General features: G+C 37.4%; 1 protein-coding gene across 1 annotated transcript; it reads right to left on the reverse strand.

Moving 5' to 3' along the window:
- Positions 1 to 8414: 8414 nt before the first annotated feature.
- On the reverse strand, positions 8415 to 60462 carry LOC106879783 (chromosome-associated kinesin KIF4). The gene is made up of 27 exons (XM_014929485.3): positions 58874 to 60462; positions 57145 to 57363; positions 51937 to 52121; positions 51609 to 51692; positions 46782 to 46948; positions 45435 to 45529; positions 44173 to 44292; positions 43039 to 43261; positions 42456 to 42504; positions 39702 to 39838; positions 38445 to 38511; positions 37522 to 37581; positions 36151 to 36315; positions 32194 to 32288; positions 27675 to 27819; positions 27089 to 27199; positions 26825 to 26908; positions 24897 to 25013; positions 23645 to 23779; positions 22045 to 22127; positions 20121 to 20170; positions 19893 to 19969; positions 17254 to 17424; positions 15979 to 16062; positions 14807 to 14923; positions 12444 to 12554; positions 8415 to 8618 (listed from the first exon to the last, which is right to left on the reverse strand). The coding sequence occupies exons 2-27, from the start codon at positions 57359 to 57361 to the stop codon at positions 8565 to 8567; spliced, it is 3003 nt and encodes a 1000-aa protein (XP_014784971.1). The 5' UTR covers positions 57362 to 57363; positions 58874 to 60462; the 3' UTR covers positions 8415 to 8564.
- Positions 60463 to 68907: the final 8445 nt, after the last annotated feature.

Genomic DNA, 68907 nt, shown 5'->3' on the forward strand with positions numbered 1-68907 from the left:
CACATACACATAGGTAGAGGCATGGCTGTGTGATTAGAAAACTTGGTTCCCCAAGCATGTGGTCTTGATTTCAGTCCTACTGTGCAGCACTTTGGGCAAGTGGCTTCTACAACTAGTTTGGGTTGACTAAAGATTTGGTAGATGGAAACTGAAAGAAACCCATCATATGTGAGTGTTTGTGTTGCAAAATACTTGTCCAGTTGTACAAGCAGTGTCATGCATATCTAATATTGCGCAAGGAAGTATCTGACCATGAGGAAATATTACCTTAATTGGAAACAGGTGAAGGTTGGCATTGGGGGAGTGTTACCCCCATTCAACTTATGCTAATATTGAAAAGTGGACATTAAAACAATAATGATGATTGAGCAGCATATAAGATGTCTTTCAGTATTGATTCCACCTCATACTTCAAGTTCAAATCCCACTGACATCAGCTGTCTCTTATCCTTTCAAGGATAAAACATCAGTCGAAGACAGTGGATTGGTAGAATTATTAGAGCTTCAAACAAGATGTCACGTTATATCAGTTTCAACTCTCTACATGTTGAGTGAAGGTGCATGGCTTAGTGGTTAGAGCACCATGTACACAATCATGAGGTAGTGAGTTCTATTCCTGGACTGGGCTCCGTGTTGTGTTCTTGAGCAAGACACTTTATTTCACGTTGCTCCAGTTCACTCAGCTGTAGAAATGAGTTGCAACATCACTGGTGCCAAGCTGTATCGATCCCTTTGCCTTTCACTTGGATTACACTGATGGTGGGGAGAAGTGAGGGTGGTATTTCATTAGGTGTATTGAGAACATTCATAATGAACTGGTCAATAAACGAGGCAAAGTTTTTGCAACAATAAACACACCTTCAGAGTTCACTTGAAAATTTTGTAATATTTATGGTCACTTAAAAAATCCCTACCTCCATTAGTTCCAACATTTAGTAGAACCTTTCTAGAGGTTACCTAATGCATCATTGTAGCACAGGGAAACAAAGCCTCATTCAATGACAAATACATGCATTTTTAAGAATATAAAACACTGCCAAATCAAATTGGAGCCTGGTGTAGCCATCTGGTCCACCAGTCCTCAGTCAAATCGTCCAACCCATGCTAGCATGGAAAGCGGACGTTAAACAACGATGATGATGATACAGCGGGTGATTTGAACCTTTTTAAATATAAAATAGCCTTTCATTAGGTTTACTATAAGGCATAAATGTATTGTGTCACAAATCTAAGTGGATATCTAAAATGTTAAAACTTCTAAGGTTTGTATCAACTGTAACTTCGGAAGCCATTGAACTTCATATTACAAATTGTCACCTCTGTATAAACTTGCATCTAAATAAGGAAATTCTATATACACGTTTATAAGCATCTGTTCTGGTGTACACACTCACAGGCACAAAGCAACCTCAATGTTTCTTTACTCAGTGCCTAAAGCAGTAGAGGCTTTGTTATAGACAAGTAAAAGTCCCTGATATCAAACTGGGTGAACTTAGTGATTAATACCCTTAAACCAGTCTATAACAGACATGCTGTTTTCCAATAAAGGGGATTCTATGATTCTACTAATCCAATGGAGAATGGAATCTAAAAAATATCATTCCTGTTTTTTCCAGTTTAACAAGTTTATATTTGGGGCTTCTAAATGGTTTTGTAATCCTTAAGAGTGATCAAAAGCATATGGGGAAGTAACATTTAAGTCGGTTGTGTTTCATTTTGCATCGATTCACCTTTGTACAAATCATTGATAAATATTCATAACAGGGTTAACCCTTTTGTTACCATATTTCTTTTGAGATGCTCTGTGTTTCTTTCAATTAATTTAAATATAACAAAGAATTTAGTAAAATAACTTAGTTATCATTAAGCTAGTGTTAGGAACATAAATTGTGACTAAGGTTTGGTGGAAGATTTTAATTCAGAACTTTTGAAAACAAGACATTTGTACTACAGAGCCAGAGGTGGTTTCAGGCAAGTTGGTATCTAAAGGGTTAAGAATTGAGTCTCTATTATATATTTTAACCCTTTCGTTACCATATTTCTGTTGAAATGCTCTGTTTCTTTCAATTACTTGTACTACAGAGCCAGGTTGGTATCGAAAGGGTTAAAGAGGAATGTGTTGTATAAATTCTTGTCAAGTGTACAGGTTTTTAGTTTTGTGAGAATGTAGAAAAAGTTTTTCAGAATTTTTCTCATAGTTAAGGTTTTCTTCTTGGAGTTTGTTGCTCACTTTGCTGAATTTTTATTTTCTTTACCAGATCAAAACGATCAATTTCAAAAGATACTAAATCTTTATTTGCTAGGATTCTTCTTAAATTTAAAATCACACTTGTGGTCAGTGTTGTCTTGCCGTGTTTTCATGCCAAAAATTAAGCCATCTCATTCTGTGAATGAAATGTTCCATTTTCCTCAATAAGATTTTTTTAAACTATTACATATTCATACATACACACGACAGGCTTCTTTCAGTTTGTCTACCAAATTCACTCACAAGGCTTTGGTCAACCCGAGGCAATAGTAGATATTTCAAGCGAGATCATTGCCAGTGCCACCGAACTGGCTCCTGTGCAGGTGGCACATAAAATACACCATTTCGAGCGTGGCCGTTGCCAGTACCTCCTGACAGGCCTTCGTGCCGGTGGCCTGTAAAAGCACCCACTACACTCTCGGAGTGGTTGGCGTTAGGAAGGGCGTCCAACTGTAGAAACTCTGCCAGATCAGATTGGAGCCTGGTGTAGCCATCTGATTTCACCAGTCTCCAGTCAAATCATCCAACCCATGCTAGCATGGAAAGCAGACGTTAAATGACGATGATGATGATGATGTTACTTAGTAGGAACGAACCCAAAGCCTTATAGTTGGTAAGTAAACCTCTTACCACACAGGTTTGTCTGAATATATAGAAGAAATAAGATATCCGTGGGCCAGTGGTCATAGTTGACTGAATCATATTTGTTGATCAGCTATTTTCATGTGGCCTAGCAGTAATTCACATGAATTACATGTACGCACAAGCTTTATTGAAAGTTATCAATTGACTGAGATTCAAGAATTTACTAACTCTACACAGTTTTGGCAATGTTATGCCAAAACTCTACTCATTGATAAAGTAAGTTCTGAAATGGTCCTGCAAATTAGGAACCGACTGCTCAACTCTTACAAGTGTGGCCATGAATGCTGATATTGGTTGTGGGGTAAAGAGATTTGCTTCATGGTGAGAAAATTTTGCTATCTTCTGTCATCTTCTTCAGATTGTTCAATACTTTACAAGTGGAATTTGGTGGGACTAAAACTGTATGGATATGCCTTCAAGTTTAATAGTAAACCATAATGACACTAACAGGATATAAAAAAGTACAACATAGAAACAGGTGTGTGTGTGTGTATATATATATATACACATACAGGGTGTCCACAAAGTCTGGGTACATGGAGTAAATAAAATCGTAACATAAACAATTAAATATAAGAAACAATTTCTTAAAGTACGTGTTAATCCCCATGTGGGTACATGGAGTAAATAAAATCATAGCATAAACAATTAAATATAAGAAATAATAATTACTTAAAGTATGTGTTAATCCCCATGTGGGCACATGGAGTAAATAAAATCATAGCATAAACAATTAAATATAAGAAATAATAATTTTTTAAAGTACGTGTTAATCCCCATGTACCCAGACTTTGTGGACACCGTGTATATATATATATATATAGGATTCAGTTGAATTAGGTACTTACATTGAGGCACCTCATTAGATCAGAATAATATAGACAACGTTATGTAATTATCAACCTTGGTATACATACCTGTACCTCTACTATTACTCATTTATTTATATATATATATATGTTGTATTTTAGGATGGCCATTTTTTTTGCCAAATAAACACATGCACTATATATTTTTTCTTCACTCACTATATATATATATATATATATATACACACACACACACTAATCTTTTGTTTTAGTAATTGGACTGTGGCCATGCTGGGGCACTGCCTAGAATGATCTTACTTCACTTATCTTTTCCCAAGCCTGACATTTACTCCACAGTCTCTTTTGCCGAATCACTAAGTCACAAGGATGTAAGCACACCAACATTGGTTGACAAGCAGTGGAAGTAGACAAACACACACGAATGTGTGTGTGTGTGCATGGAGGTATATATGTCTCTCAAACCCACTCTCGTGGTTTTGGTCAGCCTAAGGTTATAGCAGACACTTGCCCAAAGTGTCTCTCTGAACATACATTCATCATGGTTACCGTTAGAAATGTAGGAAGCCAGTGAGTGATTTGTCAGCAATCTGTAACCAACAATATTATTTACAAAATACTTGATTCTAAAATCTCCCTTCTACTGGTTTCAACCACTCAAACTACAGCAATGCAAGAGCACCATCAATAGTTTATATAAACATGAATATATGCATGTTTGTTTGCTTGATGAGGCTGGGGTCATCCCAGGTTAGTGGCCCCAGAGACATCACTATGTGTAGAACCAACCAACTCCACCAGTGCTCACCATCACTGGCAGTCCCTTGCCACCTCCAAGGTGACACTGTGCCTCTGTTGTGGAGCCTGCTACAAGGCCTCTCCCAGCCCACAGTTGATACCTTGAATGAGAGTAAAGCCTTGTTAAGATGAACCAGCGGGAGAAGGAAGACATGCATGTATGAAACATTGAGAAAAGAAAAAATAAAATTTTTTAAAATCAAACGACAAAGAAAAATTCCTTTTAATATATATACATATACAACATAGTAGATATCCAGTTGATAGAAAAATTTGAGTTATAAAATGTGTAATGGCAAGTTTGTGAATGATTGCATATATATTACACAGACATACGTACATAGACACACACATAAACACATACTTCGGGAGTCACTAAGCAACTTTCAATGAAGTTACATTGTTTTCAATAAGACAGAACTATATAAACCTATAGTAACAATTTTAATAGACTAGTATTCAATTGTCCATTTCCCAATGATTACAATGAAGGAAGGACAACTGAACAGAATCACTGCAGTAAGTAAAACTGTTAGATTTGCTACAGTCTTGAAAGGACAAGAGCTGTATCTTGAAGGAAATATTTTAACCCTTTAGCATTCTGATTACTCTGTCAAATGTAATGCTTATTTATTCATAATGTTTTCATTTAATCATGCATTACCTCATAGCTTTGAGGTTTCAATGATGTGATTGTTTAGTTTTAGAATGACATTGTAGGGTAGGTGAGAGAGGCCAGATATGGCTGGTTTAACCCTTTAACATTCAGGTTAGTCTGTCAAATGTAATGCTTACTTCCTTATATTTTCAATTAATCGTGCATTACCTCATAGCTTTGAGATTTTGATGATTTGATTATTTAGTCTGAAAAAATGACATTGTAGGGTAAGTACAAGAGGCTGGATATAGTAGCTTGAACATAAAACAGGTAAGATATTTGGACCAGATATGGCTGGTCTAAATGCTAAAGGGTTAAAGAAACAGTTTCATTTAGTTCTAATTTCTGCTATAAAATTACAAGAATCTACAAGTAATAAGAATATATATTTATCCTGTCACCATCTTTGTCTAAAAATACCTGTTGTGCTAAAACTCTGACATTTTTTCTATGCCAATCAGTTAATAAGAACATCCACTGTTTTATCCCAAATCCATCTAAAACGGTTAAGCAACAATGGACTAGCTTAGTAGGCCATAAGGAAACAGACTGGAAGCTGTTCAATTAACATCACATAGGAACCATGTATCTTTACCACACAGAAACCAGAAGAAACTGCTGTGATTTAGTAAATAAGCAAGCTTGCAGTCAGTAAACTGCACAGAAATTCTTATTTTGTGATGTCTTGCAGACATTGTAATGGCAGGTAACTTATTTGAAGAATTATAAGGAAGCATTCTTAACTTTTACAGATGTGAGTAAACAGTTGAGGTCTGTGGGGCAGAGAGTGGACTTTGAGAAAGCCACTAATAGGATTTGAGTGACCTGCACAGGTTATTTTATGGCAGATTTAAGCAACTAACTTGATGTAAGATGAAGTTGCTGTAGGGTTAACATGCAGTGAATTGCTTCTTGTATTTGAGCCAAAATTTCACTTAGACTGGCCTAAAAGAAACACTCTAGAGGTTGTTTGTTATCTTGCATTACGGAATGCATTGAACAAAGAACATTGGTCGATGACAGACTTAATATTTCCAAGTAACAAGAAAATAAATCAATATGGTTTAACTGGGGGCGTCAGCCGTCTTATCTAAGCTGACACAGATTAACAAATGTACATTCTTTCATTACTATTTCAATAAGATGAAGAACATGTTGACTAATGAGATCAGAATAACACTGAAACAAATCTAGAAGTAAGGAAACCAATTTCCATACTTGATGAAAAATTAAAATAATAGTAACACTATTTAGTTTTTTTTAAGCTTGCTACATAGATTTCTTTTAAATGATCCAAATGTTGAACGTTAACACTAACTTAACTGTTACAAAGATTAACATTAAAGCTAAACCCAGTGTTTTTACTTGATAAGCTACAAACACTTTGTGTCCTCCCTTTCAATTATTTTATTGACTATCAGTGCTTTTCAAAAAAATAAGAATGTTCTTACAAAACCTCACTCACTTTCACACATGTACACAAGAAACATATCACTTTTATCTTTTTGTTATATCATGTTTGAATAAGTAATGTACAGGTCTTCTTCGGCACAGCATCTCACAACTCGTGGTCCTTTGTCGACATGGTTCTGAAACCAGCTTTAACCACTCTTTCTCCAATTTCTTTTCATAACTTCTGTTACTCAGCACTTGTTTGCACACGAATCACACAGCACAGTCATATCTCTCTCTCTCTCTCTCACATTATAGTACTTCTTTTCTCCAACACCCACTTTTATTCCCTCAGCTCATTTGTGCTCTGTCATTCATACACACTAACATTAAACATCCAGTGAATCATCTGTAGGTCATTTCTTTCCAACCTTTACACAACCTCTACATTCAGTTACCATGTCTTGATATCAAGAGAGGTAGGAGCTCTCTAAACTGTGCCCAGCCTATTCTTATTCTAGTAACTACACTCTCAGAGTACCCACCCCCATACTGACTTGGTCACTTAGGTAACTCAAAGTATCAACTACTTCTAGTTTTACCCCCTTGCATTTCATGGAGTCTATTTTCTCTACATTTTTAGTGTTTATTGTCTGCCTTTCATTTTAAGGGAGACCCTTAGTTACCAACAAAGGTAATAGCTCCCTGAACTTTGACCAGCCTGTTCTTATTCTAGTAACTACACTTCCAGAACAACTTCTACCACTCCAATTTGGTCATCCAGGTAACAAAAACTACCTCCCAGTTCTAAGGACCCTGCCCCACCACCCAGACATTTGAGGAAATCTATTTTCTGTACATTCTCAGTGTTACTGTAACTGCACATCTGCCACACACAAAGACTACTTTCTCTGTTAATCTTCCTGTCATTCCATTGTGTATAGTGGTTTATTAATTAATTTATTTTTTCGCTAAGTGCTTTTCCTCTAGTTGCCATACTAGGAAGGCAGCATCAGTAATGCTTCTTCCTGGCACAAAGTCAAACTGCATCAAATTAAGGTTAACCTTCCCTGATGGTGAAATATATACATATATATATACTAGCAGGAGTGCCCGGCGTTGGTCGGGGCTTAATTGCTTTAAAGTACTCGATTCTACTCAATTATGATTATTGAGGCAAAGATTGATAGAATATTAATTCCAATTCTTTCATCCAAGAAATTTGGAATTGTGTAAATGTATGAATATTAAACATACACACACACACACAGAGAAAATCTGCCTTTTGTTAGATAAAATACAAAATGTAGAAGCTAACAAGGGGAGGTCCTGCGGTTACATGACTTACAAAAATTAAAATAAAAACTCCCTCAAATCGTAAATAAATAAAATGTGAGCGTAATGATCGATACATATTTATTCAAAGATGTGCCACTACTAAAGATGAGTTGGTATCATTACACAAACATGATGATCATTCAACCAGTTAGAAATCAAAACCAAGTCTTTCTCAAACCTCAACTTACTAAATTAAAAGATGATACATTCGATACTGGAGTCTTACGTAAGTGTGTGAAAATACAATCAAATAAAAATAGAAACAATACAACATTCAGACTCTTTGAGCTTGATTTATATCGATGATGAAATAATAGAAATGAGCAACTCAGAGATGAGGCAGTCAGAGGAATATAATTGAACACGCACACACACCATGCATTAACACACCCATACACACACACATATTGTGTACATATGCATACTTACATTATATTCATACACATACATAAATGCATATCATAGCATGTATACTCACACATATATATATACATATATATGTATATATACATATATATATTTATATATTTATATATATATATATACGTATACACACAGTAGGGTTACCAAATATGCCCTTAGACAAAGTTTGCTGCTGAAAGAACTAAAGTAGAACTATCAGATCTGAGTAAAAGGAATGGTACAGTCTCTTTACACTTCAGTTGTCCTCATTGTCCACATCGCTGGTGGATGAGTCGAATAAAGATGTCGGCTGAAAGAACAGAAAGAACAATATTGTCAATATTTAATTGAAAAATCATTTTAAGAGCACAACTGGCACAATTAATCATTCATAGGTGAGGGTGTAGAGGGAAAGGAAAAAAAAGAACCACTCTACATTTGCCATTTTTCTTTGTTTCCAAATTTCATGCAACACACTCACTCTCCACCACAGCATGGTTGCCAAATCCCAAAACATCTCCAACCCAATGCTGTCAATTCCATCACCTTCAAACAGTGTACACCAGAACTAACTCTTATTCAGACCTTTTTTTTTTTTTTTTTTTTAATATCTACAATCAAGCACAGGTGTGGCCATGCAGAGTCCAGTCCCACTGCATGGCACCTCAGATAATCGTCTTCTACAATAGCCTGGGTCAACCAAAGCCTTGTGAATGCATCTCGTAGATGGAAAATGAAAGCTTATCGCGCGCGCGTGTATGTGTGTGTCACTACCACTTGGCAATCAGTCTTGGTTTGTTTACATCCCCAGAACTTAGCAGTTCAGCATAAGATAGTGGTAGAACAATCACCAAACTTATAAATTCTGGAATCGGTCTGACTAAAATTCTTCATGGCAGTCTCCCAGCATGGCTCAAGTTCAATGACTGAAACAAGTAAAAGAGTAAGAATATTGGTGTTGATGGCCCAGCATGGTAGTAAATGCAGTGACTGGAACAAGTAAAAAATAAGATATCATTTGAGGGCATATTTTGTCTGCTACTTCTAGTATGTGTGAGCAGCCATGATAAGGTTCCCATATTACTTTCTGGTAAGTTTGTTTGTTGTATTTTGTTTTCTTTTTTGTTTAACCTTAGGTCAACCCTGGTCAAACAGACTTATTACTGGGCTGTGATTATTGCAAAAGTGGGTGGACAAATTGCTATGCGTTTGTTACTTTTTTGATACAAACTTTCTTGTGACCATCCTGTGTTTTATCATCAAACTTCCTGTTTTAACCTCTTAACATGTTATCCCGTGTATTTTCATTCAGAGATGTCTAGTAAATATATATTTGAACGAAAATATACGTTCACTGTACTCTTGAGGTATCTGTCATTCATTTCTAATCTGAAATACTTCGTTCGTGATGTTATTCCCATTTTCTGTCATCAACAATCAGTAACTTCATAATAAATCATAAGTGATCCAAAATAATGTGTGTACTCATTCTTCTTTATATATGGGTCTGGTGTAGCCATCTGGTTCTCCAGTCCCCAATCAAATCGTCCAACCCATGCTAGCATGGAAAGTGGACGTTAAATGATGATGATGATGATGATTCAAAATATGGAAATTTTTTTTTAAATGTGTAAGTTAAGAGGTCAGAAAATAAATTCTTTTAACATCTCATAATAAAATCATAAACAAGCAACTCTATAACACCGAGCACCTTTCCAGTTGTGATCACATCTCAACAGACCTTGATCTACTTTCTCTCCCTATTTCATTTATCAGTGATCCCCCTCACTGAAAGCAGGGCGCTGTTGCACTTAATATCACTGAAAAACCTCAACAATACCTGGCATAATTAATTAGGTTGCAGATAACATGGCGAGAGTCTCTATTAACAAGAAATTTTTTCCACACAAACACAAATCCTTGCATTTTTAAGAAATCCTTAACCTAGACACAAGGCCAGCAATTTCAAAGGAAGGTGATAGTTCGTTACATTAACCCTCCCCTCATTACACAACTGGTACTTTATTTCAACAACTCCAAAAGGACAAAAGGCAAAAATCAACCTTGGAAGAATTTGAACTCAGAATGTGTAGTTGGAAGACATGCAAAGCATTTTGCCTGGTACAGTAACAATTCTGCCAGTTCATCATCATCATTTAACGTCTGTTGTCCATGCTGGCATGGGTTGGACGGTTTGACTGGGCTGGTAAGCTGGAAGGCTGCACTAGACTCCAGTCTGATTCCGCATGGTTTTCTATGGTTGGATGCCCTTGCTAACGCTAACCACTTTGAGAGTTTAATGGGTGCTTTTACGTGCCACGACAGTTATTTTGCTCAGCTTGATATGTCTTCTTCTCAAGAACGACATAATGCCAAAGGTCTTGGTCATTGCCTCCATGAGGCCCAACACTCGTGTGGCACAAGGCCAGCAGTTTTTAAGGGTGGAGGGTAAATTCAAGACAGGATGCCCCTGGGAGCTCCTCTATGCTGATGACCTGGCCCTCATACCAAAATCCCAACCAGAACTAGAGAAGATATTTCAGGTTTGGAAGCAAGGTTTAGAATCGAAGGGCCTTATGGTCAATGTTGCAAAGACCAAAGTTCAAGTAAGTAGGAAGATGAACACATCACACACCCCTTCAGGTAGATGGCCCTGCTTGATCTGTAGAAAAGGTGCAGGTAGAAACACCATTAGATGTTCCCAGTGTAAGCTATGGATGCATCAAAGGAAGGTTAATCGGGAAGATTGGTTTTGCATGTGGCAGATGCACAGGGGCAAGAAACACCACAGATGCTCAGAAAACTGATTCCATCACATTCCAGGGGAAGAAACTACAAGTAGTTGATAGCTTCCATTACCTAGGTGACCAAGTCAGTAGTGGGAGTGGATGCTCAGAGAGGGTTAACACTAGAATAAGAATAGCCTGGGCAAAGTTCAGAAAGCTTCTACTCCTACTGGTAACAAAGGGCCTCTCACTCAGAGTGAAAGGTAGATTGTATGATGCATGTGTGTGAACTGCCATGCTACACGGCAGTGGAGCATGGGCTGTGACTGCTGAAGACATGCGTAGGTTCGAAAGAAATGAAGCTAGCATGATCTGCTGGATGTGTAATGTCAGTGTGCATACACGACAGAGTGTAAGCGCCCTGAGAGAAAAGTTGGACATAAGAAGCATCAGATGTGGTGTGCAAGAGAGACGACTGCACTGGGATGGTTATGTGTTGTATATGGATGAGGACAGCTGTGTGAAGAAGTGTTGCACTCTAACAGTGGAGGGAACTCGTGGTAGAGGTAGACCCAGGAAGACGTGGGATGAAGTGGTGAAGCATGACCTTTGAACGTTGGGCCTCACAGAGGCAATGATGAAAGACCAAGACCTGTGACTGAGAAGACCCGGCAAATAAAGTGAGTTCACAGCTGTAACCTACATCAGTGTCGCATAACCAGCCCACTCAAAAGTACCTTGGATCATAGGGCAACATGTTGTGCTTGAGGAGACCTATTGAGTCAAGTACATCAAAACCAAAATCTATGGAAATTGCAGCTGTGATCCCTGTGCCGGTGGCATGTAAAAAACACCATCAGAACGTGGCTGATGCCACTGCCGCATTGACTGGCCCCTGTGCCGGTGGCACATAAAAAACACCCACTACACTCTCAGAGTGGTTGGCATTAGGAAAGGCATCCAGGTGTAGAAACACTGCCAGATCAGACTGGAGCCTGGTGCAGCCTCCTGGCTTCTGAGATCCCAGTCGAACTGTCCAACCCATGCCAGCATGGAAAACAGATGTTAAACCATGATGATGATTGATCCAGTTTGCAATTAGTACTATTTTATCAACTCCCCCACCCCCACTTCAAAAAGGGTGAAAGGTTAAAGTCAACTTGGCAGAGTTTGAACAACTATCCTTATTTTGACACAAGGCCTGAAATTTGAGGAGTGGAGAGGTTGATTACATTGATCCCAGTGCCCCACCTTGAAAGGATGAAAGGTAAAGTTGACCTCAACAGAAATTGAACTCAGAATGTAGCGGCAGACGAAATATCGCTAAGCATGCTAACGATTCTGCCAGCTCTCTGCCTTACCCCAAACAACAACAACAACAACAACAACAATAATAATAATTAAAATACCTTATTTTCACAATTAGCACAAGAACATGAAGGCAAACAGAACGCAGTCTTTTTAAAACATGGGCAAACTTTGGATTTGCATTTACTGCGCATACACCTGCAACTTTTCAACTGAAAAAGAAAAACAAAAAAATTTTAATGAGAAAAATTCCTCACTTCAGAATTTGACAATTATTCCCAATATGCTTTTATTGCTCCACTCACATACACTTAATATCTTTTGACCATTCTCTCACTTACTCCTAATATCCTTTTACCCCTATTTTCTAATATTTGTGTTTCTCCACCCACTTTTCCCAATAGCTTCGCAACACCATGTCCATATACCCCCAATACCCTCTCACTTCTCAACCCACGTGCTTCTGATATCTTTTCATTTCTCCACCTACATATTCCTAATACCCTTTCATCTTCCTACCTTTATTATCCTTTGAATTCTCTGCCCTATTACTACTCCTTAATCTCTGCCCTTTTCGATATCAAACCATTTTTTTCAAGTCATATGTACACATTCTAACCAACTCTAATAACATTGCAAGTTTAACTTGCAAACAATTGCCTAAAAATATTTTAATTTCATAGAATATTGCAAACAACACAGTACAGACCTTTATTTAGCCCTTTTGTTATCATATTTCTGTTGAGATGTTCTGTGTTTCTTTCAATTACTTTAAATATAACAAAGAATTTAGTAAAATAACTTAGTTATCATGAAGCTAGTGTTAGGAACATAAATTGTGACTAAGGTTTGGTGGAAGATTTTAATTCAGAGCTTTTGAAAACAAGACATTTGTACTACAGAACCAGTTTCAGCCAGGGTGGTATCAAAAGGGTTAAGAATTGTTTCTCTATTATATAGTTTAACCATTTTGTTATCATATTTCTGTCGAGATGTTCTGTGTTTCTTTCAATTACTTTAAATATAACAAAGGATTTAGTAAAATAACTTAATTGTTATTAAACTAGTGTTAGGAACATAAATTGTGACTAAGGTTTGGTGGAAGATTTTAATTCAGAATTTATTAAAACATGACATTTGTACTCAGAGCGAGAGCCAGTTTTAGCTGGGTTGGTAACGAAAGGGCTAAATGAATATTATTTATCAAGAATAATCCTTTTGATATTACAAAACTCAGACCTCCAGAGAAAATTTAAAATTCCAACAAGAAAATGTCATGAAAGCTGGTACTGGGCCCTTTCCCATTATGATAATCTATTGTTGTTTCCCCACAACCCTTGCTGTACATCATCTCCAAGATTTCATGCTAAACATTTCACTACCAGGAAAGCAAATGTCTAGGATTTCCTCTTTATTCAGATATTAACTTATAGACATTCAAATTGTATCTGTCCAGAGCAGAGGTTCTCAAAGTGAGCAGTCCCACCTTCAAGTAGGTGCGGTGAGGTAACATAATAAACATACTGAATTCTACCCATAGTAGTAATTATATTATACATAATAAACCTAATAATGGTTATTAAAATAAAATGAGACCACATCAGGTACAGGGAAGTCATTAACTTGTAATGTATAAAGTAAATTTACAACTTGTGTCTTTATCAATTTTTTGAACATTTCACTGTTAAAAGCTTATACAATCCATTTTTAGAGTAAGATTTATAAATTATCATCTATGTTCAGTTAAGTAAGTTGCAATACCTCATACATCACTTAGATGAGAACTAGGCATAACAATTACTTTAAAAAAAGTGCTACAAAAAAAAAAAGTTAAGAATTAGTGGTCTTGAAGGGTCTGCGAGAGAAAATGGGCACCAACCGTTCTTTTCTGACTCAAGTAAATTAAAAAGAAAAGAAATACCATTTTCATTATTTTCTCCTTTATTCTTTATACTGTGAAATGAGAGGGGGGGGAGGAGGAATGCTTTTAGGTTGCTTCATAATTTAAACAAAAATGAGCCAAGAGAAATAATCGAAGCCAGTGGCATGTATATATATGTACAGTGTAGACAAATATGGGTATATCAAATACCATACAGTATAAATTCTTGATTTATTAAAATTCTCTGCTTCTATAGGATGTGCCACAATTACCAAATAGTAATTAAGACCAGCACCATGTGAGAAGGGGAGATAATCTCAACTGCCAAAAATTCTCCATTTACTAGTATTGAACCCTAAGCATCCATCATTTGTGAAAACTCTGACTCAAGCCATAATTATATAAATTATTACAAATGGAAATAAGCATCACATAAAACTGTGTAAATTACAGAAAAAAAAACAGAAAAGAAATAAGAACAAAAAATCACAAGTGTAAAGAATTCCTGATAGAATGTGAGTAATACCCAGAGTTCATTACAGCCAAATATGAAGTGTAAATTTCGAAAAATTCTAAACTCACAGGTTTTGCTTGTTTTTTGGACACTTTCATATAAGGTGTGTCAAATTCCATGGAGCTATCAGGGTGATAGTCTGGGTCATTATCTAAAACATCTGGAGTGTCAGGAACAAAAAAGGTCTACAAAGAAATGGATATACAAAAATAAATAATAAATATGAAAATGTAAACTTTTATTATCATTATTTGATATATATTTTCCAAATTTAGCTTTTGATCACAAATTCTTAATTTAATTATCCATCCATAGATAGGTTCAGGTGTAGCTGTGTGTTGCTCCCCAACCAATTTTGGGCAAATGTCTTATAGCCCTAGGCCAACCAAAGCCTTGTGAGTTTATCTCCTAGAGAGAAACATGAAGAAATATCAGTGTGTGCAAGTGCTTGTCTTAACATTACATGATTGTTAAAACATTCATTTCCAGTATTGTGCAAAAATATGTCTGAGCTTGGTGAAATATTACCTTGCTTAGAAAAGACAAAGGTTTGTGACAGGAAGGGCATCCAGTCATAAAAAAAGCTACCGCCATAATTTCAGTCCAATTCATGCATCCAAGGGAAAGTGGATGATGACATCTAAATGCCAAAATTTTGTCATCAAAACATCATTTAAATTCTTTAAGCCCCAAAAGACTAAATGACATAATAAAGTGGCATTAGTCACAGACACCAGTCTCCCTGGTACATAAAAAGAATAATTTTATTTCTAGTACAAAAACATTACAAGGAATTTTTCTTTTTTAATTTATCACACAATTCAAATTCTAATTAATATCAGCTAAGTTGAAAAGTAAGAAATATTTAAACTGGCCATATCCGGCCAAAATATTCTACCTGTTCTAAGTTAAAACTGACCAGACTCAACCTCTCACATATACCTACAGGGTGTCCACAAAATCTGGGTACATGAGGATTAACACATACTTTAAGAAATCATTATTTCTTATATTTAATTGTTTATGTTAAGATTTTATTTACTCCATGTACCCAGACTTTGTGGACACCCTGAACAATGTCTTTCTAAAAATATACAAACACCATTGAAATCTTGGAGCTATGAAATAATGCATGATTAATTCCAAAACAATGTGAAGAAAGAAGCAATAAATTGGACAAAGAAATTTGAAAGCTAAATGGTTAGAAGAGAAACAGAAAAAAAGAAAAATAACTACTAACATTACGTGCTCCGTGTATACCGTTTGGCATTGGGCTGTCTTCTTCCTCTGACCCATTCTTCAGTTGTTTTAGTAAAAACGATATCTGTAATTTAAACAAATTCAAACTTACCATTTGTTAGAAACTGCTACAGACAACATCTACATCTGTCCCCTCTATACCTCAAATCTTTCAACTAGCACAAAGCCATACCATCTTAAATGCCACTCTCCCTTAACCCAGTTGAAGAGTCCTTGTCTTGCAGGGTACTAGGTACCCCTGTCAGAGATAGTACCACATAAAAAGCAACCTATACACTCTGTAAAGAGTTAGGAAGGACATCCAGTCATTGAAACCATACCAAAACAGACTATGGAACCTAGTGTTGCCCTTGGTCATGCCAGCTCCTGTCAAACCATCCAACCCATGGAAAATGGATTATTAACTAATGATAATGATCAAACACAGGTATGGCCGTGTGGTTACGAAGCTCATTTTCCAACCACACAGTTTCAGGTTCAGTACCACTGCACAACACCTCAGTCAAGTGCCTTCTGCTACAGCTCCAGACTGACCAATGCTTTGGGAAACAGAAATTGCAAAGAAGCCTATCATGTGTGTGCATGCATGCTCACCCTCACTGCTTGACATAATCAGTGTTTGTTTCCCCATATTGTAATACACACCAGCTTCTAAGTGGGTAGATTGACCTGTTAAAAATAACAGCCACATGTTCCAAAAGAAAGGACTCATTGAGTTATGTAGTCCTGCATACATACATACATAATACATATATATAACATGGCTGTGTGGTTAAGAAGTACACTTCTCAAACACGTGATTTTAGGTTCAGTCCCATTGGGTGGCACCACGGGCAAGCATCTTCTGGACCATCCAAAGCGTTGTAAGTGGGCTAGATAGACAGAAGCTGAAATGTGTGTAAGAATATATGTCTGTACAAATGTGTGTATGTTCGTATCTCCTTGACTTGATATTGTTAATCATAAATGCTTATTGTTGTGCCACATAGCAGCATGTTTCATTTCCAATATTCTGCGAGAACATGATTGGCCATGGAGAGATATAATACCTTATATGAAAACAGGTGAGAGTTGGCAACACCAAAGAGCATCTGGCTGTAGAAAATCTGCCTAACTAAACTTCGTCCAACTCACAAGAATGAAAAAGTGAACAATAAAACAACGACAACGATATAATAACAATGAGTTGAAGTTTGGGCTTGTGCACACATATAAGTACTTACATGTGTTTTTGGATTAATAACTTAATAGTTACCTTGCTTTCATATTTCTGCTGCAAGTCTACAAGGCTTGACTCATGCTGATTTTGCAATGATTTCATTTTCATTTCATTTGAGTCTTTCTCTTTGATAAGTTCCAAATAATTATCTTTGAGGTCTTTCACAGTAGACTTGTCGTTATTATGTTCAACCCGTTCTTTGATACTCTGTATGAAAGAGATTTAATTAATGCGACTGCATGAGAATATGAACAATTACAATAAATCCACCTCGAGTGACATTGCAATAAAAAAAAAAAAATTTTTTTTTAAAAGAACCAACAGTCGAGTGAACTGTGTTAAAATCTGTCTTAAAGGAACTGAAAACTTGGAGTTAGATCGATGTAAAATCATGGCCATTCTAGCTATATGTAAATATTTACCTCAATAAGAATCATGTTTTGCAGAGGAAACTACTAAATTGTAAATATATATATATATATATATATATATATATATATATATATATATATATAGAGAGAGAGAGAGAGAGAGAGAGAGAGAGAGAGAGAGAGAGAAAGAGAGAGAGAGAGAGCGAGAGAGATAAATAAATGAAGTTAAATGCAGGTGTTATTCAAATCTTTGAAGATTTGAATAACACCTGCATTTAATTTCATTTATTTATTTATTTATCCATGTTATACAAGAACATTCCATGAAACCTTGGAATTTCTACATTTATAAGTAGGCTGTTACATCCTTGGTACTTGTGTGAAGTTTTGTTACCCTGGTAACTATTTATTTATTTTTTCCGTGTTATTTGTAAACAGTGAAAAAATACACATACATTTATATGTATGTATGTATGTATATACATAATGTAACCTCGTGGGCATCAGTACCATTTTCCTCTTTCTCCGTTCTTCCATTCTCCGAACTTTCCATCTTTCCGACGAAGGGCTACGCCCGAAACGTCATACACTCTCTCTTTCCTTTCCTGAGCGTCCAATAATACTATCCGTATCACGTCCTCACTTTGTTGTTTTTTTGAACTATATATATATATATATATATAAAATTTAAAATTTAGGGTTCAGCAAGTGTTGCTTCACCACACACCAAAAAATAGAAATAGCAGCCAAAAAACTACCATTTCTCTTCAAAAATACAACTCCCGAAAAAAAGTAATACTAGCAAATTACAAAGGTAAAAGAAGGGAAAAAATAACGAATCTACCCGACCTCGATTAATTGTGGACGCACGTTTCTAGATCAATGAGGTGTTGGGTAAAGGTGAGGGGGTGCTGGAAAGATCCTGGCTTTAAGGAAATTGCAAAAGTCCTGGTTGGAGGCCAAACATTCCAAGTTCCTTTACAGGGCTTAGAAAGACTGCTGCAATAAGTATGTGAATTTGAGGTGAGGAGGGGATATGCTGAATAAGATCATAATTAACTGATCCTCCACTATTTTCTTTTACCTAAAGCCAGGAACTTTACAGCATCCCCTTGTGTGTGTGTGTGTGTGTGTGTGTGTGTGTGTGTGTGTGTGTGTGTGACAGGGAGAGAGAGAGAGAAATATTATACAGCTTACTTGTATAAATATAAAACTCATGAACTATTATTTATACTGAAGACAGCATACTAAAATATGTTAGATATACAATAGACAACTCGTTAAGTTAGCTAATTATGCCTTGTGGAAGACATTCTTCAGTCCACATGCCATACAATTTACTCCTGATTTATAATGCTTTAGTCAGAATGAATGAGCAGTGCCTATGAACTTCACAGGGCTTTATATCCTCGGTGTATCACAGGAATTTTTTCTCTACAAAGAACTCAACTCAAAACTTCAAAATTCTAACTACGGACAAATTTATCCAAATCCTCAAACTCCTCAAAGTATGTATCAAGGAAAAATAAGTAGTCAATGCCAATATCATATATACGAGAGAAAAATCAAGATATAGGCGCATGAGTGGCTGTGTGGTAAGTAGCTTGCTTACCAACCACATGATTCAGGGTTCAGTCCCACTGTGTGGCACCTTGGGCAAGTGTCTTCTGCTATAGCCTCAGGCCGACCAAAGCTTTGTGAGTGGATTTGGTACACGGAAACTGAAAGAAGCCCGTCGTATATATGTATATATATATGCATGTGTCTGTGTTTGTCCCCCCACCATCGCTTGACAACCGATGCTGGTGTGTTTATGTCCCCGTAACTCAGCGGTTCGGCTAAAGAGACAGATAGAATAAGTACTAGGCTTACAAAGAATAAGTCCTAGGGTCAATTAACTCGACTAAAAGGCGGTGCTCCAGCGTGGCTGGAGTCAAATGAGTGAAACAAGTAAAAGAGTAATACTGAAGCATATCTATACATATAAAAAAATATATATATTTCCTCTTTTAACTTTTTAGCATTTACATTGGCTACATCCAGCTCAAATATTCCACCTATTTTACGTTAAAACAGATCAGATCCAACTCATACAGCCTGCTTATTTTATGCTCAGATCAGCCAGATCTGGCATATCACACCAACCTTACAATGCCGTTCTGAAACTAAACAAATACACGATTGATTCAACACAAAGTGGATAAATAAGCATCACATTTGACAGAATAATGCTAAAAGGTTGAGTTGAATAATGGGTTGAATAATGCTAAAGGGTTGAGATAAGAAAAATTTTTTTAATTTTACCTTCTCAATTAAAAAGTTCAAAAGAACTTTAGAATCATTGATGCTACGGATTGTTTCAGTGCATCCTTTGAATTTATCTGAAAGAAAGAACATGTCAAGATTTTAGAGAAAAGGTTAATTTTAATGTGTGCAATAAATAAATGTAAGAAAAATTAAATTTATAGAAAGACAAAAATTATGATAGGAATAACAAAAAAAAAAATAAAAGAAATCAGAATTAATTCTTACCATTTTCTGCCTCTTGGATTTCTGATTGAAGAGTAGCAATTTGGACATTCCTATAATATATGCAAAATAGTATTGAAAATAGCAATAAATTTAAGAAGTTAAAGGAATTTAGATTCATATTACATATCCACAGAATTATGTATAAGCAGGTGTGGCAAGAAGCTTGCTTCCCAACCACATAGTTCCAGGTTCAGTCCCTTTGCATGGCATCTTGGGCAAGTGTCTTCTACTATAAGCCTTAGGCCAACCAAAGCATTGTGAGTGGATTTGGTAGACAGAAACTGAAGAAACTTGTCGTATGTATGTATGTATATATATATATATATATATATATGTATGTATGTATGTATGTATGTATGTATGTATGTATGTATGTATGTATGTATATCAACATGCATGTTTTGTCTCCCCACCCGACACCACTTGACAACTAGTGTTTGTGTTTATGCCTTTGTAACTTAGCAGTTCAGCCAAAGAGACCAATAGAATAAGTACCAGCCTTTAAAAACAAAAAAGTACTGGGGGTTGATACAATTCAATGTGGTGCCCCAGCAACAAGTAAAAGATTAAAAAGAAAGGCACCAATTTCCCCCATGGCAACACATGTATACTCGGAGAATATTGGAGAATGACACTGCTTATGTTGACAGTAGCACTCATTCACAACTACCAAACAATGTCAAGACAAGGACACACAAACGCGAAGTGCATTCCAGAAGTTTTGAGACTTTTTTCAGGAGCGGTAATTGTAACTATATTGCATTATTGTAATTTCGGTATATCATTACGATACATCTATCAAGCTGACCTGCCACCGACCTTTATTATTTTTTTTTTTATTCCAGATTGAAGGAGACGGCTGTAACAGTACTTTGAACACACCCTACTAAGCACTGCTTGTCATAGCTGACTGGTTTGCAGAATTCGGTTGAGACATGACTATTTGGAAGCTTACCATGCAATTATGTTTCGTGTAAAAACTGGGCAAAAATGCTACAGAAAATTATGAAATGCTCCAGACTGGTCATAGATTAACTTGTGAGCTGAGCATTTGTTTTTTGCTGGCACAAGTGCATCAAAGCTCTTCAAGGTGAGGGACAATGACAAGAAGCATATAGTTTGGAATTGGTGTAGCAAGCGTATACAGGACTATTCAGGAAGATCTGAACGCGAGTAAAATTTGTACAAAGTTTTTTCTTGGTGCACACAGTGACGAACAGAAGGAATGAAGCATTGGTGACAGCAGGGAGATGGTTGAGCTCATTACCTCCAATCAAAGACCACTTGAGTCTCTGGTGACCTGTGACGAAATCTGGATCTATTGCTTATGATCCAGCAACCAAAAGGCCACAGTGCCCAATGGAAAGCCAGAGAAAGCAAGTCCACCAGGAGCTTGTTATGATCCCTGTTTTTCAAAAGCAACAGCATCATCTACATCTACTAGGTTTCCTCAACAATAAGTGCCTTGTGGTGGTTTGGCGAGATTTAAGAAAAGATTTTGTAGCAAAATGCCAGAGCACTTACATCAGGACAATGCAGCAGTCCGTAATTCCATCCTGGCAGAGATGGGCATCAAAACTGTCCCTCACTCTCCGTGCAGCCCAGACCATGCTCCCTGTGACTTTTGGCTGTTCCCCAAACTGGAGGAAGCTGCAACAAGGGTCCTGACACCTTCACCCTGAAGTCCTACACAAAGGGGCCGGTTTTTTGCAAGAGCATTGAAGAGAGATGATACTATTTTGAAGGAGAATAGTATTTTCGATTTCTTTGAAATTAATAGGTGTCTCTCCTGAAAATGTCTCAAAAATTCTGTTACTTTACTAAATTCTTTGTCGGTTTTGAAAACAAAATGGAATGAAAACAATACATTTTAACAGAAATATAGTAACATTAGCATTCAGAAAATTAACATAAAAACACAAACCTGTCATTAATTTCATCAGTTAACTTCTTGATACTAATATTCACCTCCTTTGGGCTGCCATCACCATCAGTTGCTATATGTTTCTGAAAAAGGAATTCATTAAAATTAAAAAAAAAAAAGAAAAAGTTTTTGCATCAGGTGCAGCTTGGCCATGTGATAAGAAGTTTGATTCCCAACTACAGGATTCTGGGTTCAGCCCCATTGCATGCCATCTTGGGCAAGTTTCATCTAGAGCCATGAACTGATGCATTGTGAGTGAATTTGGTAGATGCAAACTGAAAGAACCCCATCATATTAGCATGTGTGTGTTTGTGTATCTTTTGTTTGTCTCCCCACTACTACTTGACAACCAGTACTGGTTTGTTTATATCCCCATAACTTAGCAGTTCGGCCTAAAAGACTGACAGAATAACAGGCTTAAAAATTTTTTTAAAAAGCACTGGGATTAATTCATTCAACATAAACCCTTTGAGGCAGTGCCCGAGCATGGCCACAACCCAGAGTGTGAAACCAGTAAAAGAATAAAAGAAAGAATCACTGAGACAAGTGGAGAAGTTTAAGTATCTGAAGAATACAAGGAAACATGAAGCTGAATGGGATGCTAGAATTGCAGGTGTTGGCACAATAATGTGCCAGTTCCAGTGTTTGATCCTCAGAAGAGAAGAAACTGGTCAAAAAAATACAAAGTAGCCAAACCCACTACTTTCATTTCGGTTTCCATGCCTATCCTCCCCTATGGTCATGAATGCCAGGTAATGACCAAAAAGAGTAGAATTGTGAATACAATTAGCTGAAATGGGATTCTTATTACTCTTCAGAATAAAGTTACTTGACAAGATGCATAACTCAAGGGTTCAGGGAGTCTCTCACTCTCTCTCTCTCTCTCCAGGCTGAGCTGTTGCTTCTCTACATTGAGATGTTACAGCTCTGACACCATGGACATCATCATTTAATGTCTGCTTTCCATGCTGCCATAGGTTGGATGGTTTGACTGGTGACTGGCAAGGAAAGAGGCTGCACCAGGCTCCAATCTGAACTGGCAAAGTTTCTACAGCTGGATGCCCTTCCTAATGCCAACCACTCTGAGAGTGTAGTGGGTGCTTTTTATGTGCCACCGGCATGGGAACCAGTCAGGTGGCACTGGCAACGACTATGCTCAAATGGTGCTTCTTACATGCCACCAGCATGAGGTAAATATTACAAGAAAGAATCCCAAGATGGATTCTTCAATTAATGCTAATTGGCAGGAGACCTAGGGGTAGACCAAAGAATGAGTTGGTTGGATAGCATCCAGTGCCAGTTCGTCATACTTGGTAATCCAGCTAAAGCATGTAATTTTGGCTACTTCTGATAGGCCCCTATGGAAGGGATGCCTGAGGACTCTACCTCCAAGATTCTTCTAAAAATAGCGAGTGGAGAAGATGAACAAATAAATGATTGTTCTACATATTTTAGCAACACTAACAACTTTCCACGAAATCCTAAACAGGATCACTTCATTTAAATTTCTCATTCTCTTCCATACAGACCTTTATACCTTAAATTCCTTAATATTAATTTTAAGCTTTATAAGTAAAATTTATAAACAAAAAACACCAACCTTTGTAGGTGGATCTGAATTTTTCAAGCGCCTCAACTCCAAAGACAAAGTTTTTCGGTCTTCAACCAAATTCTTTAAGTGGTATTTTGCTTCCTGGACTCGAACTTTCACTTCCAATTCTTGGTCCAATAGTGTCTAACATTGTATAAACATAATTATATGTATTACTTTCTTGTCAAAAACATTTATGCATAGATATCATCTTAAAGGTTAATGATCCAGAGGTAACTCATGATTTATAATGTTTTTTATTGGTTTATATATTTAGTTGTCATTGAAACAATAAAAAAAAAAAAAGGTTTTACAATTCTAAGTGTTTACACCCAAACTTAGTAACAATTGTAAGAAGTTACATTTTGTTTTGCCAATATAACGAAATTCTCTACTAGATGTGGATGTGTGTGTGTATGTAAGGAAGAAAAGTTCACTATAAGTGGAAACCAGTGGCTTTAAACAAGGACACAGGTGTTTAATAACCCTTAAATTCTTAATATTTTTCTGTCATGGTTGATACAATAATCATGTAAAACCTTTAGTAATACAAACATCTTATCTTTTTTTCTTGTTTTTGTTACTCAATCATAAAGATAAAAACACATCATAGATTGGAAAAAGATATTCCTTGAAGTAAACATAAAAGAAGAGATTATATATGAAATCATAGAGAAACAAAGATAATAATGAACATCCTACAAGTTCTACATTAAAAAATGAAACAAGAAACAAAGAAAAAGAACTGGATATTAAATAGTTAATCCATAAGCATTTAAATGAGCCAGATTAAATATTTTACCTGTTTTATTGTCAAACTGGCCAGATCTATCCTCTCACACCCACCCTACAATGTCATTCTAAATTTAAGCAATTACATCACTGAAATCTCAAGACTACGAGATAGCACATGACTAATTCAAAACAATGTCAATAAATAAGTATTAAATTTGACAGAGTAACCTAAATGTTAAAAGGATTTTTTTTTTTTGGTATTCTTATACTTAAATTCAACCACACCCACTTTAACTGATAGAACAAGTGACAAAATTTCCCACAAATCACAAATATCGATAGGTAAAAAAAAAACCCCCAGATGATATGGTTCAAAGTTAGAATTCCTTTCATCATCCGTTTATTCAATCAAGGTTGACTCAGAGTTAAATATCAAAGTTCCTTTCACAATCAGGAGAAACTAATTTACTGAAATTCCTTTTACATTCATACACAATTAAAAAAAAAACAAAAAAACCTATCATACCTTTAATTTTGTTGCATTTGCACTAGCGTCATATCTTTCAAAATTATTGTTACGCTCATTCCTAACAAGAGCTTGTTTCTTTAATGCCTCTTTCAATCGTTTATTTGCAACCGCAGCCTACAATACATAATATATATATATTTTTTTCGTTATATTTATCAATAAACAACATTAAACATGACACATACCAAATAACAAAATTTAAAGGATGCCAAATCACTTTTGAAACTGGCCCAGGTTCAATGTTACAAATTCCGTTTTAATGTGATCTAAATTAGAACTTTCCTTGAAAATTTCTTAGTAATTTGTGTTCTAAATACCAGCTTTATAAGACAAGTTTATTAAATTCTGGGTTATTTTCAAAATTAATTGAAACAAAAGAGGTATATTTCTGTTGAAATATAGTAACAAAAGGGTTAATTACATTGGTGTTAATATTTTTAATGCAATTAGCATCAAATTAAGCTAATTGCAAAAAAAAAAAAAAAAAAAAAAAATACAGTGAGGGGAAAAACAAAAATGTATACATATATGTGTGTATTTGTAAATTGTTGTGTTTGTCCCTAACAAAGCTAGGAACTGTTAATCGAAAAGTTAACTTCGTTAACTGTTAGTCCATTGACCAAAAAATTAACTTCGATAACTATTAATTAATCAGTCAGTTATTACCTAAAGTAACGGAAGTTATTGATAAACCGTTAACATAACTTTTATTACAGAAAAAAAATCAGTTTTTGCTCTAAAATCACCAAAACACACCTTTAAAAAGTATGAAACTATAAAATCCGTTAACTTCAATTCAATGTTAATGAAAATTAATTATAGTCCAATAATGATTTCCAAAGTTAACTTAGAAGTTAAATCATTAATGAAAATGTTAATTAACAATTAACAGTTTGGTGCCCTGGTTTGGTCCCCAACCACTGCCTAAAAACTGATGCTGGTTTGTTTATGTCCCCATAATGAAGCAGTTCTGCAAGTGTCTGATAGACTCAGTAGTAGACTTGTTTCAACTGCCAAAGACCTCAGGACTTTATAAAAGATCTGGAAACAAGAGCAGACGCTCTAGGACAAACTTATGGAAATACTTTGGACAAAGGTTTAAGAAGATAGGAACTTGAAATTCCTTGCCAATTTATTAGTCTTTTTGCACAAATAATGAAGTGGAATTAATATATGAAGAGTATTTTACAAAAAAGGAATTGTACCTTTGTATCTTGTCATGGTCGTGTGCTGAGAAGTTTGGCTTCCTACCACATGGTTTTGGGTTCTCTGTGGCACTTTGGGCAAGTGTCTTCTATTATAACCCCAGATAACCAAAGCCTTGTGAGCAGATCTAGTAGGTGGAGACTGAAAGAAGCCCACATTGTGTGTGTTTGTGTTATCTTCAACCACTGCTTGAAAACTGGTATTAGTTTGTTCATGTCTCCATAATTTAGCACTTTAGCTAGTCTAATGGGTAAGTACCAGACTTTAAAAATAAGTCGGAGGGGGGGGGGGGGGTCAATTAGTCTGACTAAAAGCCTTCAATGCAGTGCCCCAGCATGGCTACAGTCCAATGACTTAAACAAGTAAAAAATAAAAAAGTACAATTCTTTTTTTTTGTAAAATATTGGGTTGTCCGGAAAGTTCCTGCCGATTTTTAAAGGAAAGAAAAAGGTCAATAAATACTTGCCATTACATTTTTAATCAACCAAATATGAACCATTTTCGTGCACAATGCGTCTCCATCTTTCCTTTAACTTGAAAATACCCTCTTCCCAGAATTGAGGTGGTTTCATGGCAAATAAGTCGAAAGAGTAAGCTACTATAAATCGGCACAAACTTTCCAGACAACCCAATACTATTCATATGTTAATTTCATAGTCATGCACATTAGACCAAAAAAAAAATTATTAAGGAAAATTTATGAAGAATAAGTGAGAAACCTCTTCAGATTTCCTTTTCAGTATGGCCTGCTGCTTTTCTTGAGCTCTTTGTAGCTTTTGGATTTCAAATTGTCTTTTTCTGTCCTATATAAATAGAAGATAAAATAGTATAGATTTTTTTTTTTAATAATTAAAAATATTAAATACATTAAATAATATTAAATAAATATGGATCTAAAATTTCCAAGTTACATGCAATATGCTGTATTATTAATACAATAGAAAAAGAACAAAAATAAGAAGAGTAAAAAAAAAAAATCTTACATTCTGTAGAAGCTTGTTAACTTCCACATCTTTTTTCATTTTCCAACTACGGTAAACATCAGCTTCTTTCTTCATTTTCTTTATGAGATTAACTCGGTTGGTTTTCAGGATCTAAGAAATAGAACCACAAAACTATAATGGGAGAACATTTATTATTACTTGTGAGAATTCCTTATTAGTAAGCAAATGGCAATCTTGTAGGTAAGTAATGGTATGTATCTGTCATTTCCAACAATAGAAAAGACAAGATGTGTAAAGCAAATTGTATGATGCCTGTGTATGTATGTACAGCTATGCTACATGGCAGTGAAACGGGCTTCGACTACAGAGGACTTGCAAAGGCTTGAAAGAAACGAATCTAGCATGCTCTGCTGGATGGGTAATGTCAGTGTGCACACATACAACAGAATCATTTTTTTGTCACAATTGATGTGAGAATCAAAGCTGAAAGCTTTAATATCTCTTAACTTATTTACTTCTTCTTATTGACTTTTCACAAATGAATCTAACTGGCTGAAAGAGATGGCTATTAAATAAATTGTACCTCTGTAAATCTTTTGACAAATTACAGGAAAAAAAAACATACCTGTATGTCTTGATCGAGGGTTCTGATTTTTTTATCTGCATTCACCTTTAATTTCTGAAGACGAGCATATTCCGACATTTTTAATTTTAGGCGATCAATTTCTTGCTCTAAACTTTTCATTTTTTGGCGTCTCTTTTCACTTATACTGAAATTAAATAAAGAGAGAGAAAGAAAAAAAAAAAACATTAGCAGGTCAGAAATTATTTGGGAAGGCGTTATTTGAACTCCAGTACAACCTGCACTACTTAGAAAACAAAGTTGACTCTGATGTGATTTCATTTCAGACAAAAAGAACTAATTTATGGGTAGACCTCTAAATCCACAATACCACCAAATATATCCATTTTGTGATTTTTGTCACTTAATTACAGCTTAAGTACTTCAAGAAAGCTCAGTGGGAATCACTTTCAAAAAGTAAAGTTAAGGCCTACAGAACTTGACGGCACTACAATCACCAAAACAGACACTGTTTACATATATTTTTTTAAATATTAGTTGATGCTTCCTAACCATAACCTATCCCTACAAAGTGACATTAAAAGAACAAAAAACCTTACACAACAGAAATAACAAACCAGAAATGCCATCAAACACAATATACCTTCAAACCCACACACAATATCAAGAAACTAAACACAGAACTAAGGAAAATACACCAAAGAACAATAAAATTGGTAAACAATTGTAAGTACACACACCACAAAAACAAACAGTAAAACATTATACAAAGTAATTAACAGGACCAACAACAACAATATTCATAACAATTCTATGTAACATCATCTCTTTAACGTTGACTTTTCTGTGCTAGCACGAATTGGATGGAGTTTATGGAGGCAGATTCTCTACTGTTAGATGCACCTCTTGTTGCCAACACACACCGTTTCCAAGTTAGTTAGTATTTCACCATGACCAGACATGTTTCTGTAGAAGATTGGAAATGAAGCTTCAATTACAGTGACACTCACAACTATCATGCAATGCCAAGACAAGGAGACAAGCACACACACACAACAGGTTTCTTTCAGTTTCCGTCTATCAAAACTTTGGTCAACCTGAGGCTATAGTGAAAGACACTTGCCCAGAGTGCCATGCAGTGGGTCTGAACCCAGAAGCACACAGTTGGGAAACAAATTTCTTACCATACAGCCACGCCTACATATGAAGGAAAAGTAATATATGCATGTTCCATCTAAAACCTCACCAGACCCCACCCTCTCATCAGACACCAGAAAAATCTAAACAATTAAAATCCTAAAGAGCTGGCAAAAACCACAAAATGAAGGAATCACTGCATTCTATATCATGTACTTATATCAACAATGCCAAAAGGTAGAATTTGGGCTAAAATCATCACAATCCTAAAACCAAAACAAAAAAAAAGTATTAACAGACCCATTATCTCCCTATGCTAATCCTCAAATATTTTAAGACTCATCTTTTATATTTCATCTCTTTTCAAATGACAACATGGGATTCATGCCATTACACTCATTGACCATGCTAGTTCATTTACTTAACATCCATTTTTCCTTGATAGCATGGGTCAGATGGAGACTTACTTGGAGATTTTTATGCGCCAAATGTTCTTTCTCTGGCCCACCCTATCCCACAGGTTTTCAAAAATGGTAGCAAGCACTGCTTATAAAATGTCTGTATTCACACTTGCATGCACACACACAATAGACACTCATACAGTTTCTCTGTGCAAAATTCACCCACAAAGCATTGGTCAACCTAAGGCTATAGAAGATATTTTTCAAAAATGCTACATTGCAAATCTTACTCAAAAAACACAAAAAAAAAAACAAACAAAAAAGAAGCTTAATTAGCATTAGCAAAGCTCTCAACTCCTATCTCCTACCACGCAAAATATCAAACAATTTGCTTGCAAACTATCATTGGTGTTACATAGACAATGTGGCACGCAACACATCAAGAATCTGCACTTTCCCAAATTGATTATCGCAAAGATCTGTCTTCTCCTCCCCCATCATTCTTTAACACAGACAGAAAACAATAATGTTAGGGAATTACATGCACCTTTACGACATTTATGGCACACATAAAAAGACAGAAACAAGAGTAAAACCATACACAAACATATTTAGAAACAATCACAAAATTTTATCAACTAAAGTATATTTTTTAGGCACTAACAATACGATGGGGCATGCTGAAAAGGGGATTGCAAAAATTGGAGGCCCAACATTCTAAGTTCATTTACAGGGCTTAGAGAAACTGAAGGACTGCTGCAATAAATGTGTGAATATGAGAGGGGAAATATGTTGAATAAAATCAATTTGCTGATCCTCCTGTAATCTCTTTTACCCAAAGCCATGTATTTTAAAAAAAACCCTCATAATTTTGATCCATTATAGATTATACCACTGCAGCCAGAAATCTCGAATAAATCACAAACAACAACAAAAACAAAACAGCACACTATGCATTCTCACAGATCACTTAAGGGGACCAGTCTGTCATTACAGTTAACTCTCAACAATCTTACAAATTATTTGCAAATCCTCATAATTTAACATCTGCTTTCCATGCAGGCATGGGTCAGACAGTCCAATCGGAACTGGTAAGCAGGAGAGCTGCACCAAGTTCCAATCTGATTTGGCATGATTTCTACAGCTGGGTGCCCTTCCTAATGCCAACCACTCCGAGGGTGTAGTGGGTGCTTTTTTACGTGCCACCGGCACAGGTGCCATTTAAATGACACTGGCAATGACCACAGCTACGATTTCACTTGGCTTGACAGGTCTTCTCAAGCATGACATATCGTCAAAGGTCTCAGTCACTTGTCATTACTTACACGAGGCCCAAAACAATTATATCTACAATACTCCAGAAAACTATTACCACAGTATCTTAAGAATACTATCTCCCCCAGATAAACACAAAAATCACATTCATGCAGTGTGGCTGTATGGTAAGAAGCTTGCTTCCCAACCACAAGGCTCCAAGTTCTGCTCCACTGCATGGCACCTTGGCCAAATGTCTTCTACTATAGACTCAGGCCAACCAAAGCCTTGTGAGAGGACTTGGTAGATGGAAACTGAAAGAAGCCCGTCATATATATACATATTTGTGTGCTTGCCCTCACACCATTGCTTGACAACCGATGTGTTTACATCCCTGTAACCTAGAGGTTCGGCAAAAGAGACCGATAGAATAAGTATTAAGCTTATAAAGAATAAGTCTTGGGGTCAGTTTGTTCAACTAAAGGTGGTGCTCCAGCATGGCCACAGTCAAATGACTAAATACACAGGAGTAGCAGCTGCCATATTTAAAATTAGGCAATACCACCATCCCACTCCCCTCTTTTGGGAATACCACCAGAATCTGCAAAAAAAGCTGGGTAGGAAAGAAAATTCAACATGTCCAGATTGCTATAATGCACCATATATAATTAACCACTGCATATCAGAACATGCAGTATGGGCCTCAACTAGACAGAGACATAACAACCAGAGCTATGAATCTGGATTACATTTCATTATTTAGGGTTTTCACAACACACGGTACACCAAGGGATCAACAACAAAATTAGTGACCATGTATTCAAACAATTTCTAAAAACACAAATTCAACAGAAATTTTAAAAACACACATTCAACTTTTTTTTAATCCTAAAATGGATAAAAATGCCAAAAATGGAAATAAACTACAAATCTAACTAGATTTAGCACAATTGCTATAGGTACAGAGGTAGCCTTGAAAAAAAGATGTAAGTGGTTGTGTAGAAAGATGTTTGCTTGCAAACCAAATGTTTCCAAGTTCAATCCCACTGCATAGCACCTGGGGCAAACATCTACTACAGCCTCAGGACGACCAGAGCCTTGTCAGTGGATTTATTCCACAGAAATTGAAAGAAGCCTGTGGTATGTGTGTGTCTTTGTGTCCCACCACCACTTGACAACTGATGTTGGTGTGTTCAAGCCTCTGTGACGTAACAGTTCAGCAGAAGTGACTGACAGAATAAATACCAGAATGAAAAACAAAAATAAGCACAGAAGTCGATTCATTCAACTAAAAAGTTTTCAAAACAGGGCTCCAGCATAACCACCGTCTCTTTTATTCTTTTACTTGCTTCAGTCATTTGACTGCGGCCATGCTGGAGCACCGCATTTTAGTCGAGCAAATTGACCCCAGGACTTATTCTTTATAAGCCCAGTACTTATTCTATCGGGCTCTTTTGCCAAACTGCTAAACACAACAGCATCGGTTGTCAAGCGATGTTGTGGGGACAAACACAGACACACACATACATATATATATATAAATATATACGACGGGCTTCTTTCAGTTTCCGTCTACCAAATCCACTCACAAGGCTTTGGTCAGCCCAAGGCTATAGTAGAAGACACTTGCCCAAAGTGCCACGCAGTGGGACTGAACCCGGAACCATGTGGTTCGTAAGCAAGCTACTTACCACACAGCCACTCCAACTAAAACAAATGACAAGAATTACAAAGTATAAAACTCCACAAAAACAAAAACTGCAACCTACTTTCCAGCTTTACTTTTGGTATCAAGTTCAGTCTTCAACATGTCCCTTTCTTTCTGTAAATCTTCTACTTCTGATTGCAATTTATCCATTGTAGCCTGAAAAATTGTAAGTAAAAATAAAATGACTAATATTTACCGGGAACTTGGAAATCTTATGACATAAAAATTCTAAATAATTTTACAATTCAAGGAGACAGCATTCTTTATCTTCGAATTATTACACAAGCTAGACAGCCATTTTATATCTTGAACATTTGCCTCCTAAGAAGGAATCTGTAGCTTCTGATATTTAACCCATTACCTACCAGTGATCTCATATGAGATCACTTAAAAATTACAAATTTCGTAATTATCTGTCAATATTTACACATATCTAACCTTTTTGCTATATCTACTAGGTATATTTCTCTGATATTCAAATGAAGTTTGCTAAATTTTCACTGCTTATTTCTATTTAAAATGTTATTTTGATCATTCCAGTGTGTTTCTAAGGCTGTTGTTTTATGCTAGAAATCAAAGTTTCATGAAAAAATTCCAGTTAATAGAATTATGGAAGGTAATGGGTTAATCAACAGTGGAGGTGGGCATTATGAAAGCATAGGAGCCAGAGCAAGGATGGAGTAAAAAATCTCAGAAACTCTGTTGACAATAAAGAGTGGAATGCTTAACTGTGCATGTGATATTACTATGGTAATACCTTGGTAACAAGACATGTACATTGTATATGAAGGGTAGGCAAAGGTTCGCTGGATGTAGAACACACATGTGTAGTGGAATAGAAACTAGGCGGGCATCAGAAAAGTTGGTTGCAGTTTGAAAGAGAAGAGACTGCAATGGTATGGATGGATATGTGATGTATATGGAAAGCCAGTGGCATGTGAAAAGACATTCGAGCGAGTTCGTTGCCAGTACCCCAGGACTGGCCCTTGTGCAGGTGGCACGTAAAATACACCATTTTGAGCGTGGCCGTTGCCAGTACCTCCTGACCGGCTCCTGTGCCGGTGGCACATAAAAGCACCCACTACACTCTCGGAGTGGTTGGCGTTAGGAAGGGCATCCAGCTGTAGAAACTCTGCCAAATCAGATTGGAGCCTGGTGCAGCCATCTGGTTTCACCAGTCCTCAGTCAAATCGTCCAACTCATGCTAGCATGGGAAGCGGACGTTAAACGATGGTGATGATGATGCAGGAAGAAGTCTGCAAGAGAGGAAAACCAAAAGGAAATGTTGTGTTGATCTTAGAATGCTGAATCTTACAAATATGATGATGATGGATCAGGTTAAGTGGGAAGACAATCCAAACTGACATGTCCAGTCTGTGAAAACATCTGAGAAATTTTTTGTCTTTTACTTGTTTCAGTCATCAGACCGTGACCATGCTGGGGCACCACCTTGGAGAATTTTTAGTTGAATGAATCGATTGACCCCATCGTTTATTATTTTAACCCAGGTACTAAGTTATGGGGACATAAACACACCAGCACTGGTTGTCAAGTGCTGGTGGGGGACAAACAAAGAAACAAAGACACACACATAACTATGTATATATATATATATATATTGATGTGTGTGTGTGTGTGTGTATATATAGATAAACACACACACACACACATATATATATATATATATATATATATATAAATATATATATATATATATATACGATGGGCTCTAAGTTTCTGTATACCAAATCCACCCACAAGGCTTTGGTCAGCCCGAAGCTATAGAAGACACTTGCTCAAGGTGCATCACAGTGGGACTGAACCCAGAACCATGTGGTTAGAAAACAAGCTTCCTACCACACAGCTACATCTGAATGATGGTAATGATGATGATGATAGTGGTGGTGGAGGTGGGTCTTTGGTGGAGTTTCGAACATTGAACACAGATACTTCCTCTTCACATTAACATACATTATTTAAGAAATCTATTTTGTAATAGAGTAATAAAATTTAACCACTTTTTTCCTTATTACTTGTTAACACATTAACTGACATGGTCTGTTACTGGAACATACTGTATTTCAGCTGCTATTCTTCTCAGTGTGGTGACAGGAGGAGTGTGTGTTCAACTTATTCCATAATTAAACTTTAATATGTAACACTCATATTATTTAAATATCCCTGAAACCATATCAGAGATACAGAATAAAATATTTTCTCCAATTATGAAAATGTAGCCCTGGTGGTACATATGGTGGCTGTGTGGAGTTTGCAATAAACCACAAGAGGTCCATGTGGTGGTCAACGTTTTAATGTTATTTATAGAATTAAAAAAAAAGGCAAATGAACATCAGAAACAGCAAACTTTCAGTAAAGTTAAAATAAAAACAAGAGTTTCATTTTTCCTTTCCCCACCCATGAGTCTCATCATCATCATCGTTTAACATCCACTTTCCATGCTAGCATGGGTTGGACAATTTGACTGAAGATGGTTACACCAGACTCCAATCTGATCTGGTAATGTTTCTACAGCTGGATGCCCTTCCTAACGCCAACCACTCCGAGAGTGTAGTGGGTGCTTTTACATGCCACTGGCACGAAAGCCAGTCAGGCGGTACTGGCAGGCCACGCTCAAAAAGCTGTATTTTATGTGCCACCTGCACAGGAGACAGTCCAGCAGCACTGACAACGACCTCGCTCGAATGTCTAATGTCCCTGCTTGCATGCATCAGACAGTTTATTGAGGCAGTTTATTTTCTACAGCTGAATGCTTCTTATTACCAACCCTCACCTGTTTCCAAGCAAACTAATATTTTCCCCACGGCCAGACACTGCTTGTATGACAGTGAAAAACATTTTACAACTATTATGCATTGTCAAGACGAGGAGATACAAACATACGCACAGTCACATATATGTAGATGGTTTTATTTCCCTTTCCATGTACCAAATATACTCATAAGGTACTGGTGAACCCAGGGCTATAATGGAAGACATTTGCCCAAGCTGCCATGCATGTGGTTGGGAAGCAAATTTCTTACTGTACTGCCAAACCTGTGTGCATTAAAATTTAGATTTAAAAGAAAACAAGTAAGAGGCTTCTAACTGATACTGTCATCACTTTTGTTTGCTACACAAACATATTACTCAATGTCACCATCTCACTATTACAGCATGTTGCATGTTATCAGCAAGTCAACAAGAGAGCCTCTAGATGACCACTCCACATGCTAGAAATAGCCAAATTTCCCAAATTTAAAAAAAAGAAAAAGAAAAAAGTAAAGATACGCATAAGATAGCCGTAGGAGTGGCTGTGTGGTAAGTAGCTTGCTTACCAACCACATGGTTCCGGATTCAGTCTCCCATTGCATGGCACCTTGGCCAAGTGTCTTCTACTATAGCCTTGGGCCGGCCAAAGCCTTGTGAGTGGATTTGGTAGACGGAAACTGAAAGAAGCCCGTCGTATATATATATATGTGTGTGTGTGTGTGTGTGTGTGTGTGTGTGTGTGTGTTTCTGTGTTTGTCCCCCCAACATCGCTTGACAACCGATGCTGGTGTTTTAACGTCCCCGTAACTTAGCGGTTTGGCAAAAGTGACCGATAGAATAAGTACTAGGCTTACAAAGAATAAGTCCTGGGGTCAATTAGCTCAACTAAAGGCGGTGCTCCAGCATGGCCACAGTCAAATGACTGAAACAAGTAAAAGAGTACATTTGGAACACCTCTGATCAAAGATTGGTTCAATTGGGGGGGGGGGTCATCCTTTTAATTCTTTAGCATTCAAACCAGCCGTATCGAGATCAAATATTCTACCTGTTTTAGGTTGAAACCAACTAGATCTGGCCTCTCACACCTAACCTACAATGTCATTCTAAAACTAAACAATCACATCATCAAACTGTTGAAGGTACGAGACAATCCATGATCAATACAAAACAATGTGAATAAATAAGCATTACATTTGACAGAATAAACTGAATGCTCAAGAGTTAAACAAGAAAAACTTAGGGAACTTACTTGATATTGATGTTTTAGCATTTCTATATTCTCTTCAGACTTATTCATTTGTTGCACAAGATTCATTTTTTTATAAAGAACCTCATTAATTTCTTTTAATTCTTTTCCCAATGCTGCTTGCTGCATGACATGTTGCTGTGTTAGTGAAGTATTCTCTATATCACCCTGTTCATAAAACATAAAATTTATTAATTACATCCTCGGTATATATAAATTAAGCAGGAAATAAATGTCAAATTGCTAAAACAATAACAACATTATTAATAATTCATTCATATTTTGGCACAGAGCAGCAGCAATTTGAGGGGAGGGGCTAGTCAATAAAACCCCAGTGCTCAGCTGGTACTTATTTTATGGATACTGAAAGGATGAAAGACAAACTTGATTTTGACGATATGAAAACTCAGAATATCAATCCAGAAGAAACGCTGCCAACCATTTTGTCTGCTACGATTCTGCCAGCTTACCATTTTAACAGCACAATTAAAGACGGTTTCAAATTTTGGCACAAGGCCAGCAGTTTCGAGGGCGGGTGTGAGTCAATTACATCAACCCAATGCTGAACCGGTACTTGTTTTATCAACCACCGAGGCAAAGTCGACCCTGGCAGAATTTGAACTCAGAATGTAGCAACGGATGAAATGCTGCTGGGCATTTTGTCCAGTGCAGTAACGATTCTGTCACCTTGCCACCTTAGCAACATTATTAATAATCCCTTCTACTATAGGTACAAGGCCTGGAATTTGAGGAGAGGGGGATTAGTCGATCACATCACACCCAGTACTTGACCGATACTTAATTCATTGACCCCCGAAAGGATGAAAGGCAAAGATGACCTTGGTGGAATTTGAACTCAGAACACAGCGATGTGTAAAATACCAATAAGCATTTCACCCAGTGTGCTAACAATTCTGCCACTTTGCTGCCGTAACAACATAATTAACAACAAGAGCACAAGCCTCTGCCAAGGCAACAACAACATCCTCTCAATGATTAGCCAGAGATGATTTTTTAAATGAGAATAACTGAAATAAACTCAACTGCTCTCACAAATGAGAATATCAAAACTGAACCTGACCACCCTTAAAAGTTTAAAAAAAAAAAAAAAAAAAAAAGAAAATAATCCAGAATCCTGGTCTGGTACTGGATTGATCCCAAAATCTAATCAGTTCACATATGCCAGCCACGGAACCAAACATCCATGAAAGTTTCATCTGAATCCATCCTGCGGTTCTTGCGATATCTTGTCCATGGACAAACAAACAAACACAACTGAAAACAATACCTCTGCCTTCTCTAAAGCAGAGGTAATAATAACACTATAAAAGCTGAGTGATGAAATTAGCAAAAATAAAATAGAAAGCAATATACCTCTTGCTGCTCCAAACTTCTGTCTTCAACATTTTCCAGTGACGAATCTGCTTTATCAATCTATAAGTATATAGACAGGCTTTAGTAAATTCTACACGAGTTTCAGTTTTATTTTTAACCATTTGCATGCCAACTCAACAGTGACTCCCCCCCCCCATACTAAAGTGCTCATATTTAAAGTAAAACCTCGTTAAGACATGAATTACATAAAATTTCTGTTATTATAAATAAGCCAGAGAGAGTGAGAGAGAATCTATACACAGATGGAAGTGGAGCTAAAACTCCTTGTCTAAATAAATTGAAAGAGACGTTGGATTATTGATATCTGAAAAGAAAAACAGAAAAAGAAAAAAAAAAACCTATTGGTTATAGCTGGAATGTTTTTGATAATAGATCAACTTTACCAGGGCTGAACTGGAGTTGAACATCAAAAATATAAAGCAACAGATACTTTATCAACTCCTCCCAAAAATCTTGATTAAACAAACAAAAAAAAAGTCTACCCCATAGAAATAATGTCAAGAAATGTTCAAGTAATTTACAAATCATCTTTATCACGACATACATTTTCCATGCTGGCATGGGTTGGACAGTTTGACACTAACTGATGAGCTAGGGCACTGCATCAAGCTTTGGTATGGTTTCTACAGCTGGATGCCCTTCCCAATGCCAACCACTTCATAGAGTGTACTGGGTGCTTAAAAAGCACCCAAAACAATGGTGAAGTCAACAGGGACTCAAGACAAGACTCCTTAACTGAGCAGGATTCAGTAATGAAGGATGTGAAAGTATGATAAAGGGACAGGAGGTGTCCTACTTAGGAAACTAAAAACTATCTTCCCAGTCTGGAAAGGGAGAGAAAGAGGGAGTTCTAAGTTTAAGGTGGGAAGTGAATATGAGGGAGAATAAATAAAATAACAAACCTTTTCTTTCACACTTGTATATGCTTCTACTAATTCATCTTTCACTGATTCATCTTCCAGGAAATCCCTAATGAGAATATATAAATTTAAGTTGATTACACTCCAAATTCAAAACAATCTTCAAAGTAGAAAAAAATCAAATAAAACAGAACAAACAACAGATATAAATATTTTCATACTTCAAAATACAAAATTTAAAACTTAAAATTATTTAAAAATCAATTTTAATGCAAAAATGAAATTTCAATAAGCTTTTCTGGTTTTTTTTTAAATTCAGTATCGCTGCGTGATTAAGTTCACATCCTCAACTACACGGTTCTAGGTTCAGCTTCAGATGGAAACTGTGCAGAAACCTAATGTATGATTGTGAAGGCACATGGCTAAGTAGTTAGGGTAAGACATGAGTTTGATTTGTGGCAACATATGATGTTCTTGAGCAGGATACTTTATCTCGCATTGCTGCAGTCCACTCAGCTGACAAAAGTGAGTTGTACCTGTATTTCAAAAGGGCCAGCCTTGTCACACTGAATTTCCCTGAGAACTATGTTAAAGGTACACGTGTCTGTGGAGTGCTCAGCCACTTGCACGTTGATTTCATGAGCAAGCTGTCCCATTGATAGGATCAACTGGAACTTTCATCAGCGCAACTGAGTACCAGTCAGTCACACATTGTCTGTTACCAGTGGACAAAAACAAAAAAAGAAGACACTGGTAGAATAAGTACCAGACTTCCAAATTAGCACTGTGGTTAATTCAAAGCAGTACCCTACCATTTTAGAATGACTGAAACCAATTATCGTCCATGTAGCATCTACTTTCCCATGTTCTCATGGGTCAGAGTTCTCTGAAGAAGATTTCCTATAATCAAAAACCATTCTTGTGGCCAACCTGTGCCTGTTTCCATGGTAATATTTCTCCATACTCAAACATATTGTCACAGAAAATTGGAAACGAATAACCTCATTCTTATGATGTTTGCAACTATCGCATAAAGTTAAGACAAGGAGACAGACAGATACACACACACATATATATATTCAGCAGGCTTCTTTCAGTCACTCTCTACCAAATCCACTCACAAGACACACAAGGTGCCATGCAGTGGTATTGAACCCGAAACCATGTGGTAGAGAAACAAACTTCACACAGCCATGCTTATATCTAAGAAAGCCAAAATTATTTGAAACTTAATTTGTTTCTCAAGTTTAAAATTTATTTATTATTCCACATTACAAATTTGTTTACATTTTTACTTACTTAAGATGGCTTAAGATAGAATTTAAGCATTCTTGGAAAGTGTCTCTGGATGCTTCAATATCAAGGACTTTGTTCAGCAAATCTGTTTCTCTGTCTATTGCTAATTTCAATTCTTCTCTTAGAATACCATTTTCTTTCTGAAAGGAAATGTCTGATTTTAGCAAAGCAAAACCATTAAAAGAATTCCTAAGTTAACACTTCATTTAAATACTCATTCATTTGTATAAAAGATAATTAGATAAATTAAACACTAGTTTCAAAATTTGGCACAAGGGGTAGGTCATTTACATTGACCTCGATGCTGGTACTTATTCTATTGACCAAAAAAAAAAAAAGAAAACGAATTTCAAATCAGACCAGAAAGACAGACAAAATGTAGCTAAGTATTTTGTCTGGCATGCTAACAATTCTGTCAGCTCACTGCCTTAATTAAATATTAATCCTTTCGTTACTGTATTTCTGTTGAGATGCTCTGTGTTTCTTTCACTTAATTTTAAATATAACAAGGAATTTAGTAAAATAACTTAGTTATCATTAAGCTAGTGTTAGGAACATCAATTGTGACTAAGGTTTAGTGAAAGATTTAAATTCAGAACTTATGAAAACAAGACATTTGTACTACAGAGCCAGTTTCAGCAGGGTTGGTATCTAAAGGGTTAAGAATTGTTTCTGTTATATATTTTAACCCTTTCGTTACCATATTTATTTTGAGATGCTCTGTGTTTCTTTCACTTAATTCTAAATATAACAAAGAATTTAGTAAAATAACTTAGTTATCATTCAGCTAGTGTTAGGAACATAAATTGTGACTAAGGTTTGGTGGAAGATTATAATTCAAAACTTATGAAAACAAGACATTTGTACTACAGAGCCAGAGATAGTTTCAGCCAGGTTGGTAACAAAAGGGTTAAAAAAAAAGGAAAAAATGTTAACATAATTAGCCAAATGATATCATACTTCAGAACCATCTCACATATTATCCATCACCATCCATATTTTCATTGATTACCCACCCACTACATATCTCACCCTCCTCAAACACTGCACCTGCCTATCACTCTACCCAATCACCCTCCCCCCAACACACGTCATCCCTCTTTCACCCCAGTTTACCGTAGCATCATTCCTATATTGTTGCCCTGCACCATCAAACATACTCCTACTCCACACACTCACTCTTGGCACCCCTGCCCCATCCATTCCTAGCCACATTCTACATTGAAGGTCCATTTTGGCATCTCATCACCAATGTCCAGCTCCACACCTGGCACTCTTCGAAAATGGGAACAATCATATTACTCCTCTTCAGCAAGAAACTCATTCTGCTCTGGCCCTTTCTTCCTCACTTCTCTTTATTCTCCTAGCAAAAGGTCCCTCCACTTCTCACCCAATATCCATACTTGTACTGGAGGCAAGAAAAAAGAACCCAGTTACATGCTGTTAAGCAGATGACATTAGGAAGGGAACCCAGCCATAGAAATCATGCCAAATAATGGAACATGATGCAGTCCTTGTGCCTTTCAGAGCCTGTTCAACTACTTAACCCATTAAGTCCCACTGTCCTATAAATAGGACACTAAATGAGAACATTAAATAAGCTGTATCACATTGTCTCAGTGTCCTATTTATAGGACACCAAGTATTTCCATTTCTACTTGAAGTAAAGGAGTTTTAATAATTATTTTTAAAAGGCAGACTGTATGACGCATGCGTACGAACAACCATGCTACATGGCAGTGAAACATGGGCTGTAACTGCTGAGGACATACGTAAGCTCGCAAGGAATGAAGCCAGTATGCTCCGTTGGATGTGTAATGTCAATGTGAATACCCGTCAGAGTGTAAGTATCTTGAGAGAAAAGCTGAACATTAGAAGCATCAGTTGTGGCGTGCAAGAGAGACGATTGCGCTGGTATGGACATGTGGTGAGAATGGAGGAGGATAGCTGCGTGAAAAAGTGCCACACCCTAACAGTTGAGGGAACCCGTGGAAGAGGTAGGCCCAGGAAGACCTGGGCTGAGGTGGTGAGGCAAGACCTTCGTACATTGGGCCTCACCGAGGCGATGACTACGGACCGAGACCTTTGGAAATGGGCTGTGCGTGAGAAGACCCGGCAAGCCAAGTAAGATCGTTGCCAGTGCCCCTGGACTGGTTCTTGTGCGGGTGGCACATGAGATGCACCATTTTGAGCGTGGCCGTTGCCAGTACCGCCTGACTGGCTCCTGTAGGATTTTCGAGCGAGATCGTTGCCAGTGCCCCTGGACTGGCTTGTGCGGGTGGCACATAAAAGACACCATTTCGAGCGTGGCCGTTTTCGTGCGGGTGACACGTAAAAGCACCCACTACACTCTCTGAGTGGTTGGCGTTAGGAAGGGCATCCAGCTGTAGAAACTCTGCCAAATCAGACTGGAGCCTGGTGTAGCCATCTGGTTTCACCAGTCCTCAGTCAAATCGTCCAACCCATGCTAGCATGGAAAGTGGACGTTAAACGATGATGATGATGATGATTCAGAAATTTAAGTACTCTGGGACTTAATGCCAGCTTGGAACACAAGTAGATGATGATGATGGATGGATGGATTTCTACAAAAGAACTCATATTCTAAGAGGCAAAGACATGCATTTTCTTAAATTAGAGACAAAGCTTTAGCTTATGTTTTGCCCACAGAGAGCATAATGCTTGCATTAATAACCAAAATTGCATCTCATTTCATTACTACAATTATATAAAATATATACATTGTAAATTACAAACCGCTTTCAGTTCTAGTTTCTCCACAATTGATTGATAGTCTTCATGATCGCTGAAAAATATGAAATATTAAAAAAATTTCCGATTATCTTTAAATTGATTTATAAGTATGGCAGGAATAGGAAATTATAGTCTCACACATCGAAAGGCTTAACATTGCATTTACTGTTATGTAAGATGTATCAAATGTTTTTTTAAGAGGAAAGTATGGAGTTTTCAACCACATTTCTTATCTTTTATCTTTTACTTGTTTCAGCCATTGAACCGAGTCCATTCTAAGAGATTCTGCCCATCACCATCCCTAACCCTTACTGTTTATCTTTAAAAAAAATGACAGGTGTGATTTGAAGGAGATTTAGCTTCCATTTCTAAAATATTTGGGCCAGATATGGCCACTTTAAATGCTAAAGGGTTAAGCTGGTATTTAAAACAAAATTTAATATGAGATTTCAATGGATGGTTTTATTTTAGGTTTCTTTCATAGAACCAGTTGGGGTGGTCTCAGTTGGGTTGGTATCAAAAGGGTTAATAAGTTAATGAAATCATTAGGCATATTATATATATGTATATATATAAACTGGTTTACCCTCCACTGCCGGTGACTCTAATCAGCTCTGCTTTCAGGGTTTCCACACACTGTTTCAGCTCCTGAATTTCAGCTGCTCGTTTGTCTCGGTTAATCAAAGGTTTGTTCTTAATGTGACTTGCACGCTCAGCATATCTCAACGTATTCACTGATTCTTCCAAATTCACATCAGCGGGACTGATACATGCAATCATCAAGGTGTAACTATTTCCTCCAAGAGAATCTAATTCAAGTATTAAATTTTAAAGAATGAAAAACACTTTTTTTAAAAATCAATAAAAAACAAAATATTTTTTTTAATTTAAAAAACAAAAAGTAAAATTTTGATATAAGAGCAACAGACTCTTCTATAAACACCTTAATCATATTTATGAAATCATTAACTAATGAGCAGGAATGGAAGTGCACTTTTTTGTTAGACGTACTTCTAGAAGACTGCACACAAAACTGCTGTAAAAAGATAAATCTGGTTTAATGTTGGCAGCCATAAATAGGCAAATAACATGGATTGTCAATAAATACAAATTTCATCAAAACCATATTTAGATTCTGAAGTACAGCATCATTAGTACTAAAAACATCCTACTTAAATCCGAATTCCTGATCATATCAAGTATTTTCTCCAGCAAAATATGTTTCAAGTTCATTTGACCTCAACAGTCCAACATTTACAAGCATGAAACAGACGATGTTGTTGGTAATATGACAGTAATTTGTATTTCGATAAATATCACCCATAATGAATATAGTAATGGAATGTGGCCACCAATAGAAGATTAAGTAGATATTAGAAATCTTCCCAATTAAGAAAAGAAATTCAGCTGCACATCACAAGAATCATCAAATTTTAATAACAAGAAAGCAATAAACATAGCACTGAAGATTACAATTAACCTATCAGCATTTAAATTGGCCATATCCAACCCATATATTCTGTTTTATGTTCAAACTGACCAGATCTGGCCTTGCACACATCCTGCACAATGTCATTCTAAAATTTAACAATCACATCACCAAAACCTCCAAGCTACAAGATAATGTATGATTAATTCAAAACGATGTGAATAAATAAATAAGCATTAGATTTAATGAAGTAATCTGAAAGCTAAAGGGTTAATAAAATCTTGTTATTACCTTGCAATATTCGAGTCAATTTGGAATCCCTATAAGGTACATGACCTCGTTTACCCCCTTCAAGACTAAGGGCGCTGATGACATTTCCAAGAGAGAGAAGGCCTTTATTGATATTGATCCCTACAAAATATTAAAAAGTAAAAAGGAAATAGAAACATATAATGAAATTAAAGAGAAATAAAACTCGAGTAAGAAATATTCATGATTTTCAACATAAGGGGAAAAAATACCTAACACTATATTTTACTCACCTTTCCTGGGACATTATTAGTCAGCTTTACGCATGATTGAGTCACACTGTCACTTTAACCCTTTTGTTATTATATTTTTGTTGAAATATATTACCATTGTCCATCCAGCCATCATCCCCACCCACTATTCCTGGGAGGGTTGTGGAGATGGAGTCCTCAGGCACCACCTCCATAGGGTTCTGCCAGAAGCAACTGGGATTAGGCCTCCTTGCAAGATTCCCAACTTTGACCAACTGAAGCTATGGATATTATTCAACCATCTTGTTCTTGATCTACCCCTTGGTCTCCTACCTGTTGGCTTGGCTTGAAGAATCTGTCTTGCAATACTTTCATGCAACATTCTAATCACACGTCTGTAGCACTGGAGCTGTGACTTCTCAATGCAGAGAGGGAGCAATTCAACCTGGAGAGACTCCCTGATATCCAGAGACTCTTCAGCAAAACCCAATTTCAGTCACATTTATTTGCAATTGCAGTGCCGATGGACTGGCTCCTGTGCAGGTGGCACGTAAAATACACCATTTTGAGCGTGGCTATCGCCAGTACCGCTCGACTGGCCCTTGTGCCGGTGGCACGTAAAAGCACCCACTACACTCTCTGAGTGGTTGGCGTTAGGAAGGGCATCCAGCTGTAGAAACTCTGCCAAATCAGATTGGAGCCTGGTGTAGCCATCTGGTTCACCAGTCCTCAGTCAAATCATCCAACCCATGCTAGCGTGGAAAGCGGACGTTAAACGATGATGATGATGATGTACTCTTTCAGTCATCGCCTAACTTCGTCATTATGAAGCTGGTGCCTAGGACATAATTTAATATAAAATTTTGTTGGACGATTTAATTTAGATCACTTTCAAACAAAGCGCTTGTATTATAGAGTCATGAGTGACCTGAGGTGAGTAGGTACCAAAATAAAATTCTAGCAAATAAAAACACCTCACAAAATATGCCAATATGGAAAACTCTGACCTAAAATGAAAATATGAGAAGGAAAGAAACCAAAACATCAGATTACCTTCTTTGAGACGATCTCCTTCTGCCAATGTCTTCTTTATTCTTTCAGAACCAGCTAAGTCCACCAAGTGAAATTTAGCTTTCCGAACATCAACACTTAAATTGATCAGGAAAAATTATATGAAAATAAAAATAATTACATAACTAAAATGTTGAAGAAAATATTACTTAAAACTTAAACTCAGAAGTGTACCCCACTTAACCAAACACACCCCTTCATGTCTCCCTACACCACAAACATGCAAGCCGGTTTCCTTAAATGCTCATAAATTTCACCCTTTTGAATGGAACTTGTCGAGATGGATTTTCTGAGGTCAAATGCTCTTTCTTACACACACACACATTGAATTTCTTTACACACAAACATATAGATCCTTACACAAAAGCACATCTAATCCCATTACAATCTCCTTTATTTCATGAAATTTGCCATTAAAGGTGTTACAAAGAGGGGACAAACAAGGACAGACAAACATAAAGAAGCTGCAGGCTGGACGCAGACATTAATGAGATGAAGGTGATAACAAGAATGAAGAAATATTGGGAGAGGCACCAGCGCCCACCGACCGATAACCCCTCGTAAACATTGTTCAATACAAATTATTAATTACAAATCGTATGACCAAAATATAAAACAGTTAATCTTCCTCATCGCAGACCCCAATACCTTGCTGCCTGCAGACATCTCTGCATTGACAGGTCGGAGTCCACGGTGAGGAAGATAAAATCTTCCTTGTCAAAGGCGTTTATGACCTTTGACAAGGTACTATCTTTTATGATCTCCGCAGCCACCTGTGGAGGCCACGCTGAACTGCTTGTGCAGGCAGAGTAATTCCTTTCCTGGCTGCACTCGTAGTCCAGAAAACTGTCTATGGTCTCTCCCTCGAGGTACAGAAGGACATACATCTACTCCTCACAGGGAGGGACCTCAAACTATTCTGTCAGCAGCACAATTCCCGCTGACAGAGTCTCCCTCTTTGGTGGCACACTTCCTTCTTTTTCTCTGCGGGAGCTGGGACACCCGGAGGAAGATTAACTGTTTCATATTTTGGTTATACGATTTGTAATTAATGATTTGTATTGAACAATGTTTGTGAGGGGTTATCGGTCAGCGGGCGCCAGTGCCTCTCCCATTAGTTCTTCATTCTTGTTATCACCTTCATCTTACCATTACAATCTCCTTGCCAGCACACACATTCTGTTTACATACACTCACACACTTAGCCTCTTTACATACACAAAAACACACACACACACACTTGCACATGGGAATCAATTCAATAAACTTTAACATCTACATTTGGCAAACATACAAGGGAAAAACCAAATGAAACTAAACAAAACTCACGTGTCTGTCTTTGAAGTGATAGTGAATGTAACAGTAAAGATAGCATGCGATCGACTTGACTGAGTATTCATGGCTGTTGAACCAGTTGAACGCACTGTTGATCCCTTCGTCAGACAAGCCATTGTAGATGGAAAATCAGAAACAGACACCTCTGTTAGACCAGGAATCTGAAATATTCAGAAATTTATATTATTATTATCATTTTAGCATCCACTTTTCCATATGTGCATGGGTCAGGCAGAGTTTAATGAAGCAGATTTTCTATGGCTGGATGCCTTAACTGTTGCCAACCCTCACCTGTTTCCAAGCAAGAGGTAACCCTAACCCCACCACCATCATGACCAGACATGTTTTCACAGAAACCTTGAAGATGAATGACACAGTGGCAACCATTTGACAACTATTATATGATGTCAAGAGAAGGAGACACAAACATAACTACATACATTCACACACACACACACTTACACACTATGAACTTTGTTTAGTTTCCTTCTACTCATAAGGTTTTGGTCAGTGAGACAAAACCTGGAAGCATGCGGTTGGGAAGCAAATTTCCTACCACACAGCCACATATGAATTACATAAACATCCATTGCTTGTTATTTAACCCCATGTGATCTTAGTCATGACTAGCCTATCTCTTTGAGAGCCATGCACTTCCATGTCTTAACAATAACCACCACACCTATTTCAATGTTGTGTATTTAACCCTTTTGTTACCATTGTTCTGTGTCAATACACTGTGTTTATTTCAATTAATTTCAAAGATAATTATGAATTTAGTAAAATAACTTTGTCATTATTATGTTAGAGAATGGAAATTTTAAAGGACGGTTTTAATTTAGATTACTTTAATCCTTTTGTTACCAACCTGGCTGAAATCACCTCTGGCTCTGTAGTACAAATGTCTTGTTTTCAAATGTTTTGAATTAAAATCTTCCACCAAACCTTAGTCACAGTTTATGATCCTAACACTAGTTTAAAGATAACTAAGTTGTTTTACTAAATTCTTTGTTATATTTGAAGTAATTGAAAGAAACACAGAACATCTCAGAATAAATACAGTAATGAAAGGGTTAAAACAGTGAATTTGTATCATAAAGCCAAGAGCAGTCACATGCAGATTGGAATCAAAAAGGTTAATAGTGTGTAAAGATGAACCTATAAATCTATTTGCATCGAGTGTTATAATTCAAAATAAGTAAGAGTAACCTGCTAAAATAGCATTAATTGACTACGTTTAACTTCTTCCCCAAATTGTGGCCTTGTCTGACTTGAAGGATATTTGGCAGCAATTTCTAGCAAATCAAACCAACATGCAGAGATAAGCACCCCACCATTGGCTCAAAGTAAACTTGGTTGTTGTTGTTGTTCTTTAGCTCAATCCTAATTAAGCAGACTGGAGAAGTTCCACTCATGGTCATCTTTTAGGATATCAGGAATTACCTTGTTCAATATATCCTTCTATGTAAGGTGGTGGAAGATTTGGCTGTTGTTTCAAGCAGGTGGACTGACTACATATGCTCTCTCGTTCAACACTGAAACCAGCTGGCATACACTGGTCAACATCAGTTTACATTGTTGGTCAGCAATACTGCACATAGACCAAACACGGTTCTCATCAGCCGGAAAACTGTCCCTTTTTCTTTACACTTTCTATTTCATTCCTTCAGGGACAAGGTTTGAAGTATGTGTTACTTAACACTTTAGCATTTAAACTGACCGTTTCTAGCCCAAATATTCTACCTGTTTTATGTTCAAACCAGCTAGATCTGGCCTCTCACACCTACCATACAATATCATTCTAAAAATATACACCATTGAAATCTCAAAGCTACAAGATAATGCATGATTAATTCTAAACAATGCAAATAAATAAGCATTACATTTGACAGAATAAGCTGAATGGTAAAGGATTAGGGAGAGTGTAACAGATTGTGAGATATAGGATTACATATATATATATATATATATATATATATATATATATATATATATATATATACACATACACACACACACACATATATACAATTCTTTATTGCCCACAAAGGGCTGAACATAGAGGGGACAAACAAGGAGAGACAATGGGATTAAGTCGATTACATTGGTCCCAGTGCATAACTGGTACTTATTTAATTGACCCTGGGAGGATGACAGGCAAAGTCAATCTTGGTGGAATTTGAACTCAGAATGTAGCAGCAGACGAAATATTCTGCTAAGCATTTTGCCTGGTGTGCTAATGATTCTGCCAGCTCGTTGCCCTTATATATATGTTTCGTTATGCTGCAAGTGATCCCGAAACCATCTACAACACAACACTCTTTGTCTGGTAACTCAGAAGACCGCATAGGCAAGCTCAGCAAACCAACTTGCTCAGAGCAGAAGGAGCAGTAGTCAAAGAAGTCAGAAAAGTTGAGAATAACAAACAAAACCATTAAGAATAACCAAAATACAACAACTTTAATTTAGAGGCCAATACCATTTATGGAATAAATAAAGAATTCTTCAGAGAGTTTTTACCTCTGAAATGGTTAGACTTCTTATGGTGAGCTCTTCTTTAATTCACCAGTCTAATGATTTATTTTCTATCTTCTTTTTTTTTTCTGACTGGACTCTAGTTACTTTCAAATTCCCAGTACCGTTCCACCTTCTTTACGTTGCCAAGTTCACTATTTTCACAGCCAGTTCAAAACCTTCCACCGTTCACATCAACCACTGAAACCAACTTCACACTCAACACCAAATACTGTTAACTGTGCCACACGAATTTTGCCCGGCACCATCTCACACATTGACTGCATGGCACCATCTACCACATAAAATAAAAAAACCACTCACGTCAACTTTCATCGCATCACACATCATCTTCCAGCATGAACTCGCCACGTGGGCATTACTAGTCTTTATACTTTGCCCACACCATAAAAGCACACCAAAATCATACCGTCTAAATTTTAAACAGTCATGTGACCACAAAGAACTGTCTTTTTTTTCGTCTTCCCTTGCAAAACCAGAGAGCAGTGTTCTAATTCGCATCATACAAATGAGAAATTATCTGAATATAATTTTTTCCATTTACAACAATATATATCACCACTTTCATTTATTTTTCCAGTCCTGAATGGGTCAGACACTATTTATTGAGGTATGTGAGGGTTGGCAATAGGAAGGGGACCCACTCATAAGAAATCCATTTCCAAACAAGGTAATATCTTCTTGTGGTGGCAGCAGCCGCCACCACCACCAGCACCATCATCAAACGCCTGCCTTCCATGCTAGCATGGGTAGGACAGTTTCACAAGAGCCGGCCATGCAACAGACTTCTGTGACTGTTTTGGCAGAATTTTTACAGCTTCCTAACACCAACCACTGAACAGAGTGGATTTAGTGCTTTTTTTTTTTGTGGCACAAGCATGTGTGTGTAGATATATAAAACCCTACATCTCATAATCTGCTACATCATCGTTTTAACATTCACTTTTTTATGCTTGCATGGGTTGAATAGAGTTTATTATTGAGGTAAACTTTCCATGGCCAGATTCTTTCTGGTGCCAACCTTATCGGTTTCAAGTAAAGTAGTATTTCCTCATAACCAGACGTTCTGCCAAAATATTGGAAATGAATGACACTGCTTGTATAACAGTGACACTCATTTACAACTATTACGTTATGTCAAGGTACAGTGACACGAACACACACATGTATACACAACAGGCACCTTTCAATTTCTCTTTACCAAATTTACTCCCAATGCTTCAGGTAGAAGACGCTTGGTGAAGATGGCACAATGGGACTGAACCCAGAATCATGTGATTGAAAAGAAAACGTCCTACCTCACAGTAACACCTGCACCTACCTACCTGTGTGTGTGTGTGTGTATGTATATATATATATAGATAGATAGATAGGCGCAGGAGTGGCTGTGTGGTAAGTAGCTTGCTTATCAACTGCATGGTTCCGGGTTCAGTCCCACTGCATGGCACCTTGGGCAATTGTCTTCTACTATAGCCTTGGGCCGACCAAAGCCTTGTGAGTGGATTTGGTAGACGGAAACTGAAAGAAGCCTGTCGTATATATGTATATATATGTGTATGTGTGTGTATATGTTTGTGTGTCTGTGTTTGTCCCCCTGCCCCAACATCGCTTGACAACCGATGCTGGTGTGTTTACGTCCCCGTAACTTAGTGGTTCGGCAAAAGAGACCAATAGAATAAGTACTAGGCTTACAAAGAATAAGTCCTGGGGTCGATTAGCTCGACTAAAAGGTGGTGCTCCAGCATGGCCACAGTCAAATGACTGAAAACAAGTAAAAGAGATAGATAGATAGATACTTACACATACAATAAAATGAACTCCACTTTGAGAAATTCATTTCCTTTACCTTTCTCTCCAAGATTCCTACCTTAATATTACCAGTATCAGCAGCTATTGTTTTCAAATACCTTCCTAAAAGGGGTAAAGTATTTTTTGCATCCCTATTTTACTTTACCTCATTATATAACTCTAGCAATACCTGACAGGTATTTGAGAAAAAGAAAAAATGTCAGAAACAAAATTACCCCTTTAGCATCTTTATCCAGCTATGTCCAGTCCAAATATTCTACCTGTTTTATATTACCTGGTGTAGCCTCTCATACAATGTCATTCTAAAAGTAACTATTTACATCATCGAATTCTCAAAACTACAAGATAAAACATGATCAATTCAAAATAATGTTAATAAATAGCAATACATTTGACAGAATAATTTGAAAGCTGAAGACTTACATGAATGTTTCCAAAGCTAGTAACTAATAAAACTTAAACTGCAGAGAAACTTACCATTATATCACCGCTGTAATCTTCCCTGATGCATAACTGGTCTTTTTGATCAGAAAGTAGATCATGGATTTCTTCTTTATAGATCTTTAAATATATGATATTTATAATTTGAATAAACATTATAGAGACAATATTTAACACTTCATTTTAAGTATTCTACCCTGGTTTATAAATAAATTTTAGAAACAAATAGGTACATATTTATATTTTCAAAATTAGAAAATTCTCATTAGAATACTGTAATATTTATTAAGGGAAGAAAAGAGAAAGAAAGGGAAAAAGAGAAAGAAGGGAAGGAAAGGAAGAAAGAAAAAAAAAAACGCCTTACCTCTAAGTAAGAAACACCTGCATTGACCTGCATATCTCTCGTTTTGAATTCCGCAAAAATATCGATAAGAACTCTTGGTATTATTCCTCTAGTTTCCTCAGGCATATCATCTATGTATGCACCACCCATTGTATAGGTCTTGCCACTGCCCGTTTGGCCATAGGCAAGAACGGTTGCATTATAACCTACAAACAAAAATTTACATTAAGATAATTATATAAAATTTATTTATAACTTAGGCACAAGGCTGCAATTTGGGAAAGAAGTTAATGTAGTCAATTAGATGCTATTTTTAGCAGTTCAAGCAACCATGTGGAGGTGCATTCATTTTAAAGTTATAATAGTTGGTGCAAATGGGTTTTATAGGTTACAAAGTTACCATCATGAAATAAGTGTGGTGGTGATTATTAGGAGATGGAGGATCAGTCAATTGAACTGGGTCATAAAAATATCATTCATACATCATGTTGGTAATTACTGGTAGTAATTCGTTAGTGAATGAAAGAAAGAATAGCAAATCAATAAGAGGTGAAAGCATTTGACTATTTGTGGGAACTCCACTGACCATCACCAAACAATCACTCAAACTGTTCCTGAAAACAGTCATTTAATTTACACACCCACTACAGGGTATTCCCTGTTGCTACCAGGTTCAAAACTTTACGATGACCCCATCAACATTGCAATGATGAAAGACAGAGATACCAAGGTGGAGGTAAAGAGAAGTGTACAGTGAGCAAGAGGCAAGATGAAAATTACTCCAAGAGTCTTCCAGAGTACAAATTATTGTGGGTGGGCATAGCAATGCAGTAGGTGAAAGTATACTGTTGTCAGAAAACAGGTAGATTAAAGCCCCCTAAGCTTCACCTAATACTACAATGAGATTTGATGCTAAAAATTTTGTCAGCAATCCACCTTCCCTGAATGTCTGAAAAGCTCACTGGTCAAAAAGATGTAATTTACCAACCATCTACAGTATCTTGGAGTCTAAATCAATAGTTCTCAACCACAGGTCCCAGGGTCACATGCAGCGCTTCAAGTATCAGAGGCCACCAGGCCTCTGATAGTCTTCCCTCTTTAAATATAAAACTTTTCTTTCTGGATCTGGCCCAGATATTTAAAATGGTTGACAGCCTTATAGCTGCAGTAATCCACCCACCCAAACAACCACATCCTCCATTAACAATGGTATCATTGGCTCTGGTTGTGTGGTAAGTAGCTTACTCATCAACCACATGGTTCCAGGTTCAGTCCCACTGCATGGGATCTTGGGCAAGTGTCTTCTACTATAGCCTCGAACCACCTAAAGCCTTGTGAGTGGATTTGATAGACAGAAACTGCAAGAAGCCTGTCGTATATATATATATATATATATATATATATATATAGGTGCAGGAGTGGCTGTGTGGTAAGTAGCTTGCTTACCAACCACATGGTTCCGGGTTCAGTCCTACTTCGTGGCACCTTGAGCAAGTGTCTTCTACTATAGCCTCAGGCCGACCAAAGCCCTGTGAGTGGATTTGGTAGAAAGAAACTGAAAGCCCGTCGTATATATAGATATATATATATATATATATATATGTGTGTGTGTGTATTTGTTTGTGTCTGTCCCCCTCAACATCGCTTGACAACCGATGGTGGTGTGTTTAGGTCCCCGTAACTTAGCGGTTCAGCATAAGAGACCGATAGAATAAGTACTAGGCATCCAAAGAATAAGTCCTGGGGTCGATTTGTTCGACTAAAGGTGGTGCTCCAGCATGGCTGGAGTCAAATGACTGAAACGAGTAAAAGAGATATTTATCTTAAATGGGGCTCATTTTAATGATTAGATTTATTTCACAAGGACCAAAGCAACCTGCATTCAAATGACATGATAATCCATGACCTTCACTGCTTTAATACCAACTTTTCCATGCTTGCATGGGTCAAACAGAGTTCAGAGGCAGATTTTCTACAGCCAGATGCCCTTGCTGTCACCAACCCTCACCTGTTTCCAAGCAAGATGATATTTCCCATTGCCAGTAGTATGGAAGACACTTGCTCAAAGTGTCACACAAAGGAATTAAACCCAAAACTGTGTGGTTGGGAAGCAGACTTCTTACCACACAGCCACGCCTGCACCTTGTGTTCAAAATGTAAACAAAACCCCTTTAGGCTATCTTATTTTTACTAGTTTCAGTCATTAGAATGCAGTGATGCTGGGGCACTACCTTCAAGAACATTAGTCAAACAAATCGACACCAATATTTATTTTATTGGTTCCTTTTACAGAACCACTAAGTCATGGGGATGTAAACACACCAACACTGACTGTCAAGCAGTAGTGGGGAACAAAGGCACACATACACGTTTATATATATATATATATACGTGTGTTTATATATATATATATATATATATTTACACACACAAAGGGCTTCTTTCAGTTTCCATATACCAAATCCACCACAAAGTTTTGGTTAGTTCGAAGCTATAGCAGAAGACACTTGCACAGTAGGACTGAATTCAAGACCATGGTTGGAAGCAATTTTCTCAAATACACAGCTACACCTATGAAACTTACAAATAAAACATTTAAAATGTTAAGTATCCAGAATGAGTTAGTGATTGTGTAACTTTCACTTACAATCAACACAATTTCTAACTTTCTGTATGCCAAATTCAGAAGACTGCTTTTTTATGGGGGAAAAAAAAAAGGATTTTCAAATATTTTAAACTCGTATGCTAAAAGCATACAAGCAGAAAAGCTTAGAAAATGAGAAATAAAAATAAGTCACAGCCTGTTGCATACTGCAAAACAAACAGCAACATAAAAAGACAATTAGCTGCACATCCATTATTGGGTGGAACTCAATAAGCAGAATAAATATATACATTTATGCATAGTGCATGAGAAGACCCAGCAAGCCAAGTGAGACCATAATCCGAAGCCTCTGCCAGGGGTGTAGCCAGCCCACTTATGCATACCTTTCCTTCATTGGACACTAAACTTTGTTTGTGAAGACCTGTTGAGGCAAATGAAATTGATCCAAATTCGACGACTGGTACCCATGCCAAACCTCCTTCATTGGACACTAAACTCGGCTTGCGAAGACTTGTTGGGGCAAGTGAAATTGAAATCGTGATTGAACCAAATTTGATGACTGGCACCTGTGCCAGTGGAGTGCTAAGAGCACCATCCGAGCGTGATCATTGCCAGAGCAGCTGTCTGGCTTCCGTGCCAGTGGCACGTAAATAGCACCATTTGAGCGTGATCGTTACCTGCATCACCTTACTGGCTTCTGTTCCAGTGGCAGGTAAAAAAACACCTGACTGGCTCCAATCTAATCTGGTAGTTTTTACAGCTGGATGCCCTTCCTAACGCCAACCATTCCGAGAGTGTAGTGGGTGCTTTTATGTGCCAGTCACACAGTACTGGCAACAGCCACGCTCAAAAAGGTGTTTTTTACGTGCCACCTGCACAGGAGTCAGTCCAGCGGCACTGGCAACGACCTCACTCAAATGGTGCTATTTACGAACACGGAACCCAGACAGCTGCTCTGGCAATGAACATGCTCGACAGTGGTGTTAGTGCTCCACTGGCGCGGTGCCAATAAAATATATATATCATCATCATCATCATCATCATCGTTTAACGTCCGCTTTCCATGCTAGCATGGGTTGGACGATTTGACTGAGGACTGGTGAAACCGGATGGCAACACCAGGCTCCAATCTAATTTCGCAGAGTTTCTACAGCTGGATGCCCTTCCTAACGCCAACCACTCAGAGAGTGTAGTGGGTGTTTTTACGTGTCACCCGCACACAAATATATATATGCATATATCTTTACTTGTTTCAGTCATTTAACTGCGGCCATCATGCTGGAGCACCACCTTTAGTCGAGCAAACTGACCCCAAGACTTATTCTTTGTAAGCCTAGTACTTATTCTATCGGTCTTTTTGCCGAACTGCTAAGTTACAGGGACGTAAACACACAACCCTTGGTTGTGAAGCGATGAGGAGGGGGGACATACACACACACACACACATATATATATATATATATACACACACGATAGGCTTCTTTCAGTTTCCGTCTACCAAATCCACTCACAAGGCTTTGGTTGGCTCGAGGCTATAGGAGAAGACAATTGCCCAGTGTCACGCAGTGGGACTGAACCCAGAACCATGTGGTTGGTAAGGAAGCTACTTACCACACAGCCACTCCTGCGCATATATACACACACATATACATATATATTTATGTATATATAATCATATATATATATATATATATATATATATATATATATATATATACAATGAATACCATATATTAGATGTATTATAATACAGGTGGCCCATAAGCAATTAAAACCTAAAGGCAAGTTAATAGACAAGGGTACAAGTTAGTACGGGCAATTGCTAGAAATAAGAGTAAAAACAACTCGAAAAGCCACACAAAGCACTAACATCATGAATTGAGGCAAAGCAAGGTAGCGAGCTAAAGTATCAAAGAAAATATGAATACTATGCATACATATTTGTATATATGCATTTATATATATATATATATATAAGCATATATACATATATGTATGCGTGTATATATAAAAACATTTGCATATATACATATATGAATGCGTGTATATATAAAAATATATGAGGTATTAGTATCCAGAAGACCTAAGGTGGCAGATAAAATTCGGCATAACCTTGGCACACACATACACACATATATATATATATGTATATATATATATATATAAGGCATGCATATATATATATATATATATATATATATATATGTCTGTGTGTGTTCACCAAAAACACTGAGACTGAAAATAACTCATACGCATGGCTGTGTGGTGGTTAGAAGTTTGCAGCTTCTTAGGCAAGTGCCTTAACTATCGCCTTGCTTCTGACTGGTGAATATGGTGAGCAGAAACTGTGGAAAATCCCACTTGAGGAACAATTCCTGAATTTTTTAGTGGTAGTGTGAATTTCAACCGGCTTAACACCCTCAATTGGACCAAAGATATCTTTAGAGGGCGTCCGATTTTACATGCATTCGAAGCAGGTCAGAGGTGAACTTCCTTCTGTTTTCCCGTTAGTCTCTTGGCGGTACAAAAAAAAAAAAAAAAGCTCATGGACGCTTTTAAATTCTTCTGACTCACTAAACATTAATTCATTTTAAAAGTATAAACAAAAAAAAGAAAAGTCTCACCTGAAAATAGATTATTTATTAAAGGCTTCACAGTTTCCTCATATAAAGTTATTTGAGGTATTTCAGGTGAGAAAACATAGTTAAAAGCGAATATTTTTTTACGTAGACAAATGCACGATCCTTCAGAAGGAAAATCTACACACGTCTGACCACCTTCTTCGGTTTCTTTGTTGTTCAATGGTCGGCAACGGACTGCCACTTTAACTGGGATTGCCATTTCTAGAGAGAAAAGTAGAAACACATCTTAATAACATACAAATAAATAAATAAAAAATAATAATATATGGAAATATTTCAGACTATTTTTAAATAGCTGTCATGAAGTAAACTGTTATTGTCACGGTCCGTTATTTGGAAGATATCGATCGAAATTTCTTAATTTAAATTCAATTTGATTTATTTATTACATAGTCATGTTAACTTAATATAAACATGTTCCAAGCAATAAAGCTTAAGAATTCTCGGGAGAAAAAAATTACAATAAATCGAAATTTTATACATAAGATAATCTCCGAAGAAAAAAGTTTTAAATTAATTCATTTGCCTCTAAGTAAAGACAATGGGAAAATATAGCAAAGAAATTTTATTCTATAAAGAAACATTTGAAAAATAAAATTTCTATTGTCTACATCAAAATCCAAAGGACTCCTGTAAAGTCAGCTGAAAAGATGAGGAGCAAAAAATAGGGCAAATTGTCTAACAAATTACAGAAAAGTAACAATTTCTGAATATTTTCAATAACACCAGTTTGTAATGCGACAAATTTAATTAAAAAATAGGGTAAAACTTTATGGCAGTTTAGAAGTATTATTAAATATTTTCTACCATGAGCAGAGGGTTTTAAAGTTTGAGGGGAGGGGACTAATCAATTATATTGATCCCAATACTTTACTGATACTTAATTTGTCTATCTCGGCAAAACTGGAACTCAGAACATCTTTAGGTATTTTGTCACGGCATGATAGCGATTCTGCCAGATCGCCCTAACATTATTAAATGGAGTGACAAAAAGATAAAAGATAAAATATATATTACAAGCTATTTAAATACAAAAAAGTTGGGGTTGCATTATATTTAGAGAATCGTATTTTAATTGAGTAAATACGTTTTTTTTTTAATTGGAGTCATACTGGTTTTGGGCAATTAACTGAGTGGTGTGATAATGATGATAGACAGTTAAAAAAAAAACACACACACATCGTTAGTCATTTCTGATGTTAGTGGATAGTTAGTGTATATTATAAAGAATGTCGAAAAATCTCATACATCATAAATGAAAAATGGTTATATATGTATTTAATAAAATAAAAAACAATTATAATAACACGACGACAATAAAAATAAAGTGTAAATATAACGTGTATGTATGTGTATTTATGTGTGTGTGTGTGTATGGGTTTATTTTTCGAAAATGCAAGCGAGAAAAAAATGTATTAGGTGCATATAGTACAGGTTACCTTACGTAAAAACTAATTTATATCCATCACTGTGCTCGTTTATACGGAACGATTTGTAAAATTAATCAAATCACATCCATATGCACAGTTTTTATTTTTAAATAAATGACAAGAGATTCATTCAAATAAAAGTAAGTCTTGTATTAAACTCATTAAGAAATTCAATGATCATAACTACAATGACATTGTACCATAGATTTTGGTTGATGAAGGAGTAAATTATGTTGGAAACACACAAGACAAATAATAAATAGAGTAAATAAATTACTTACCAATTGATACAAATCGAGACTAACAAATTCGTTTGATGTAAACTAAAAATTATTTTTCAAATTGCCGCCGTTCCACTCTTCGCTGATTGGTTAGTTCAAAACGAGGCTCTAAATCAAACAGTTGCTCAGGGTTGGAGGCGGTGACGACGACAGAAGCAGAGTCGAAGGCGGTGACGACGACAGAAGCAGAGTCGAAGGCGGTTGATTCATTTAGTGTTTTGGTTATCATGTCGGACGAAATACATGACAACACTTCGTCCGGTGAAACGTTCTGAGTTCAAATTTTCGCCGAGTTTGACTTTGCTTTTCGTTCTTTCAAAGTCGATATAATCGACTAGCCCCTTCCCCCAAATTTCAGACCTTGTATTATAACAGAACTATTATGTTTAGCCCCCTGTGGGCAATAAAGAAATAAATTATTATGCTATAGGGTTTTTTTTCTCTCTCTCTCTCTCTCTCTCTCTCTTGCCTGTTACCCAGATCTGAAGAGAATATCCATAGCTTAAATTAAAACCTGCGATGGATTGGCATCCAATTCAGGGGGCATGTTGTGATTTCGACACGCCAAAGGAAACTTGTAACCGTCCCTAGGACTTATGACAGTCTCGTTCAAGGGGACTCTATTTACCCTGATCTGATCACGAATTCCTCTATTTTCCAATCCATGATCATTCTATCTCTTTTTTTATTCACTGCTATTATTATTCAATGTGTCCTCTAACAGAAAAGAAAAGTTTGCAGGGGTTTGGCTAACGATTTGGCTGTTATTTCTAGAGCGCTAATACAGTGTCACTTAAACAATTTTTATAACTTCACGTCCTCAGCCATCTGAAGGCATGGGTAGCTTTCTTTCTGAGGACATCACTGGTCTAGGGGCCCAATTCTGATCAACGTATGCTGCGGCTTGTCAATAAATAAATACTACAGGACCAGTGCACTGAATTACCAGGGTGACTACAATGCTACTGAGATGACCCTGTTTACGTCCACCTACAATAATAGCCTCTTTCAAAAATAACAATGTCACAAAGGGTAAAGATCAAGGTACTTATACAGTTCCCTTCTGTCCTGTGTTTAAAAACGTTTAAGTAACCATTTATTTGATTTCATTTTACCATGGAACACAAACCGCTTTTAAAATGGAACACGGAGGATAAAGTGTCATCTTCATTCATTTGTCGCCATGCAATCGTCTCTTTAAGAAATATTGATTCTGATTTTCTAGATATTAATGGTAGAAGTGAACGAAGCTAAAGCGTTAAACCAAAATTGGAAAATTATTAGATAGAAATTATAACTATAAAATTAGGTACTCGACAAAAGCTGCGCCAGTTTAAACAGGAGGAATAACAATCTGAGTAGAACAGGTTCCCACGCTCGTGTGACCGCACCACCCCACTCGCAGCTCTCTTTTTACCTTAGGTAAAGCAATGTTTTAGTCCACTCAAGAAAACTTAAACTCTAGAGGAATATTTGCTGTACTCCAATGTGCCTTTTCTCATCCTCTTCGCTTGCATTCATCCATTAAAAAAATTTTTTTTTGTGTGTGTGTATAGACTTGTACATTTGTTTTGCTAATTGTATTATTTAAATTTATAGCCTCGCTGAGCCCTAACGACTGCATATACGCTGGGGCATCGTGACACCAGTTGTAAAAAAAAAAGCACTGGGGTAAACATTGTTTTGAGAATTTCGTTAAATGCTTTTGCAGATATGGGCTATCATAATTTTACTCAACTTGTTTTTCTTTCTTTTTTCCCTTTTTTTTTTAAGATCTAGAACATGATCATTTTATAAGATTTTGCTGGCAAATTCTTAAATTAATATAAACCTTTAGGCGATCTAACATTTATTTGTGCGAAAGAAAATTACGGGAGAACTTTCTTCTAATTCATCCAAATCTTTCTGCTAAGACTGTTTTGAAACCATTTGTAGGGAAGAAAGGAAAAAAAAACGGTAATTTTTCAGATTAACACCCGCACGATCTTCACTAGGGTGTTAGGGTTAGGGTTACGGTTAGGATTAGGGTTACGGTTACGGTTAGAGACGGAATTTCCTAACCCTAACCGTAATCCTAACCCTAAACCCTAACCCTAACCCTAAGCCCTAACCCTAAACCCTAACCCTAAAACCCTAAAATCCTAACCCTAATACCCTAGTGAAGATCGTGCGGGTGTTAATCTGAAAAATTACCAAAAAAAAAAACCAACCAAACAGCACAAAGCGCTCCTACTGGTCACACACCACAAGGTTCAACGGAATTTACTTAAGCCAGCACGTTCATAGCATTAACCACGGGCAATGGCGAGGCTAAGGCATTGGAACAGCCAAGCGCCCTCACGGGCATCACCTGGCACCTTGGTGAGGCGAGCTGCCAACGTTGACAAGAACTTTGCGGTTAATGTCCCAGTCCCGGCATAACTACAGATGTATACACCCCCACCCACGACTTTGTTGCCTCATGACTTCCAGAAAAATGGATACTTTTTAACGAAACTTCAAACAAACAATCGTTTAGATCCCGTAGATTGAGTGTATCTAAAGATTTGTTGGAAAAAATTTTCCGAGGGGTTGAGAAGAGTTTCGGAAAATTCACACGACCCGACATTTTCCCCCACTCATAACTTTCAGGAAAACGGTGTAGATTACGACTACAAAGAAATTTGTAGGCAAAAGCTTTTGGAAAGCGGCGGGAGGAGGGGTTTCTGGAAAACGGAGTTTCGGGTCAGACGGCCCACGAAAGTTGGAATTTCTCCGTTTTGACGGGGGGGGGGGGGCTCCTAATTTTTTTGTTCAGCACAGTGTTCGGAATGATGAAAAGCATCTTTTCACGAAAAGAAAGAAAAAATTTGGAAAATATATGACTTTTTCACTCCTGTCACCCCCACCCCACCCTACCATCCCAGTCCGGACTGATTTGGGCCAATTCCTTTTTGTTTTTCACTACACACTTAAAACCTGTGAAAGAAACATTTTCGGTTTAAAAGAAATTGTTAATAATTTCAGAGGAAAATGCGTGATTTAAGGGAGATCTGACTATTGTTTCTAGCACATCCCAAGACCTCCCTCCTCGTTTCTTTCTCACTCTCACATCTATTGATCATCATCATCACCATCATCGTTTAACGTCCGCTTTCCATGCTAGTATGGGTTGGACGATTTGACTGAGCACTGGCAAGCCAGATGGCTGCACCAGACTCCAATCTGATCTGGCAGAGTTTCTACAGCTGGATGCCCTTCCTAATGCCAACCACTCCGAGAGTATAGTGGATGCTTTTACGTGCCACCAGCACAAGGGCCAGTCACATGGTACTGGCAACGCCACACTCAAAAAGGTGTTTTTTGCGTGCCACCTGCACAGGAGCCAGTCCAGGGTTACTGGCAACGACCTCGCTCGAATGATTTTCTAACGTGCCACCAGCACAAGTGCTAGAAGGCAACGCTGGTAACGATTACGCTTGAATGGTGCTATTTACGGGCCACTAGCATGGAAACCAGACAGCTGCTCTGGCAATGAACGCGCTCGGACAGTGCTGTTAGTGCTCCACTGGCGCAGGTGCCAGTCATCAAGTATGGTTCAATTACTATTTCACTTGCCCCAACAAGTCTTCGCAAGCAGAGTTTAGTGTCCAATGAAGGAGAGGTTGGCATGGGTGCCAGTCGTCGGATTCGGTTCGATTTCGATTTCAGTTTCAAATTCGAAATTCACTTGCCTCAACAGGTCTTCGCAAGCAGGGTTTTTAGTGTCCAATGAAGTAAAGATACGAATTAGTGAGATGGCTACACTTCTGGCAGAGGCCACAGATTATGCTCTCACTTGGTTTCCCGGGTCTTCTCATGTACTGCATATTTCCAAAGGTCCCGGTCACTGCTTATTGCCTCAGTGAGGCCTAAAGTTCAAAGGTCGTGCTTCATAACCTCATCCCAGGTCTTCCTGGGTCTACCTCTTCCACAGGTTCCCTCAACTGCTAGGGTGTGGCATTTTTTCACACAGCTATCCTCATCCACTCTCGCCACATGACCATACCAGCACAATCGTCTCTCTTGCATACCACAACTGATGCTTCTTAGGTCTAACTTTTCTCTCAAGGTACTTACACTCTGTTGAGTATGCACACTGACATTACACATCCATTGGAGCATACTGGCTTTGTTTCTTGCGAGCTTACGCATGTCCTCAGCAGTCACGGCCCATCTTTCTCAAAAAGATGCCTTCTATTTGACTGGAAGTTTATTCTGTTCAAAGCCTTTGCATTCAGCATCATATCTTTCTTGATTTGGCCTTTAATGCTGTCATCCTTTGTGACAATTCTTTATGTACTGCTTGCTTTCCCTTCTCTTCTAACTTCTCCTGCCCATTCAATTTTCTGATTACTACCTTATTCTTGAGCTCTCCTCTCATTATCCTATTCAATTTCCCCAGTTCTTTCCTTGTCTTTCTGAACTCCATTCACATTCCTTTTCTCCAGTTTCATTCTTTCATTTCGTCAGTTTTCCACTTGTATCCTACTATGTCAGCTACAGCATTAACAGCAGCTATGATTAGCTTGTTTGTTTCACTAATGTTTTCTGTTCTAATTAAGCTCAAAACATCATTTACTTTGCCTGTGACTCTCCTTACTTTCCCCTTTGTCCATATATCTGACATTTCTCTGTCCATATATCTGACATTTCTCTGTCCATATATCTGACATTTCTGGTGGTACTTCATTGTTCCCATCACCCATTTTACCTTGCAGCATTTCTAGAATCTTCTTCTCTTCATCAACCAAGTCTTGTGCAGCATTTACTGTCACTTATCCAACTAGATCATCTTCACTATTTCATCAGCAATCTCTGGCACATTCACTAGCTGATGTGATAATTAGCATACTGGACAAAATTCTTAGTGGCATTTGTCCACCTTCAAGTTTCAAGTTCAAATCCTGCAATGTTTTCTTTGTCTTTCATTCTTTCAGGGTTGATAAAATAAGTATCAATCAAATACTGGGGCCAATGTAATTGATTAGCTCCCAGTCTGGGAATCAAACTCACAACCTCATGATTGTGAGCCCGACTCTCTAATCACTGAGCCATGCACTTTCACACACACATACAGACACACATACACACACACACACATGGATGGATGGGGGTGGATAGATTTATTGATTTCTCAAAAGAGGCATCAAATGCCTATTATATAACATTATGAATGTTTCATAGCCATGTGGTGCCCTTTTCTATCAGGTACATTTGGGCATTCAGTTGAAAATTACCTGCTATAATGAGTAATAAGAGAAAAAACGGGCTGGGAGAGAAATGTACATTTTAAGAATATAAAAAAAAAAAAAAGATGAATGGAAAGAGAAATTGGTAAAGAGCCAATGGCAAACCCTACTCACTGATTGCCATTAGGAGATAGATTTTGTTGGCTACATATTCAGATTTATGGAGTGGCTACAGGAAATTCAGATCTGATTAACTTTTGCCTGGGGTCAATGAAAAAGAGAAGCTAGCACACAAAAACAAATATGATGTTTATTACTTAGGGAAGGTAGTATGAGTAGTAAAAGCTGAAAGACAGTGTGTGGGGAGAGAAACAGAGAAGAGAAAAGAAAGGGAGAAAGTAAAAGAAAAAGGACCAATATAGATTGATGTTTCTAAGTTACATGCATATATACACACATGTATATGCTCAACCACACACAAAGAGACTACACAGATGTATGCATACATGGTATAGCTATATGTACATACAATTATGTACAAACATGAATATATAGCAAATAAACAAACATACATTTGTACATACATATCAAAACCTGCAAAATCCTGACAACAACTAGGAACTTCCACAGAAACAGTGATGTTGACAGGCTCTACCTAAGAAGAAATGAAGGTGGTAGAGGCCTGAAATCAGTGTAGACAGCCTTCGAATGCCGTATGGTATCACTCAGGCAGTACCTGCTAAACAACATCAGCTAAAATAAATATATAAATGCAGTGCTGAAAAGCGAAGTGAGCAACATTGTATGAGTTAACAGTGAGCTCCTGAAGAAGTACTCTCTTCCTGATGATCTCCTATACAGCCCCAAAACAGCTGGGCTCTCTTACCTCAGAGTAGACCTGGATGGGAAGCACTCAGCATACGAAAAAAAGGCTATTCATGGGTATGTTGCCCGGAAGCTTGAAGAAGACAGGAGAATTGACACGAAGCACAGCCCCTCTTGGACACAAAACCACTACATCAAATCACACTTTGAAGGCTATGCATTTGCAATCCAGGAACAGGAGATTACCACAAAGTACCTGGTGAAGAAGAGAGACAGTGGCGCTCTTCTAAACCCAAGGTGCAACCGCAAGTGTAGGCTATGTCATGTTTCTGTGGAAGACATCATGCACATGATTAGCGGCTATTCTAAAATGTTGTCATGGTACTACCTCCCTATGTGACCTAATTTACAATGCCATCTGCAAAAAAGACTGTCCTGAAATAAACTTAGAAAATCCCTCTGTTATGGAATACATTCATAAACACCAACTGAAGGAATATTGGTGGAATATTCCCATCAAAACTTCTGTCAAATGTAAACATTACAGGCCAGACATTGTTGTTTGGGACAGAGGGGCAAAGGTATGTACCATCATAGAGGTTAGCTACCCTGCAGATATAAATATCTCTTTGAAAATCAAAGAAAAAGAAGATATCTATGGACAACTACTTTGAAACCTCTATATCCAGACTATGAATTCATATTCATATCACTAATAATTGAAGCACTAGGTTTTGTTAGTAAATGCTTAAAGGAGAATCTGGATAAACTAGGATTTTCAGAAAGAGAAATTGAGCAGCTTGTTCGTACATTACATGTCCAACCTATGAGTAGAACAGTAAAAATATGTAAGACTTTTCTCAAGTTCCAAATGTGAATTTGTCTGTGTTAACTACATCTCAGAGATGGAGCCTTGTATCTTTGTTGGAAACCAGCTCCCACCTCAGTGGAAAATTTATAATAATTAAAAAAATACAAGGCATACATACATACATTGAAACTGGTAATATTTTCTATATATATAAAAAAATTTTTTTTTATCATTTTCTTAATTTCTTTCTAAATTAGAATGTCTTAAATTTACTTTTGTGGTGTTTCCACCTCCATCTTTTATAAAAATTTGATTTGTATAGATCTTTAATTTTTTTTCCATTATATATTCTTGAGTGTGTGTGTGTGTGTACACATACATATATACATATATCTAAATATAAATGTGTGTGTGTGTGTATATATATATATATATATATATATATATATGAGATGCAGTTTGGGTTCGTGCCAGGTAAAAGCACTACTGATGCCTTATTTCTAGTGAGACAGTTGCAGGAGAAATACCTAGCTAAGGATAAACCTCTGTACCTGGCTTTCGTTAACATGGAGAAAGCCTTTGACAGGGTCCCCCGATCCCTTATCTGGTGGTCAATGAGGAAACTTGGGATAGAAGAATGGTTAGTGAGAGCTGTGCGAGCCATGTACAGAGATGCTGCCAGTAAGGTGAGGGTTGGAAATGAGTACAGCAATGAATTCCGGGTAGAGGTAGGGGTCCACCAAGGTTCCGTCCTCAGCCCCCTCTTATTTATCATAGTCCTCCAGGCAATCACAGAGGAGTTCAAGACAGGTTGCCCCTGGGAGCTCCTCTATGCTGATGACCTTGCCCTAATTGCGGAGTCACTATCAGAACTAGAGGAGAAGTTTCAGGTGTGGAAGCAAGGTCTAGAATTGAAGGGCCTTAGAGTCAACTTAGCTAAAACCAAAATCCTAATAAGTAGGAAGGTAGATAAAACACAAACCCCTTCAGGTAGATGGCCCTGCTCAGTATGTAGAAAAGGAGTAGGTAGTAACTCTATAAGATGTACCCAGTGCAAGCTATGGACACATAAGAGGTGCAGCAACATCAAAGGCAGGTTAACTAGCAAGTTAGTTTTTGTTTGTGGCAGATGTTCAGGTGCAATAAAGACTGTAAACAAACAGGAAACAACTTCTATCTCATTCCAGGGTGAAAAACTAGAGGTAGTCGATAGCTTCCGCTATCTGGGCGACCAAGTTAGTAGTGGGGGTGGGTGCGCTGAAAGTGTAGCTGCTAGAATAAGAATAGCCTGGGCAAAGTTTAGAGAGCTCTTACCCCTGCTGGCAACAAAGGGACTCTCACTCAGAGTAAAAGGCAGACTGTATGACGCATGCGTACGAACAGCCATGCTACATGGCAGTGAAACATGGGCTGTAACTGCTGAGGACATACGTAAGCTCGCAAGGAATGAAGCCAGTATGCTCCGTTGGATGTGTAATGTCAATGTGAATACCCGTCAGAGTGTAAGTATCTTGAGAGAAAAGCTGAACATTAGAAGCATCAGTTGTGGCGTGCAAGAGAGACGATTGCGCTGGTATGGACATGTGGTGAGAATGGAGGAGGATAGCTGCGTGAAAAAGTGCCACACCCTAACAGTTGAGGGAACCCGTGGAAGAGGTAGGCCCAGGAAGACCTGGGCTGAGGTGGTGAGGCAAGACCTTCGTACATTGGGCCTCACCGAGGCGATGACTACTGACCGAGACCTTTGGAAATGTGCTGTGCGTGAGAAAACCCGGCAAGCCAAGTAAGATCGTTGCCAGTGCCCCTGGACTGGTTCTTGTGCGGGTGACACATGAGATGCACCATTTTGAGCGTGGCCGTTGCCAGTACCGCCTGACTGGCTCCTGTAGGATTTTCGAGCGAGATCGTTGCCAGTGCCCCTGGACTGGCTTGTGCGGGTGGCACATAAAAGACACCATTTCGAGCGTGGCCGTTTTCGTGCGGGTGACACGTAAAAGCACCCACTACACTCTCTGAGTGGTTGGCGTTAGGAAGGGCATCCAGCTGTAGAAACTCTGCCAAATCAGACTGGAGCCTGGTGTTGCCATCCGGTTTCACCAGTCCTCAGTCAAATCGTCCAACCCATGCTAGCATGGAAAGCGGACGTTAAACGATGATGATGATGATGATGATGATAAACAGGGGTTGGACAAAATAATGGAAACACCTTAAAATTTCACCTTAAAACAGATTTATTTTAATATGGGGTAGGACCACCTTTGGCAGTAATTACAGCTTGAATTCTATGAGGTATGGACTCATACAAAATTTGAATTGTTTCCAAAGGAATTTTTGTCCATTCTTCAGCTAAAACAGTCTCTTGTTCTTGTAGTGACGGTGGAGCATATTGACTCCTTACTTGTTTTTCTAAAATGCTCATAAATGTTCAATAATATTGAGATCTGGAGACCGTGGTAACCAAATAAGATGTTCAATGTCACTAGAATGTTCCTTGTGCCATTCAGTAACAACTTTAGCTGTGTGAATTGGTGCATTATCATCCTGAAAGATTGCATTTCCCTCTGGAAACAGTTCTGCAAAAATAGGATAAATTTGATCAGATAAAATGCTTAACTGTTAATTCTGCCTTGAAGGGAAACCATTTGGCTGGTGGATTTCCAAGATATAGCCCCCCCCCCCCCCCAGATCATCACTGATCCTCCTCCATGTTTAACAGTTGGAAGAAGACAGTCTGGGTCAATTACTTCTTTTGGCTGTCTCCACACATATACTCAGCTGGTGGTCAGAAATAGGGTAAGGATGACTTGTCCGAGAAAATAACATTTTGTCACTGCTCTAGGGACCAATTCTGTAGGTTTTTACTTCACTCTAAACACTTTGCAACATTTGTTTTTGAAAGTAGTGGTTTTTTTATTGCAGTCCTCCCGTGAAATCTGGCTTTGTGCAGCTCCCGGTGAACAGTTTTTGTGGAAACTGGGTTCTCGAGGTGGCCATTAAGCTCTGCAGTAATTGATGAACAATTCAGAACTTGATGAGAACAGTATCAAACTTATAATATCGCATTACAAAGACGATATTAACCACAAATGAATAAATGAGTGTCATCAGTTACACCTTAGGAAATCCCGTAACACAGAAGAAAGCATACCATTTAAAATGCAATGCACAGTTCTTCAGCTTATTTATGA

The sequence above is a fragment of the Octopus bimaculoides genome, chromosome Z (genome assembly GCF_046866305.1).
Source record: "Octopus bimaculoides isolate indiv1 chromosome Z, ASM4686630v1, whole genome shotgun sequence".
In the NCBI taxonomy this organism is placed as follows: domain Eukaryota; kingdom Metazoa; phylum Mollusca; class Cephalopoda; order Octopoda; family Octopodidae; genus Octopus; species Octopus bimaculoides.

What these genes read in the sequence shown, in the direction of transcription:
- LOC106879783 (XM_014929485.3), bottom strand. Translation starts at nt 57,361, where the DNA reads ATGGCAATCCCAGTTAAAGTGGCAGTCCGTTGCCGACCATTGAACAAC. An exon ending in AATAAATAATCTATTTTCAG is followed by an intron (nt 52,122 to 57,144) that starts GTGAGACTTTTC and finishes TTTTGTTTGTAG; the next exon opens with GTTATAATGCAACCGTTCTT. An exon ending in ATCACTTCAAAGACAGACAC is followed by an intron (nt 45,530 to 46,781) that starts GTGAGTTTTGTT and finishes GATCAATTTAAG; the next exon opens with TGTTGATGTTCGGAAAGCTA.